Source organism: Bidens hawaiensis, unplaced genomic scaffold, assembly GCF_021521415.1.
Source record: "Bidens hawaiensis isolate Kalapana, Puna unplaced genomic scaffold, B.hawaiensis_p1.1 tig00006907_1, whole genome shotgun sequence".
Taxonomy (NCBI): Eukaryota; Viridiplantae; Streptophyta; class Magnoliopsida; order Asterales; family Asteraceae; genus Bidens; species Bidens hawaiensis.
In genome coordinates, this window is record NW_027491473.1 from 653,429 (window position 1) to 725,517 (window position 72,089).

Below are 72,089 nucleotides of genomic sequence, written 5' to 3' on the forward strand. Positions count from 1 at the left end.
TATTGGTCACACGATACTTAATCTTAGCTTCATGTTTAACATGAGCTCTATGATTGACAAGCTAGTGAGTAGTGAGCTACCCTCATAATCATAATTGGACTGACGCCCAACATGGCAACCGAACCTAAGTGGTCACAATATTGGTGACCCAAGTTAAGGCCAGCCCGTTAAATTTAAGTCCCAAAGAACCGCTTATAGAGGATCACTACAACTACGAACTAAAGGTGTATAAAACCGTTTTTTTTAATCGAACCAGTTTGGGTTTGCATGTTCAAAACCGGTTCGGTTTATAAACCGGTTAAAACATAGAATTATTCAAAAGGGGGTGGCGGCGCAGCTTGTTACCCGCGTACCTGCCTCTTTATTGTGATTGAATCCTTTTATTTGAAATGGGATTATATTAAGGGAGTTAAAACATAGAATTATTCAAACTGATCCAAACCGACATGATAACAACACAAACACAAGTTTGAATCGGAATTATCTTCTCCTCTCACTTTTAACCGAGAGAGAGACCGACTAGTTAAACAACCAACATAACCTCATTCTGATCCGGCCCAACATATATAGTGGGTCAACCAATGCTTCTGGATGTACTAGTAGCAATCCCGCGCGATGCTGCGGCGACGACATATTGCAACGCCGTACTCGTTTTTGTTAGTTTATCAATCATCTCGTGATATATTGCGGGGGCCAGTCTGAAGGCAAGGCTTGTCCACCGTTAGGGCCCGTTTAATAAAATGAAGCCTTTTGATGTTTCTGGCATGACTCATTTAACTTATGAGTAAAAGTGACCTACTTCATTAAAGAAAACAAAACAATGAAAAACAATTATTAAAGAACTACTGAAACGCAAGAGCAAGTCAATTGCTAGCTTAACAGGAAAATATGAATTAACACTCATTTTGAAGTATCTCTACATATATTAATATTAATTATAGAATATACAAAGTACGTTGAAAGAGATCTAAACTCAACCACAATAAATTATATGTGCATGATAATAATTAAAAACTATTAAGTGTACTGCCAACACCTCGCTTATTATTATATCCTTCTCGTTGGATCATCAAATGTTTACACCATACATGAATCAGGCTGATATTCATGCCAAGATACAAAGAAAGACATCGAATCCAATAACTTTTTTATTTCTTATTGTTTAAATCTTATCAGAGCGTGCCACAAATTCACCTTTACTATTACCGAACAATTTGAAGTTGAGATTGTACACAAATTTCTTCTAGATGCAAATGCAACCTCTCTTTTTTTTCCTTGTGCAGCATACCAAATCACTATGCCTCTTTCTTCCACTTTCTCTGCATTCTTTTTATAAAATAACATCTATTGAAATGGCTAAACATTACCTCGGTGGAGACTTTTCATTAAGATTAGTAAACGAGCTGACTTTGATCTTAACCTTTTAGCTCCTTAGGATTTGTAAACGACCTAAGCCCAAGCTCAATATTTTAGCTCGTTAAGATTTATAAACAAGTCGACGGTTCATTTATAGCTCTACCGTCAGTACATTTTATTTTTTTAATATTTTTAGTAACAAAGAATCTCAAAGACAACAATTAGAATTAGGATTTCATCGCTGACATCATGATGTAATGGTATCGTTAATTAGAAAATATACCAATGTAGATGACATCTTCCTTCCTTATAGGGACGTTTGAATATGCATTCCATTTGGTGACAAATGTGAATATGTGATAAAGATAAGCCATTTCACCATACTATGCATTAACATGAGTAGTCTGCAATATATTCAAAATAGTTATAGATGTATTTGTTCCCCAGTTTAAAGTTACAAATGCTATTTCTTTCTGAAATTCAGTAACGTATTCAAATAGGTTCCTAGATATAGGTATTTCACATAGACCAAAATACCCTTTATGATACAGACTTTCCTTTGACTATCCTAGTTCCACCAGAAGTAAAATTTGACCCAGAACTTGTCAAATATTACCGACTTGCTGCTACTTTTTACCAAGTATCTTATTTTATTCAATGTTTTCATACTAATCATAATACACTTTTTGTCAAAACATCTTCTAAACCTTCTTAGGCTGCTTGGATTCACTTCCTTAAATTTGACCCGTTCACTAAAATTATAATTTTAGCCCGTTCGGTATTTTTGACTTATTAACCATTATTAGCTGATATTTTTTTGGGGGGAAACCCGGTAAACTTAATTAATAAAAACAATAACGGTATGCAATACAAATAAGAGGATGCTAAAGACATACCCAAAGGCACCTCAAAGAAACAAAACCTAACTGCGAGCTAACTTAAACAAATAAACTAACCCGTAGTAGATGTGGAGCCCAAATGTGGCAATCACCAAAATAACCTACATAAAAACAAAGGACCAGTCTGTTGCTTACCACCAATATGTTAATGAGCATACTTACAGTTAGGGCCCAAATTTTATAGTCGGATCTGTGGTCAGCTCAGGATCCTAAATATGCTCGGGATCCCGAATATGTTCAGGATTCTCAGATAAGTTTAATATCCTGAGTATTAATGCTAATAAATAGATATTTCTCTCTTGGTGTTGATTTATAACTGCAGATATTAATTGTTGATTTAATCCATGCGAAATACACGGTTGGTGGTTACATAAAACGTGTGGAATGAGTTATAACCGCTGGGATTAAAGGCCAAGTAATGATTAATGGTCAAATATTGATTATTATGCTGAAATCTCGCACTTATAGTTAATATTAGCATGTGTGGGACCACATTTGATGAGTAACTCCCAAAAGAATCGGTCAAAGACGTGGGATGAACATTGAAGAACGTGGATAGACTCAAAAGAAGAGTTCCCCAACGGCTATATTGGAAGATTCTTTCAGTTCCGGGATACTCGGAGAGTTAGTTAGGGATTTCAATCTATCCTGCCGATGCAAGTATTCTGAGGATTATACTTCAGGATACCCAGCTGTCCTTTATTGTTCTATTTGTTTTGCAGATAAGACCACGTGTTTAATATGCTAATATGAACGTGGGTTTGCAACGGCTAGTGCTTAGACTTCGTCAAATTAAACGTGGGCAGCAAGGGATGAATGGAAGACTTAGTCTAGGGTTTCCGGTTATTTCGGGATAACAGTTATAATCTTTTATTATATATATGAGCTGATAATATCATTAGAACACACACATTCACTTACTTAGCTACTAGCATACTCTATAACACTTAGCATTCGATCACTTATCAGCTCCACCACTTGTAATCACCTATTTTCGTTATTAATAAAGTCGGCGGTGATAGTTTTCACCGTCCGGGGGTTTTTTGTGCCGGAGATTACCATAATCATATACGAATCCAACCAAAAATTACGTTCTTAATCTTTGACTGAAGTAATTTGACCAAAGATTACGTTGCTAATTCTTGACCGACGTAAGATTATTGTGATCAAGGGTTCTTTCCCTCGTAATCATAGCGTTGTGTTCGATCTTATTATCAACAAGCCCTTCACCTCACGCACTAATTTGATCAAAAGTTGCTTTGCCAATTTTTGACCGAAACACTTACAAACATTCTTGTTCCTAAGAGAGGGGGTCGGTGTTGCTATTATTTGGGCTGCCATCTTTAGAACCCGAGCTAGACAGAGATTAAAACTGTAGGTTCGTTAACAGCCACGTAAGCATTTTTAGGTTCATAAACAGTTGTTGAAAAACAATTTGATGTAGTGGACTTTGGGACCAGGCCTTGGGCGTCGATGGCTTCATGAACCGCTTTTCCCTTGGCTTTTTTAGTTTGTTCAAATACTTCATCCTGCACATAAGTCCCAAGTAAAAATGTAAACCATATACTTTTTGAGACTTGTATTAGGAGGTATAAACAGAAAAGGACTAAAATAGCCTCACAATATTATAGAACTATATGATTTCAGTATAATAGATTGTGGGTTTATTGACAACACCATACATAATATTGTTTAATTATAAATTTAGTTTTTGTTGCAGTTGACAACACCAAGGTTGTAAAACCGAATGCGATCTTCTTCATCGGCGAGAACTTTCACCTCTTAGGGTTTGAAAAGAAAAAGGTAACTATAGAGATAACTGGCGTGGTGTATAACCTTTGTGACGTTGTGGAGGGAACAGTTTCTTAATCAGAGCCACGATTATATCATCAAATGTTTACAATTTTTGGTATACTTTATTTATAATGTTAAGGTAGAAAATCAGTTGAGATTTATTCTAAATTTCAGCCCAACAAAATAATGCTTCATCTACATGTACATTGATGCATCAATAACTTGTACATTATAATCCGCATCTTAGTTTTAAAAAAAATTATATCAAAACGTAGATAAAAATAAGAGTGTTGAAATGATATGTTTGAATTTTTTTTAAAAATTAATATATTCAAAGATATAAGAGAATTAGTGAACAAAATAAATTTGAGGAATATATGGAGAAAGATAAAAGGGTGAAAAAGTAATTATGTGTTATTTTTACAAAAAAGAAGGAATGATGGAGGATAAAAAATGTAATTACATATTAACAAAGTAAATGTTACGTAAAATGGTAGTGACTAAAAGACTTTATTACCCTTTCAAATTTAAAAATCCATGCTATATGACTTGTACTTGTAGCAATAAGTTAGGTATCTTTTAAAAATTAAGAGGTCTCTAACTCCTATATTATATATAGTAGAGAAGTAGAGAGAGAGATATGTGGTGACATAAAAATACTAAAGAATAGTTTAATCACATAGTGTATTTATCCTTCTAGTTTACTATTATTATATATGTATTATGACGACTGTGTGGTTGTGTGACAAAATCTTTTGGAATTTTTCCACTTACGGGGCGGCAATTGTTGATATGATTTGGGCCCGATTCAAAAAAATAAGGTTTTTGATCAACCAACACGATTTATTTAAAAAACGGGTTGGGTCCGCTCGGGTCGGCTAACACAACTCATTTAAAAACGGGTCGGGTCGGTTGATCCACTAACCTGCTTAACTATTAAAAAATCTTTTGTAAATATATTTTTATTTTTGTTTTTCTGTTTTCCATTTTATAAGATACATTTCCAATTCATTTTCAAGATTTTTAATAATTTTTTTAAAAAATATTAATACCACTCATTTACTCTACCGACTCTAAGTTATATTAATTTTTTTTTTCGAAAAATGAGTTAAACAAGATATGTTTGGGGCGACCCGTATTTATGTGTGTGCAGGTAAGGGTCGAAGTTTTTGTCATGAATAATAATATGGGTCGGGTTCAAGTTACACATTTCAACCCACCAACCCGACATAATTGACACCCCTACCTATTTATTTGATTTATACTTGCCATTTAGGACAAAAATGCAATTGCTTGTACTTTATATGTTCTTTTTTCTTTTTCTTTTAACAAAAATTGATTATTGTTGATGGGTTCTAAAGAGGTAACACTAACACCCCAAACGGTGGATTTCAACCGTACCAGATATATGATGATCACATGGGCTTCATCAAGAACTAAATGCAACTAAAAAGATTGAGAACAGGAATTAGATGCAACTGAAAAGGACGACCCTAAAAAGTGACACAATTCTTACAACTAGCTGCGCTCCATCAAAACGGATTAGAAAACGGATGGTCCGGAGGGAAAAGGTAGAGACCCTACATATCAAATCTCATGAGTATAAATGAACAAATCAAGTACATAACTCAAGCATGACATAATCCAACCTAAGTACTTACTTTATATAGTAACCTTCTATTGTTAATTGTACTAATTCTTAGGACCGAGCACGGTTTGGTTTGGTTCGGTTACTAGACAAAACTCAAACTGAAATCGAAGTAATCGGTTATTTGAATATACAAATCGTTCGGTTTTCTGTTTTCCGGTTATTTTCGGTTTCGATTCGGTTATTCTCGATTTTTTTCAATTCTGTGTAGACATTGCAAAAAATAAAAATAAAAAATATAAATGCATATTTAAGCTTGTATAAGAACGTATTGGAGTACCACATATATATTAAATTCAAAAAACAAAGATAGGCACATGTTACGTGGAACCTTGGTTTAAAAAAGCGCGCCTGAGGCGGGCCGAGGCGAGAGGCGACCTAAGGCGAGAGCTTCATCGCTTTTGCCAACTCAAGGCGAGCAATGTTCAAAAGGCGAGAGTGAGGCGCTATTTTTAGGAAAAAAGCGGCCTGAGGCGAAGCCGAGGCGAACCCGAAGCGAGCGCCTTTCGTACAGATGTCGTTTTTATGCATCAAAATGTTGTAAAACATGTTTTTTAGGTTGTACATGTAGATAATTTATATATTGAATCATATATAACACTTATTTATTGCTACATTTAGAGTTGGGATGCTAAAAACATAAGATATATATTTAAAAATATATATATAAAAACCTTACGCCTCATATACGAAAAGCTTTCGCCTTTTGCACATTACGCTTCGCGCTTCGGTTTTAGACCTCATCGCTTTTGTTCGCCTCTCGCTTTTTAAAACCAAGCGTGGAACTATACAAATACAAAATTGCTAAATAGAGTTTAAAATTTAATAAAGTTCTTAAATAAATAGCAATATAAATTTAGCTCAGTCTTCATTCATTATCTTATTTATTATCTTCAAAGTTTAGTTCATTTCTTATTATCTTGATAATCTTTATCACCATTAATTGGTTCGGTTCGCTTTTCTAAAAATGGATAACCGAATCGAAACCGAAAATTCGGTTTTTCAAGAAAACAAAAAATTAACTGTCGGTTAATGCTTCGGTTTGGTTTTTTCGGTGCGGTTCATCATTTAATTCGGTTTTGGTTCGGTTAATTCGGTTTTCTGCTCACCTCTTCTAATTCTCACATCAAAGATTGACCATAGAGACACCACTCTCTTTGTGTGAGATTAACCAATGTTGGGTTTTCAGGTCTTTATTTATAATCGTTACAAGTCTCCATGTGTCATACGAGGAACCACGTAACTTCTTTAACATGATATTTTTTGTAGCTTCGATATATAAAAATATCCGAAACCAAGTTAAAATAATTTTTTTTTCAACTTTTTATTTATATTATTTTATAACTTTACCAATTATAATATTTTTAGTTTATCATTTTTGTATCCTAATAGAATTAAATTCCTTAACTTTTGAATTCTGTTTTACGTAGCAAAGTAAATGTTAAAATCAATACTCAAAGCATATTTCATGTCTCCTTACATTTATGTTCAGATCCAATTATCACCACGTGAAATAAACATAAAAGTAATGCAAATATGTAAAGTGATCCCCGTTTTTCAATCATCAAGAAGATTAAAAATATAAAAAATAGAAGGGTCGTGTATACACAAGGAATCTAAGGGATTTGAGTGAGCGTACATCACGGCCGCCAATGGCCTTTGTGGGTCCAAAACCAAACACACCAACACATTTATCGCCTGAGTTGGTGCTACTTTAACATGCTATGCTTTCCTAGATGTTTCCTATCATGTTGCATGAATACCCTTCATCATACCCTTGTACTTGTGTCTCCCATAGGACTTAAACCTACGAGTTCCTATATCTGAATTAACCTAGTCTCCATAGGCGATCGACGAAAAAGATGGCGCGACTCCTGTTGCTTTGTGTTCTCTTCTCTATGTTACTACATTCTCAAGCAGCCGCTCCTGCTAGACCTCGGTATCTTGATGGTAAAATGCTCTATTGTGTAGTTGAGTTCGTTTTAATGTAGGTACCAAATATGATCACAAGTTTAATGTGCTTACTTTGTTTTAACTTTGTTGTGTAATTAATAGGGTTTCTAGCGAATGGCAACTTCGAACAAGGGCCAAGACCTTCAAACCTCAAGAAAACCGTGATCATAGGGAAGTACTCCTTGCCCAAATGGGAAATCTCTGGTATGGTTGAGTACGTGTCTGGTGGGCCCCAGCCAGATGGGTTCTACTTTGCGATCCCACGTGGGGCTCACGCTGCTAGACTTGGCAACGAAGCCACCATTTCCCAAACTATTAACTTGAAGCCGGGTAGAGTGTACTCGCTCACGTTCGCTGCCACACGGACTTGTGCTCAAGATGAGGTCCTAAGGGTGTCGGCCTCTAACAAATCGAGTGACCTTCCGATTCAAACTTTGTATAGTAGTGATGGGGACACTTATGCTTTTGCTTTCGTGGCTACTTCGAGTAGGACCAAGGTTACTTTTCAAAACCCGGGGGTTCAAGAGGATCCCGCTTGTGGACCCCTCTTGGATGCCATTGCGATTAAGGAGATGCCACCTCTAAGATACACCAAAGGTAAAACACCATTACAACATATTACTAATACATGTATAATTATTGTCTAAGTTTCTTGAATCTTGATGAATTGGTGGATTCTAACATGCAGGAACTTGGTGAAAAATGGCGGTTTTGAGATTGGTCCTCACGTTTTCAAGAACTACTCAACCGGAGTCCTCCTTTTGCCCAAAATCCATGATATAATATCCCCACTCCCTGGATGGATCGTCGAATCACTCAAACCAGCAAAATACATAGACTCCAAACACTTCTCGGTACCAAAGGGGCTCGCAGCTATTGAGTTAGTAGGAGGGAGAGAAACCGCAATTGCACAAATCATTCGGACCTGAAAAGGTAGGTCCCAGCAGAGCCCAGTTGGACCCGCAAGACTCACCTTGAACAGGGACGTCTGCGCAATGACCAACTGCTCCAGCAGGACCCACCATGCTCAAAGAACCTTACGCGCAGTACGCCAGCTGTACCCGCAGGGAAAGCCTCCCAATGGTGAAGTACCCCGCCTGTTCCCGCAGCTGCGGATACAAGCCATCAGGGAAGGCTACCCGCACTAACAGCAAGGCTACACGCACAAGGCATTAGCTACTTCAGTAGTCACATGAAGGAATGAGCAAGGCGGGAATACTCCCGCCCAAATGAGCCAGTCCGTATGCTTCTGGAAGGTTTTTCGTACTATACCTACTAAGGTATGGGCGGAACAGACAAATTGACCAGAGCAGCCCATGAACCAATCACAGGGTGACAGCTCACTGACAACAATACGAGGAGGAGCACCCTCTAGTACTGTTTGCTACTATTAGCCGCTGCCTACTCACCAACCCTTACGAGGGGACGTGCGCAGCCTACAGTTGGTGGAACAGTGCGTAGCCGGCAGTAAAGGAACAGTATACAGCCGACCTTTACTGTTGGCCATAGCCTACCCACCAACCAGCATGGCCTGTGCGTAGTTCACTGTTGGTGGAACAGGAATACTATTCAGCCGGCAGTACCTTCTAGGAAACCTACCTTCGGCTATAAATACTCCAACACCTTGGAATGGTAAGGACATCATCTGATATCTCAATCTTATCTAGCAATCTCTTAATATACACTATATTCAGAGCAATCTAGTCTGATTCTCACGCCGGAGGGTGGTCACAAGGAGGAACCCCCCCCCCTTCTCAGTGACGAGCTTACAGTGTCTGTTTTGCATGTCTCCTGAAGAACAACTTTCTGCTAGACCTCATCCTCGTGGGAAACATTACTTAACCCCCAGATTATCTATAATCTGTCCAGGGTTCACTTAGTGTTTTTTCATTGGCGCCATCCGTGGGACAAAAGGTAGAACTAATTCTTAGTTTTTTCAAAGTTTCTGAAGAAATGGTTAACGTTACTCCGGTCCCAAGACCAGTAAGTGACCAAGAAACCCCGGTGACCACAACCCCAGTAACTGGGAACACCGGCGGTTATACAAATCTTACGAACACTACCCCGGCTACCCAAGCCGGGGCAAGTGCAGTAAATATTCCACTGGGGTTCACTGATGCCCAGTTGGAAAAACGAACGAGGGTCCCTCGCCAAACACTAGACCAAGTGAAGGCGTGGGCCGAAGCACGTCAAAGAGAGTTCCAAGCTGAATTGAATGAACGCTTGCGTTCAGTTCAACAGGCTGACGAATTCGACAGTACTCGCCAACACCTCAATATGAACAGTGAGTGCGAGTACTCAGACGACGAGAGGGAAGAATCCGATACCGACGCAAACCCTCGCCATAAGGCGAAAGGGAAGCGTAAGGAAACGGACTTCCAACCAAAAAGGAATTTTGGGGAAGCTTTTAAACCAACAAATGCGGAGAGAAACCCGCGGGACTTCTCCAAAACCTTTAGACCAACTGCTACAAATGCAGGAAAGTCAAAGTTCGCAAGGGACATTGCGGAAGCAATCGCCCCGAGAAGTGCCAAACAAATGTCCAACATTGGCACTTATGATGATCTATCCGACCCAGACGACCATTTGAACAGGTTCATTGCGGGGGCAACCGTCAGTAACTGGACGGAACCCACGTGGTGTTACATGTTCCAGATGACTCTGGTCGGAGCGGCCAGGGCATGGTTCGATCGCTTGCCGGTCCACCACATATATGATTGGGCGGACTTCCAGAATAAGTTCAGCCAACACTTCATCCAACAGAGGAAATATACTGAAGAACAGTGGACGATCCTCAATTGCGTTAGAGAGGAGGATGAATCTTTACTAGACTTCATCACCCGTTTCAATTCCAAAAAGCTAAGTCTCGGCAGCATAAGTGAAGATCTTGTTCGCGCCGCTTTCATCCAAGGCGCAGAATACCCAGAGCTTATCCGCACACTGACGGGTAAGGATGGCATGCCATCAACATGGGATGCCATCATGACGGCAGCAAAGCGCTTTGCCGAGACGGAAAAGCAACTGGGAAGAGATCTTCCCCAGAGTACACACCTCTACACGCAGAGGACAAGAGAGAACAATTTCCGGATCGCCCGGCAGAACAAAAAGAGGAAGCTAGGTATCTGGCAGTCAAGGGTAAACTTTGACACCTCATCCAGCTCTCACCCTCTTGTTGGCGGAAGAAATCACACACACCCTTCAAGCCAAAAGCACAGATGGACGCCACTCACCAAAAGCGTCACAGAGATATTCGCCACTGAAAAGCTACCGTGGCCAAAAGCTCCAATGATCCGGCAGCGACCTAATGCGGATCAGAGTAAATCCTGTGACTTCCACGGGACAAAAGGTCATGGTACGGAAGAGTGTACATCCTTGAAGGATATTATTGAAGCATTCGTCAAGGATGGAAGGCTGGCACACCTGGTGGCATCAATCAAGAAGGGAGGAAGAAATGACAACCGGTACCGAAGCAACGGACGAAAGCCCGTTGACATCAGCATCAACATGGTTCATGGTAAGATCAGAGGAAGAAAAAGGCGAACGACAGAACCATGTGCGTGGAAGGAAGCTGAGGTGCGCTTCCCGCGAGTGCCAGGAGGACCCAGCAAAGAAGGCCCTATCGTCATCAAAAGCCAGCTGGGGCACAACATCACTTCTCGCACTCTTGCTGACAACGGCGCCTCATCAACGGTGATGTACAGGCAGTTCTTTGACAAGCTAGATGACGAAGACAAGGAACGCCTGGAAACGATCTGCGCCTCCATGGAAGGGTTTGATGGCAGCACAAACACCCCCTGGGTATCCTATCTTTCCCCGTCACTCTTACGGACGGGAAACACTCCCGCACAGAAGATGTGGACTTTGTCGTGATGAGAAAACCACACCACACATACGACATTCTCTTCGGGAGAGACGGGATGGCAAGATTCAACGCCGTGGTATCCTCAGTCCACGGCATGATGGGATGGCCAACAGCTGAGGGTGTAGCGATGATCACCGGCATTCCCCAGGTATGCATCGCATCTGTCTCATCTAAACCCAAACCAAAGATGGCTAAACCAACCATCACCGAACCAGAAAAATGGGCCTTCAATGGCAAGTACCCTGACCAGACCGTCACCATTGGCCCGACAATTGTTGATCCCACACGCACCCAACTCAAGCGCTTATTACAAAAAAACGCTGACATCTTCGCGTGGACACCAGCTGACATGACTGGTGTACCCCGAAGTAAGGCAGAGCATAAGCTCAAATGCGATCCGGCTGTTACGCCGATCGTACAAAAGCGCAGAGTAATGGGGCCAGAACAAACTAACGCGTGTAGAACCCAAGTCAAGGAACTCCTTGACGCAGGTATCGTACGCGTTAGTAGATATCAAACTTGGGTTGCAAATCCCGTTATGGTACCGAAGAATAACAAACAATGGCGCATGTGCATAGATTTCAAGGACTTGAACAAAGCATGCCCCAAAGATTGTTATCCGTTACCCGAAATTGATCTTAAGGTGGACTCGTTGGCACCGTTCCGCCTTAAATGCTTCCTGGACGCGTATAAGGGGTACCATCAAATCCACATGGCCGTTGATGATCAGGACAAAACCGCATTTCGGACGCCCGATGGCACATTTTGTTACCAAATGATGCCATTCGGACTTAAGAATGCCGGGTCCACATACTAACGCCTGATGGACAACCAGTTTCATGCCCAAATTGGGAGGAACTTGGAAGTCTACATGGATGACTTGGTCATCAAAAGCCCTGACCCAGAAGCGATGTTGAAAGACATCGAAGAAACTTTCAACACGCTCAGGAAGATAAACATGAAGCTCAACCCGAGCAAGTGTGCCTTTGAAATGGAAGAAGGGAAGTTCTTGGGGGTCATCGTCACTAAAGATGGCTTTAGAGCGAACCCTGAAAAGGTCGAAGCCATTATCAAAATGGAATCACCTACTACCATCAAACAGGCTCAGACACTGAATGGACGACTAGTGGCACTTAATCGCTTTTTGGCAAACCACGCAGAAAAGTCGTTTCCTTTCGTGTCAACGTTGAGAAACTGCTTAAAGAAAACACACTTCCGCTGGACACCAGAAGCGGAAGCAGCTTTTCAGGAGATTCGGTCACGCTTGATCGAACTCCCAAAGCTCACAGCGCCTAAAGCGGGAGAGGAGTTAATCCTATACCTTTCCGCAACAGATAGAGCAACCGGGGCAGTACTGCTAGTAGAGCGAAAAGGCATCCAGATGCCAATCTATTATGTCAGCCGTATCCTAACAGACGTAGAAACCCGGTACTCTACCCTCGAAAAATTAGTCTTAGCACTTATACATGCTTCACGCAGGTTAAGACGATATTTCCAGGGTCACCCAATCACCATTCTCTCCAACTTAAAACTTGCAAACGTCCTACGCAAACCCGAGTTATCGGGACGCCTAGCCAAGTGGGCAATCGAGTTGGGGGAATACGCGATAAAGTATAAGCCAAGACCAGCTATAAAAGGCCAGGTTCTGGCCGACTTTATTGCAGAAGTGCCTGCATCGCGGGAAAAAGAGTGCCAGGAAGAGGCTCAACCCTCTCCAGCACAAGACATCAATGACGTCTGGCGACTCTACACTAATGGAGCAGCCAGTAACGAGGGTTCAGGCGCAGGGCTGAAACTAACCAACCCAGCAGGCCAAGAGTACACTTACGCTATTCGACTGGATTTTCCAAGTACGAATAACGAAGCCGTATATGAGGCATTCTTGGCTGGGCTGAGAATTGCGCGTAAGATGGGGGTGAAAAACTTGGAAGCCCACGTGGATTCCATGTTGGTAGCCAATCAAATCAACGGAACGTACACGGCCGTGAACGACACAATGGCCCTATACCTCGCACAAGCAATATCCCTTATGCGCGATTTCAATGACTGCAAAGTCATACACGTCAAGCGAAGTGAAAACAAATCTGCGGATGCGTTAAGCAAGCTTGCATCATTAGCCTTCACTCACTTAGGAAAGGATATCCGCATTGAACTTCTCGAGGCACCTTCGGTCCCGCACAAGGAAATTTGTGTCATCCAAACCAGCTCGGAAACGTGGATGACACCGATAATAAAATACCTTGCGGCAGGTACACTACCAGAATCCAAAACACAAGCAAGAAAACTACGCTGTAAAGCACTGAACTATCAACTCATCGATGACATCCTTTACAGACGTAACTTTCTTGGCCCACTCTTAAGATGCGTGGACAACCAAGATGCTGACTACCTCCTAAGGGAAGTACACGAAGGCATCTGTGGAATACACGCAGACCCCCGCGCTGTTGTAGCTAAGCTAAACAACGCGGGATACTTTTGGCCGGGGATGCATATGGATGCACTGGCATACATCAGAAAATGCAGGTCTTGCCAGCTTTACGCACCCAACACGCACCGCCTGAAGAATGAACTTGTTCCAGTCACTTCTTCATGGCCATTTCAGAAGTGGGCCATCGATGTGACAGGCCCATTTCCTACAGCAGCAGGAAATGTTCAGTTCCTAGTGGTAGCCATCGACTACTTCACCAAGTGGATAGAAGCAAAACCTTTAGCCCAAACAACCGCGAAACATATCAAAAAATTTATTTGGGAATTTATTATTTGTCGTTTTGGACTTCCACAAAATTTGGTGAGCGATAACGGCACCAACTTTGCTGACAAGAAGCTACAGCAGTGGCTAAAAGAACTTCAAATCACCCACACCTTTACCTCAGTGGCACACCCGCAAGGTAATGGTGAGGTGGAAAGAGCAAATAAGAGCATCGTCGAAGGCATAAAGAAAAGACTCTTGGAACACAGATCCGGCTGGGTGGACGAGCTTCCGCACGTCCTTTGGGCAAACAGAACGCTGAAGAAGGCCAGTACGGGAGAAACCCCGTTCAGTCTTACTTATGGCACTGAAGCCATGGTCCCGGTCGAAATTGGTTTACCCTCACCAAGGGTCTTGATTCAGCCAGAAGACAATGATGCGGAAAGACGGTTAGATCTTATGCTAACCGAGGAACGCAGAGACTTAGCCGCAGTGCGTGAAGAGAATTACAAGCGACAAATGCAAAAGTACTACAACACGCGGGTAAAACTCTGCAACTTCAATGTAGGAGACTACATATTGCGTAACAACGAGGCTTCGAACCAAGAACGCCCAGGAAAGTTGGCCCCGGTCTGGGAAGGGCCATACATCATCAAAGAAGTCCTGGGAAAGGGTGCATACCGGCTCGAAAGGCTCGATGGCACTCTCATCCCAAGAACATGGAATGGAGCTCAAATACGCAAATGTTATATGTAGATCAATTCCAAACTTGTAAAGAAAAGGCCTAGAGCCACTTCTAATGGAAATGATTCTCCTTTCACAATGTGTTGATAGCCTTACCTTTATACTTATGAACTTCCCACACTATTATGCCGGTATTCACCGCATAAATAGGGGAAGAAGTAAGTCGTTACGTGTGGAAGGCGGCAAAACCCGCATAAACACAACGCTAAAAATGTTAAAAGTTTTAAGGAAAACCTACACGCATGTCAGATGTAAGTAAAGTTTAGCCATCCTTGTAAGTGCAAGTGCCGGTCTTACCCGCACAATCACGAACAAGGAAGCAAAACTTCAACCTATCATCTACCACGTTCAAAGGTTAACTTATTCTGAACACTTAGAAAATTTCAAAGGAAAAGATGAGGAAAACTTCCACGCAGGTCAGATATAAGTAAAGTTAAGCCATCCTACTAAGTGTAAGTGACGGTCATACCCGCACAATCATGAAAGAGGAAGCGAAACAAACTTATAATTTGCCACGTTAAAAAGTTAACTTATCTAAGTACTAAAGAAATTGCTAAGTTAGATCAAAACATGCGTAAAATAAACAAGGCAAAGAACAAACACAATCTTTATTTCATCAAAGTTCAAATATTACAAAGAGCTATACAAAAGCAAAAATCTACGCTAGTGGTGGAAAGGGATCTTCAGAATCAAGCTTCAGGACCACTTCCACTTGGACCCGCTCCATCAGTAGAGCGTGGTGGTTCAAGGAAAGCTCTAAGGATAGCAAGCCCATCATCAGCAGCAGCGACTTCGTTCACCTTCTCCACCACCGGATGTGGGAAGGCGGCATACTGGTTCACTGCTTGGTCATAAGCAGCTTCAGTATCCACATTATACAAAGGGAAGTTGGAAGGCGGGACGCCTTTCTCAACGAACCCTAGACCAAGCAGGAAGCCGGCCCGTTCCCCATCCTCGTGAGAAGCGTTGAGGGCTGCGCTCATAGCATCGTCGTAAGATGTCTCTGAGAAGACCCGATGCACAACCTACAAGAAAATATACAAGTATCAGAACCCTTTCTATTTACAAAGAAAAGCGTAAAGACAAGAAAAGCTTACCTGAGACAACGCTTCTCGAAGAAGCCATTCCTTGGCAACCAGAGCTTCCTGGAGGGCAGCTTGAGCTTCGTTACGGGCGCGTTCGGCTTCACTCTTGTTGAGGTTGGCAAGCAACACTTCTTTAGCCGCAGCCTCTTCGACGCCCTTTAGCTTCCGCTCAGTATGGTCAAGCACCCCCCTCTGGTCCAAGATCTCCTGGAGCTTTTTGGCGTCTTCCATCGCCAAGGCATCATGAGCCTGCTGGAGAGCCTCTAATTTGGCTTTAAGTTCTTCATTCTCCACGCGTAGAGGCTCAGCAACAGCTTCAGCCTTGGTGGCCCTCTCGGTTGCGTTCCTCGCAGTTTCCTTAGCCAGCCGAAGCTGTTCATTAACAGCTTGGGCAGCCTTGGAACGGGTCTCGAGTCGAGCCTGAACTTCAACCTCGAGGGCCTTGAAGGCCTTCTCCTTCTCTACAGCCACTGCGGCAAGTTTTTGGTTCTCCTCCCGGACAGCCCGCGCCTGAGCTACTTCCTTAAGGCGAGCTGCTTTTAACTTGTCGTTTTCACGACAAAGCAGCTCGACGCGCGGCTGCATCCGGGCCAGGAGAACCCGAAGCTCATTGGTTAGCCTACCCTCCTGGTAGCTAGCCATGGCTTCCCCCAACGCACCACTGGGAGCAGCGTGACGAGCCCATTCCACGCACTCCACAGGGGTGCGAAGGGTTGTTCCTCGGCGAATGTTCCATCGTGGAACATACACTTCATTGGAATCCGACACTGCAAAAAATACAAAGCAGTTAGGAAAAGATGATAAAATATATATATATAAAATGGGCCAGAAGAACCCTACGCACCTGTAGGGTCAATAACAGGCCGATAGCCGCCGAACCCATCACCTGAACCCAAAGGAAATCCATCCAAGAGGTCAGGCAGATGGGAAGGTGGCAAAGACTGGCGAGAAGCCCCATGCGTACCTGATGGACCGGCCGTCGTTGCCGATGGCGGAGGCACGGTAGCAGCCGCCGCGGTCGCCGCCGCGGGGTCCGCAGCAGTAGTAACCGCCGGCTCGGTGAAAGATGCTGTAAAAATAGCACTCACAGCCGGCGGTGACGTCATCTCAGCTGGAACAGTCGGCTCAAAGGAGTGAGCAACTGGACCAGCGGAAGCAGGCGCAGGCGCCTGGGTCGTCGCCTCAGGTAGGCTGACCAAGCCTACCTTCATTGGCGGGGAGGTACTACTCGGCGCTCCACCCTGGAATGCGTCAACATCCACGCCTGCGTAAAGAAGAAAAGTGTTAAAAGATAAAGCTATGAAGATAAAAGCTAAAGGAAAGTTGTACTTACGGGTTTTCTTGAGCCTAAAGGTACGGAGAGGCGGGGACGGACCCGATGGAGCCGGCCTCTTTGCGCCGGTCACCGTCGTCTTCTTTGGCTCTCCGGAGGTGACAGTCGCAACCTCCGGAGCTGTGGTCTTATCACCACCGGGATTCCCCGCCACCTCTTCGCTCTCGGTCTCCGAATCAGACCGAGGCGCTGGATCGGCAGTGGAGGCCTTCTCCTTCCCCTTCCCGCCGGCAGCCTTCTTCTTCCGCACCAACGGAGGACCATCTGCGGATTCCTCATCAGAACATACGATTAAAGGAATTCCAGCAGAGGTTTCAACATTGAGGGGTCGAGGGTCGAATAGCGCTTTACCTGGCCGACGGGCGCTAAGGATCTCATGGCCTAGCGGATAGACCTCCACGAACCGATCCGCCGTTTGTTCTAGGATGGGCAACTCGTTCTCGTCTAGAGCGCGAGTACCCATCCGGGCGGGACCGTCAGCCTCCCGCGGATTAAGGAGCGACTGCAGGTCGTTCCCCTCTGAAATAAACAGGAAAAAAGTTAGAAGCAATTCAGAATCAACAATAAGAGACAAAGCATACCGTAAGGAACAGAGTTCGAACCGTATTCGAGGACGATTGGGATCTTTTGCGCATCGGCAGCCTTCCACACCCAGCTCATCCCCAGCATCACCATCCCGGACTCCGCAAACCGGTAAACCGGAGATTGGACCCGAGATATCTTCGCAAACCATTCCGCCTCCTGGTAGTTGGAGGCGTGAAGGCTGGGAAGTGCTTGCCCGTTCTTGAATTTCATGGCAATGGGGATGGCGCGAGCGGATATGAAGAAAAACTCCCTCTTCCACGCGCGAAGACTGCGCTCGGTCGTGCAGATCTTTAAACCCTTAATCCGGGTTGTCAACGTATACCACCCCTGGATGCACCTCCACGTATAGAAGGTCATCAGGCAGTCAACGTAGGGCTCAATGCCCAAAATCCGGCACACCCACTCGAAGTGGCGAATCTTGGCGATCGCCATGGGGTGCAACTCGGTCAAATGAACGTCGTGCCTCTCAAGGACACGGTAAACAAACTTTGTCAATGGGAACCTAAGATTCCCATAGAGAAAGAATGCAGCATAAACCCCGATCTTGCCTCTGGGGGCATCGTACATCGTCTGGTGGGGTTCAGGAAACTCAGGCTCGAGAGACTCGAGCATGAACTTCCTGACGACGTACCGATACAGATCGCCAGGTAGAGCACACTGGCACTCGCCAGCAGTACTCTTGTCGTCAGCCGTAGATTCGAGATCACGAGACATCTTGTAAAAGAAAGAAGAAAACGATTTCGGGAGAATGCTTGCCTGAAAAGGATGAGTATTCGCCGGAAATCGCTTAAAAGATGAAGAGAAAAGTGAAAGTGTGGATTACAAAGAACCCTCTCCCCCTTTATATACTAATCGCAATTAATGCGATGAAATTAATGCGGAAGAGAGAGAAAACGAAGGTGCAATGAAACTATGACACGTGGCGAAAAGCAAGCTGGCAACAGCTGTTGACAGGACGCATACCATTAATTTCGCGGCCACGCGCCCGAAAAATCGCGCCCACGCGCCTGAAAAAGCGTCTGGAATGACCATGTACTGTCACGTCACCATAACTTCCTGCACGTCCTGACACAGTCAGAAGAAACCGTCGCACGACGTTTCAGATGTTTGGACTGTTCTTATCCTTTCACCAACTCTTCGAATTTCAAAATTCAAAATTCAAAAAAGATTCAAAAGTAAGCGGGAAAATACCCCTTACCTTGGCAACCAAGTAACCATAAGACGGGTGCGGGTACAGTGTCAAGGCAAAACCCTTCACATACTTAGCACCCGCAGGGAATTGATGCCAGGAATACCTTGGAAATAAAGTAACCGTAAGACAAGTGCGGGTACAGTGTCAAGGCAAAACCCTTCACATACTTAGCACTCTGCAGGGAATTCAAACCAAGAAGGATCTTCTGGGCCATGCTTGCGGAAACGAGAATAACATCCCCGCATGACGGGAACGTCGAGAACTATATTGTTTGAAACTCCAAGATGGAATTGGTGGTTTTAGCATAATTGATCACTATGTTGAAAACTACCAAGACCCCATGGAGAATCCACACAAGTGGGACTCAACGCTCCTGACGTGCGAGGAGGTTACAAACCTACCCGCTTCATACCCAAAGATCAAGCAGAAAAGTCGGGAATTTCTGCGTGACATCAGGAAAACCGCCGGAAGAATCACCACGGAAAACCTAAAAACTAAACCCTTTTCAAAACCCCTAGCTAAGTCCAAAAGTTCACCTCACTTATTAATAATTCATGAGAAGAACATTGGACTGGGGGGACTTGAAGAGGTAGGTCCCAGCAGAGCCCAGTTGGACCCGCAAGACTCACCTTGAACAGGGACGTCTGCGCAATGACCAACTGCTCCAGGAGGACCCACCATGCTCAAAGAACCTTACGCGCAGTACGCCAGCTGTACCCGCAGGGAAAGCCTCCCAATGGTGAAGTACCCCGCCTGTTCCCGCAGCTGCGGATACAAGCCATCAGGGAAGGCTACCCGCACTAACAGCAAGGCTACACGCACAAGGCATTAGCTACTTCAGTAGTCACATGAAGGAATGAGCAAGGCGGGAATACTCCCGCCCAAATGAGCCAGTCTGTATGCTTCTGGAAGGTCTTTCTTACTATACCTACTAAGGTATGGGCGGAACAGACAAATTGACCAGAGCAGCCCATGAACCAATCACAGGGTGACAGCTCACCGACAACAATACGAGGAGGAGCACCCTCTAGTACTGTTTGTTACTATTAGCCGCTGCCTACTCACCAACCCTTACGAGGGGACGTGCGCAGCCTACAGTTGGTGGAACAGTGCGTAGCCGGCAGTAAAGGAACAGTATACAGCCGACCTTTACTGTTGGCCGTAGCCTACCCACCAACCAGCATGGCCTGTGCGTAGTCCACTGTTGGTGGAACAGGAATACTATTCAGCCGGCAGTTGCTTCTAGGAAACCTACCTTCGGCTATAAATACTCCAACACCTTGGAATGGTAAGGACATCATCTGATATCTCAATCTTATCTAGCAATCTCTTAATATACACTATATTCAGAGCAATCTAGTCTGATTCTCACGCCGGAGGGTGGTCACAAGGAGGAACCCCCCCTTCTCAGTGACGAGCTTACGGTGTCTGTTTTGCAGGTCTCCTGAATAACAACTTTCTGCTAGACCTCATCCTCGTGGGAAACATTACTTAACCCCCAGATTATCTATAATCTGTCCAGGGTTCACTTAGTGTTTCTTCAGGACCGTGCCTAACAAAGTCTACAGCTTATCTTTCACCGTTGGAGATGGGAAGAACGATTGCCATGGGTCGATGATGGTGGAGGCTTTTGCAGGCAAAGAAACAGTAAAAGTGAAGTATGAGTCTACAGGAAAAGGTGGGTTTAAGCCAGCAAGCCTCAAGTTTACGGCTACTTCCAGCAGGACAAGACTCACTTTTTACAGTGCGTTTTACCATACAAAGTTGAATGACTATGGTCATTTTTGTGGCCCGGTTTTGGACGATGTCAAGGTTTGGTATATCTAGAAGCAAGTGATGAACTCGATTAATAGGTGAAGACGATACCGGATACTGATAGCTCTGGTGTACGATTCTTATACGATCTCTTTTATTGTATTGTGTAACAATTGGATTTAATGATAAGATACTTTTACTTATGAGTGCTATAAAGGGGTGTTAACTAAGAAGTTTTTGTATATCATAAAGAGGAAATAAAACGTTCGTTATCAACTATTTTATTGTAACCGGTTTTACAGAATGAGAAAAACATGATTCTATAAAGTTACAACACAATTTATGTTAAATGATTTTTGAATCATCAAACTATTTTGAATAATCATGACTTAGTTACTTGTAGATCAAATGAGTAATCGAATGAACAGTAATGAGGTCTGAATATCTGGCTAACCAGCTTTGGCATCTTATGCTATGTAAGATTTTACATTTGATCAACAAAAAACGGTATACGGTATACGCTGACAGATGGTGTCAATTAGGGGTGTAAATGAGCCAAAAAGCTCGAAAATTACTCGAGGTCGGCTCACTAAGAGCTTATATTTAGCCGCGAATAAACGAGCTCGAGCCAGAGCTTCACTTATCAAGCTTAAGCTAGTTTGCAATTGGAAACATGTGGGGCTAATAGGGGCTAGCCCACTTGATTGAGGCATAAGCTTCTTAGAGGTGTAAAGTACACTTAACTGTAACATTATCCATTCATCAAAAAAAAAAGTTTGAAAACCTGGTTTAAGCAACTTACCCAATGTCAAGACTTGAAAACCTGGTTTGAAAACCTGATTGGATTGAACATGTGGGAGGATCCGAACGAATTCTGCTTTCATTTCCCACGTATGGAGCACTGAGTTACTTACGTTACGGTCTGAAGAAGGTAGGCTTGCACGCGGCTAGGGAGGCATAAGCTTCTTAGAGGTGTAAAGTACACTTAATTGAGCATAGTAAACGATGTTTGTGTCAATTAGGGGTTAAGTGAGCCCAAGCCCAAGCCCGAACTTCATTTATCAAACTTAAGTTGGTTCACGAGCCTAAGCGAGTCTATTTTCTATGTAATTTTCATTCAACATATTAAAAATGTATTTACAAATGATATGATAAAACTAACTAAATAGCACTATGCTATATACAAAAAATATAACTGAAACATATGTAAAAAACAATAATATATATATAAATTAATTAATAAATAAATAATAAACAAGCGAGCCCGGGTCAAGCTCGAGCAACGGTCAAACTTGAAACGCCACTCATGAGTCGAGCTCTTGCAAGTAAAACGAGCCGAGCACGAGCCTAGTCAAGCCCGGGCTCGGCACAATTCGTTTAATAGAAGATCAGAGCATCAAATGCATTTTAAATAGTAACTCTAAAGAAACACAGCATCAGCACCGCGTCACATCATTAGTTTATTGTCACCGCAGGTTAAACATACTAAAAAAGCACATATCATGGATGATAGACCAACAATCATTATGTTGGATGGTGCAGAACTAAACCAACACTTTCCAAGATAAACATGCAACAGAAGATGAAATGTTTGATAAAAACAAGAGTAAAATAACAAACCAGCACCATAAGCTCGAGTCTACAAAACAGTCATCCATGAAAGTCATGAAAACATAAACAAAAGCACAGGGCTCACCTTAGGCTTAAAGTTCAATTATTAAGAAAGCGATTGCAGACCTTTAGGGTCTAGGATTCAGCTTGGGACTTGACGATGAAATTCTGGCGACTGATGGGGTTCATGACAACCGGAGGACCCGCGGTGCGAGGCCATGCCTGAAACTTCTTGTCAGTCTCTTCCCACCATTCCTTGTTTGAAATTGTTGACGGGGTGGTGCCTCCAAATATCTTCTTGTCTGCAATAACATAGTCACAGCGAATGCTAGTGCAAATGATCCAGCGAGAGCACCAATGATCTTGGCTCCTGTCATTTCTTCAAACTGATCTGCAACAAAAAACAGCTGCTGTCAGTGGTAAGTTTGACAGGAAATTTTGTTGTATGAATGCACATGTAATCACATACAATTATGTTTTACTATAATATTTAAGCACGTATGGGGTTTACTGATCAAACTGCAATTATATAAAGCAAAACGGAGACTGATCTTCAATCTCATTATGCGGCTTCAACCTTGACGGTCAGATTGATATACAATTATGCATTCACCCTACACTCAACGTTATAGAAGTGGATCCAAATAGCAACTCTATGTAACTATCGTAATCAACGTCAATAACAATCACCAATCCATCTCAGATATATGCATCACATAATTACCAGAGGACATAACATGCAGTTTCTTGTGTGTGTGTGAAGAAACACGGATCCACTCCCCGAGTATGGGTCGAGTATGGGTCCTGGATCCAATGAGTCCACAGGGTCATCATCATCATCATCATCGTACTCAGTATATCCCACCAATAGCAATGCTATGGTAGGGTCTGAACAGGGTAAGATGTAGACAGCCTTACCTCTATCCCATAGGGATATAGAGACTGCTTCCGGTGAGACCCCCGGCTCGATAGTAGTTTTGCATCAAGCCTTGGACATAAGGCACATAACACTCAATCATCGGGACACCGGCTGATTGGTGCACGTGCCCTTGTCTTTCGGCTATCAACGCCACCACATGATGCCTGATTAACCTTCCGCCACTTTTAACGTTATTTTCATGAGATTAGTAAAATAATGTCAAAATTAGTGCAATTTTACTTTTGCCCACCTGAGGGTTCACGCATATATACATTATATGCGGGCACCGCAAGCAGGGCGTAAATGAGTCCACAGGGTACAATACGATAATTACTACACGGTATGAGTACAACTTCCCAAAGTCCAATGACGAAAACCTGCAAAACAGACACCGTGAGTCTCGTTACAGGAAGGACAAGAGGGGGGGGTCTTCCTATAACCACCCTCCAGCGTGAGAATCAGTAACGTTCGTAGTGAAAAAAGTACTAAAGTACAAAGACTAAGTGTAGTCCGAATATAGGTGAGTGAATGAATACCTCATACCATTTGACAAGGTATTTATAGCCGAAGGATGAAGGAAGATGATTGGGGCAGCTGTCCTCTTCTAGAAGATCTTTGCTAACCGCCTGGACACGTGTCCTCTTGTGATAGGTCGAGCTATACGTTCCATGTGCATGGCATAACAACCTGGACACGTGTCTCTTAATGATAGGACGAATCATACCCTGTCCCTGTCCATGTGCACGGTTATAACAACCTGGCCAGGTGTCCTTTGTTCATTGGTTAATATGTCACGTATTCCCCAAGTAAGGGTCATGAACCTTCCTTTATATAATACTTGAGTGGTGACAGCTGTTCCGCTGGCATTGTCCTCCAATTGTTCAAGCGGAAAAATGTCTTGCCTTGTGAACGACTTTTGAGGATGCCAGGATGCTTCCGCGTGTATTATGAGGACGTTCTTCCTCACTCGTGACATGCGGGTGACCCAAGTGTTCCGCGGGTGGTTTACAAGAGGACTCTCTATGACCCGAGGGTGGTACTTAAGGGTATTTGGGTCTTTTTGGTACCCTACCTCTACAAGTCCCCCCAGTCCAGTGTTTCTTCCGTGTGACGTTTTTTGTGCGGGTGAAATTTCTGGACTTAATGTATGTTGGGGATTTTCGTTACTCAGAGGTTAGGTAAAAAATATCTTCTATTGTATGGATAATCATGAAAAAAGGACAAGTTGACCACTCGCAGGCGCGTGAGCAGATGATGGAACATTTTTGACGGCTGTCACTGTACCCGACTGTGCAACTTTTCTCTTTTTCGAATTTCCCGCGTGATGTGGCAGTCGCTGGTTGGGTGATAAATTTCTCTCTCTACTGTTTATATCTCATCGCATTAATTGCGATGAGTATAAATAGGGGGAAGCTTCATCTTTTTAAAGTTTTATCACCTTTTTCATCTGATAATCCTCTTGATTCCTTCTTATAAAGTATCGAATCTTTCTTGTATGTCTTCATTAAATCTTCCCAAGATGTCGAATGTTCAGACTGAAGTTGATGAGATAGAAATCGCATGGGACTACTCAGAATATGAGAAGTTATTGGAAACGTATGGTATTCCACCCGAGTGGGAACCGGAGTTTCCCTCTATCGGTTCAATAGCCAGTTTTCCACCGCCTGGGAAAATGGCTTTGTATGCCGATTATTTTATTCGTTGAAACTTTCGACTGCCCATAACGAGATTCCTTCAAAAGGTGTTAACCGCCTATGGAATTCATTTATCTCAATTGCATCCTCATACTATGATGCGAATTCGCCATTGTGAATTCATATGCATAGCGCATGACATGGTGCCACATATTGACCGATTTCCAGTGTTTTACCGTCTTACCATGCGAAATGGCTGGTATACATGTCAGGGTTTTTCTGACCGAAGCATCGGATATGAAGTTGAAAAAGTATCTAAAGATTGGCGGAATAAGTTCTTTTGGATTTCTGAAGACGTGGTGCCATTAAACATGGTTCGCCGTCCGGTGAATTCCGCTCTTCCTGACATTGTTACCGCTAATCATGATGGTCAAGAATGGTATCGTGTACTCACGATGGAACCAACACCCATGCGGGCTTTGCCGGAGGAAGCTTTAGTGTGGGCAGGCATGAGCCGTTTGTGGCCAACAGAATACATGGAACCTATCTTTGTAGATTTAAATGAACGTAAGTTACCTTTCTGTTGTCGCTTTGCTTTTTGTGAGTGTTTTCCTGATTAAGTTCCTATCCTTTTTCAGGTCGGAGTTCTATGATTAATGCTCTTTTCGAGGACAGAGGGTGTGTCCGGAAAAGTATCCGCGTGGCGGGGGATCAGCCTATTCTTGAGAAAACCAAAACTCAATTTCTTTTTCCCAAAAAAGTTAGAGCTGACCCCATCACCTCTGACGCCACCTTTGAAACAGGTGCGTATGTTCTGAACCCTCCCCCTCTTATTGCCGTTACTCCCGACGGGATGATTGCCATTATATCATCAGATGATGATGATGGTGATTCTTCTGATTTTTCTGCTTCCGAGGAGGAGGAAGATGTGCCTGAATTTTCTTCTGTCTCATCTTTATTAACAGAGTTGGAGAAAAAGAGATCACTCTTTGTTTCTCAGGCGAGTTCTGTGAGCGGGAGGATTGCGGATACTGAGGCAGGACCGTCAAAGAAAAAACAAAGAGTCCACCGTCCTAAGAAGCCACAGTATAGTCTTGCCGATCGTTTGGATATTGTTGAAGGTATGTGCCCATCTTTAAACGTTGCATCTTTCATAAGTGTTTGACTAAGTATGACTTTGTTATGTAGATCCGTCGATCTTCAGTGAAGATATATCGGAAAAGTTATCCACACCAACCCCTCATCCTGAGAAGCCGTTATCTCCTCCGAGGGAAAATATTGAAATTGAACGGGCTATTCCGCCGAGTAATCTTAACGCGGAAGGTCAATCAACCCTTCCTCAAGCTGAGACTCTTGGGGAAGATAGGGTGTTGACTCCGCCAACTGATACTGCGATGAGGGAGACCAATACCCAGTCTGGGACTGATACTCGCTTTGATTATCTTTTTCAGGCTGGGGGTGGTACTGGTGTCAGCAGGACAATCCTGTTGTGGATGAAGAAAATGTGAGGAACATGGAGTTTCCTCCTCCACAACAACCTTTTTCTACCCCTGCTCGCCTTAAACCTTCAAGCTCTCGTTACTATGGAGATACGGGCCTAGGTGACAATCATGAACTGTTTGTTCCTCCTTGGAATATTACCAACGGGTCCCGATTTTCTCAAGCTAGGACTTGTATGGATTTCATTGAGAATTGTACACCACCCGCCGAGATGACATATCAACGTGACCTTTCCTGTCATGACCTTCATACCAATGTTGCTTATCATCTGGCAAATGCCTTGGCCGGTAGCCAGGAGATCTTAAGTGAATGGCGTACCTTAGGTGGGAAGGTAGGGGAAGCTCGTCGGGCAGCCGAGGTTGCCCAGAGATAGGCAGAAGAGCACCGTCTTGCTGCTCAAACTGCCAAATGGAGGCAGTCTGACGCGGAAATTGCTCTAAAGGGTGAGCAAGATCGCAATGCTGAGGCTGCTCGCCGATGGAAGGAAGATTGTGAAAAACAAAATTCCCTTCTTGAGGTCGCTCGGACAAAAGCTTAAAAGGAAAAAGATAACTTGGTCCGGGCCCAAGAAACAAACTCAGCTCTGGAAAATCAAGTGGCCCTTCAAGGGGCACGAATTCATGACCTTGAGGCGGAACTACAACTGCAGAAGGAGCGAGTCGAACTTAAAGACAAAAGTGTTGCTGAAATTCAGACTGCCTATGACTCTCTCCTTCAAGCCCATGAGGAAGCTATTGCGGAATCAAAAGAATTCCGAGCGCGGACGGAACGTTTGGAACAAGATCGCCAATGGTTCCTTACTCGGGGAATTGATGTTGTAAGTTATTCTTACCCACTAATTGTTTTTCTTTCAATATTTGATATTGGGAACTCACGTTTTCGTCTCAACAGGTTGTCCGCCATATCAATGTAAAGAGCTGACTGACAGTTTCGCCAATGTAATGGTTGCTTCCTCCTCGCTTGGGCGTGTTACTGGTTTTCATGAGGGATGTTACAAGTCTTCCCTCCTTAAAGAGGTTTCGTCCCCGAAACCTAGCTTATTTCTTTAAAAGGAATACCTTTGTAAAAGGAATACCTTTTTCTTTATAATCGCACACTTTATTGAATCACCTTTGCTTTCTGAGTTATCCTTCTTACTCCTGACTTGTAGTCATCGAGCGGTGATCATGTGTTTTAGCTATTAAGGTAGCTTGTCCATGAGGCCCTCAATGTGCCAAGTCTCATCTCACCTTCCCGAGGAACCTTGTTTTATATAATAACGCTAACTCCTAAGGCGACGCTTTACCCTCACACAACTATTTATCATAACCAACACGCATTCAAGATAAATTCATAGGTCGTTCATACAAAATCACAAGAAATCACAAGTACTTCATAACATAAAAGGAAATCATTCAAGCTTGCTAAACAAACATAGGTTCAACTGTAACATAAAACACTCTTTAACTACTAAACATAAAACAACTGTGACATGCCACTTATTCTCCTGCAACCTCCTCAGCAGCTAATAGACCATCCTTTCACGCGTCTCCTCTTCCTTCCCCCACTGCCACGGCTTCTCCACACTCCCTAGCAATGTGACCTGACTTACCACACTTGTAACACTTCTGGTCCTCGGTGCATTCACGGGAGATGTGCCCCTTCCTCCCACATCGGTAGCACTGATTTGGACCAGCCTTGCATTCCCCCAAGTGCATCTTCCCGCACACCTTACATGCTTCCTTTCCTGCCATCTTCTGTGTCTTTCTCCCTGCACGCTCCACGGCATCCCTAGCTCTTTTAGTTCCTTTCCCTTCTTCCTCATCTTCCACTTCCACATCATCCGCCGCCAGATCAACATAGACCATCTCCGCCAACTCGACCGCAGACTCAAAGGTAACAGGTTTGTTGGCCCTGACTAACATGCGGACCTTCTGGGGAAGTCCTCTAACGTAGCACTTGATCCGTTTCGCCTCGGTGTTCACCATGTCAGGAACCAGCCTAGACATGCGGTTGAATTCAGTGGTGTACTCACGATGTGTCATCATACCGGCCTTTAAATTTAGGAACTTCATCTCCGTCCTTTCAACCTCGGCATCTGCACACAACTTCTTCATCACCAACTCTTTCAGATCGTCCCATCTCAACGCCTTGATCTCATCCCTAGTCTTTCTCTGCTCCACACTTTCCCACCAATACATAGCTTCTTCCTCAAATGACTGAGTAACATAACCCACAGCTTGGTCGGGACGGCATTCGCTAATGCGGATAATCTTGTCCATAGTGGTTATCCATTGGAGAGTAGCGATTGCGTCTCCCAAACCAGTCAGCTTTGGCGGGTCGCATCCTTTGAAGGACTTATAGTTGCACCCATCTTGGCCTCTTTTCCTGTCATCGACCTTCACAGACTTATCCTCACTCGTGTAAGGCCCCGTTACCGGTAGCCCTACTTTCGTGTTGGATTTACTCATAAACGCAGTTCTAAATATCAGAGTTAATTAAATCATTTACGCGGAATATAAAACTTTCATAAAACATTACATAATTCATAACTTGTCTCAAAACATCCTTTGTCTTTCCACATTAAAGCATTAAAATTAAAACATCATAAGTCTTCAGATGCCAGACTCTTGTTCAGTGCCACGTGTCTCCTCAAGCGAGCTGCCTCATCCTACTCACCTGCGTGCATACTAAAAGTCAGCTACGCTGAGTGAGTTCTAGATAATCACATAATCATACCATTCACATAACATTATATTCTTTCATTCATACTTTCATACTTTCATACTTCCTTACTTTCTTACTTTCATACTTTCTTACTTTCTTACTTTCTTACTTTCTTTTGTATTAACTTACTTTCATATCTTACGTTATAAAGAGCATTACGCCCTACATTCCTCGAGTATTATTAGGGCTCGGTACCCTCCTTCCTCGAGTATTATTAGGGCTCGGTACCCTCATTCCTCGAGTATTATTAGGGCTCGGTACCCTCTTTCCACGAGTATTATTAGGGATCGGTTTCCCTCTTTCCACGAGTATTATTAGGGCTCGGTTTCCCTCTTTCCTCGAATATTAGTAGGGTTCGGTTCCCTAGTTCTCGAATATTAGTAGGGTTCGATTCCCTCTTCGTTACCATACAACCATACATCATACCTCGAGTATTATTAGGGCTCGGTACCCTTTTCGTAACCATACAACCATCCTTTCCTTCTTTTATTAACTTTATCACATTCATACACATAAGCATACATATCATACTTACCTTAACTTAGCATTACAACCTGACAGTACGTGCAATATCCGAAGATCGTTCACGTACCGTCAAGCCATCATTCATACATTTCACATTATTCACATAAGGCATACACTTATCTCTTAGGATAAGCGTATTAACAAACATATTGAGTATGCACACAGCCCCGAAAACATAACACATAAATGGGGCTAGAAACTCACCTGAACACGGTTACGTTCACCGTTAATCGTAATCCCTTTCTTCAGTTGTGCACGGCTGACTGTATAACAAGTATACGTATCAATTAACTATCACTTCTCATAATGTTTTTCTATCTTTATATGACCCACAACGAACGGGGGTCCGGGGGCAGCGCCCCTGGCAGCGGGGTCTAGGGGCGGCAGCCCCTAGCAGGGTCCAAGGGGCAGAGCCCCTGGCTGGGGTCGAGCTGCCCCCGGACTTGGCTTTAGGCGAAGTTAAACCTCAGGCGAACTTAGCTTTAGGCGAAGTTAAACCTCAGGCGAACTTAGCTTTAGGCGAAGTTAAACCTCAGGCGAACTTGGCTTTAGGCGAAGTTAAACCTCAAGCGAACTTAGCTTTAGGCGAAGTTAAACCTCAGGCGAACTTGGCTTTAGGCGAAGTTAAACCTCAGGCGAACTTATCATCAGGCGAACTTAGCTTGCAGGCGAAGTTCATCAGGCGAACTTAGCTTGCAGGCGAAGTTCATCGCTTGAAGGCGAAGTTGCCCAGATGAAGGCGAAGTTGCCCAGATGTCCGCTGTTTCGGTTTCTGATCAACATTTCGGGCGATTTTAACACCCTTGTTAAGGTTCAATACCACCCACTATACTTCCCGACCATTTTCGGTCGTTTATACACTAAAAGCTCGGATCTTTAAACTTCCAAGATCAAGAATCATACCTTTTGAGCTTGTTTGGATCTCGTTTATCTTGGTATCACCACTAATCTTTCTCTCTTACCCGGACCTCGCTCGATCCTTCCTTCTTTCTCGGCCCGGCCGGCGGCGGTTTTGGGTGTGCTTGGTGTGTGTGTATGTGTGTGTTTAGGAGGGTGGGGGAAAATGAAGATATTTTGGGATTTTGGGGGTATTTATATCCCTGAAATCTCATTCTCATTTAACCCATCTCAATTAATCCAAGTCCAAGACCCGCTCCTTCCCCGACATTAATCAATTACGCGAAATCACTAAACATAACTTCCTTTATTCATCATTAAAATTTTAGGATGTTACAACTCGAGGCCTCTCTTTCTCCTTCCCCATCCTTCCTACCATCACCACCCGCCCCTTCAGCAGTTCGATCACGGCTTCCAGCAGATCTTTCGGGATTCAGGTTCTTCACAGCAACAACTACAGCTTGAACAATGGCTGCTTGAACTGCAGGGCTAAGTTGAACCTCTTTGTTGTTGTTCTGGTCTCCTCCAGCTGCGCTTCCTTCATCTTCGGTGTTAGAAGCTGTCTCAACCGAAAGTTGCTGGACACGACAAGGCCTGCCGCGTCGTCCTGTGCGACCTCCAGCTCCAGCAATGTCTCCAGCTCCAGCCATCGTATTCTAAAAGGGAAAACACAAACATCATCACTCAAGGAACTATTTAGTACAAGGATAGCAAGGCTAACAGGTAATAACAGTGGCCAGCTGTGACTAGCCGATCACGTTGCTTTCCGTATCCTATACACTTCCCTTTATGAGTCTATTTGTGCTGGTTCTACTTAAGCAGTTAGTCAAATTAAACAATCAATTATCCCTATCCCTATCGTTCACATATCTTTTCTTTCTCATTAACATATATCATTTAATCATACTCTTTACCTTTACTGATCTTGCTTGAGCGACACATGTCATTCTTAAACTGGCATCTTCTTTCCTTTCTAACTTAAATCCCATTCTCTGTTCGAGTCTAAGCATGTAGGATGCTTAAATCTCTCGAACTTTGCTCTGATACCAACTTGTAAGGCCCCGTTACCGGTAGCCCTACTTTCGTGTTGGATTTACTCATAAACGCAGTTCTAAATATCAGAGTTAATTAAAACATTTCATAACAAACACGTCTTGTCTTAAAACATCATTTTGTCTTTCAAAATAAACGAAACATTAAACTTAAACGTCTTGAGTCTTCCGATGCCAGCCTCTTATTGGTGCCACGTGTCTTCTCAAGCGAGCTGCCTCATCCTACTCACCTGCGTGCATAATAAAAGTCAGCTACGCTGAGTGAGTTCTAGTTAATCATACACTATACAATACTCATAAACTTATATTCTTTCATTCATACTTTCATACTTTCTTTACATACATAATCATACGTTTTAAAGAGCCTTTCGCCCTATAACCTCACAGATATTATAAGGGTCTGGTCCCTAACATCACAGATATTATAAGGGTCTGGTCCCTAACATCACAGATATTATAAGGGTCTGGTCCCTCTTTCCTCGAATATTAGTAGGGTTCGGTTCCCTAGTTCTCGAATATTAGTAGGGTTCGATTCCCTCTTCGTTACCATACAACCATACATCATACCTCAAGTATTATTAGGGCTCGGTACCCTCTTTCCTCGAATATTAGTAGGGTTCGGTTCCCTAGTTCTCGAATATTAGTAGGGTTCGATTCCCTCTTCGTTACCATACAACCATACATCATACCTCGAGTATTATTAGGGCCCGGTACCCTCTTCGTAACCATACAACCATCCTTTCATTCTTTTATTAACTTTATCACATTCATACACATAAGCATACATATCATACTTACCTTATACTTAGCGTTACAACCTGACAGTACGTGCAATATCCGAAGATCGTTCACGTACCGTCAAGCCATCATTCATACATATCACATTATTCACATAAGGCATACACTTATCTCTTAGGATAAGCGTATTAACAAACATATCGAGTATGCACACAGCCCCGAAAACATAACACATAAATGGGGCTAGAAACTCACCTGAACACGGTTACGTTCACCGTTAATCGTAATCCTTTTCTTCAGTTGTGCACGGCTGACTGTATAACAAGTATACGTATCAATTAACTATCACTACTCATATCATCTTTCTAGTCTTAACTACTACCCACAACGAACGGGGGTCCGGGGGCAGTCATCAGGCGAACTTAGCTTTAGGCGAAGTTAAACCTTAGGCGAACTTAGCTTTGCAGGCGAAGTTGTCATCAGGCGAACTTAGCTTTAGGCGAAGTTAAACCTTAGGCGAACTTAGCTTTGCAGGCGAAGTTGTCATCAGGCGAACTTAGTTTTAGGCGAAGTTAAACCTTAGGCGAACTTAGCTTTAGGCGAAGTTAAACCTTAGGCGAACTTAGCTTTAGGCGAAGTTGTCATCAGGTGAACTTAGCTTTGCAGGCGAAGTTCATCAGGCGAACTTAGCTTGCAGGCGAAGTTGTCATCAGGCGAACTTAGCTTTGCAGGCGAAGTTCATCAGGCGAACTTAGCTTGCAGGCGAAGTTGTCGGCTGCAGCTACTGTTCGTCCTTAATCATCTTCGTTTCTTAACCAAATAACTCGATTTAGGTATCCACGGAATCGTCTGACCAGCGCCTACAAACCCCAACCATCAAATCGACCTAACATCGATGTTTAAAGGGTGCGATTTAGGCATATAGGTTACGGGTTCTTTTATCAATCGATTAACCCATCAAATCATATCCATTTTCAGTAAGTTTAGCTTTGTTGGATTCGTTTTTACCATACAAACACAGATCTATCATTTCTATACTAATCCAAACCTAAACGAACAAGTTCTCGATATAAACGTACCGTAAATGAGTCGAACTACGAACACGAGCTGGTTTTGTTGCTTTGGTTCGTCACGACGATCTAGCACCAACGAGCTCGGGTCCTCGCCTTTGGATCTTGGTTCGGGTTGCGTGTTTTGGGGTGAGTAGAGATTAGGATGGATAAATGGATGGAATGGAAATGATTGGGGTTTAAGGGGGTATTTATACTCCCTTAAGCTCATGGACCGAAGGCCCATATTTCCTTTTGGTCCATACTAATCCCATCTAATTATCCTACTAAGTCTTCATATTTTGCTATTATTATTATCGTTCCACTAACTCGTTTATTTCACCCGACAAAATAATATATTAAATATTACTTTAGAAATTTCGGGATGTTACATTGATGAGGATGAGGAAGAAGAAGAAAACGCGGGCGGGCACAATGTGGAACATAAAGATGCCGCGCCATAGATTGAATTTTCTTTTTTCTTGTAACTTGATCTTTTGTTGTAACCCCATTTGTGTATATAAAGAAGTTTTGATTTTTCTATCCGTTACACTTTGTTTATCTTGTCATAATATAAGTGTTTTGTAGGATCTTCTTTGTGTGCCAATAAAGGGTTACATATCAATACAAGTCTCAAATGACTGAAATGAAAATTTTCATAACTAAGACATAAGCCAAATTACAAGGAAAGAAATTACAAAAGTTCTTAACATCTAGTTAGACACGCAGGCCAAAAGACGAACCTACTAAATGTAACATTTCCTTAGTTGGACCTCATTCCAAGTCCTATGGACCTCTGTCCTGTCCAACCTTTCGAGTTTATAGGCACCTTTAGATAAAACTTTCTGAATTCTATAAGGTCCTTCCCATATAGGAGCCAACTTGCCCGGAGGCTCTTGCCCTGAGACTTCATTACTGCGGAAGACATAGTCTCCCGCGTCAAATTCACATCGTTGGACCTCCGAGTCATAATACTTTTGTAACTGTCGTTTGTAATTATGCTCGCGGATCGATGCCATTTCCCTCCTTTCCTCGAGGAGGTCAAGGTTCATCCGGAGTTCATGATCATTATCTTCAATCATAAGGACTCTGGCTGATGGGATACCAATCTCGGCGGGAATCATGGCTTCTGTGCCATATGTGAGACTGAAGGGGGTTTCGGAATTACTGGAACTCCTTTGAGTGCGGAAGGCCCATAGTACATGGGGCAACTCATCCACCCACCCTGTTCGTTTCGTCCCCAATCTCATTTTGATTCCCTCTTTGATCGTCCGATTGGTTCTCTCAACTTGACCATTCGCTTGCGGGTGGGCCACAGAGGTGAAGATTTGAGAAATGTGTAGCTCTTTCAGCTAGTCTTGCAACCCACTGTCCGCAAATTGTGTTCCGTTGTCACTAACGAGCTCTAGAGGGAGACCAAAACAGCATATAATAAATTCCCACAAGAATTTTTTAACACTTGCTGCTGTTATAGAAGCAACTGGTTTGGCCTCCACCCATTTTGTAAAGTAATCGATGGCTACTATCAGGAATTTGACACGTCCGGGGGCTTCAGGGAAAGGTCCCATTATATCGACTGCCCATTTCTGGAACGGCCAAGCGGAGGTGACTGGAACTAACTCGTTCTTTGGTCGAAGTGTGTTGGGAGCATGGTGTTGACATGAATCACACTTTCTGATTTCATTCACAGCATCCATATGATTCCCCGGCCAGTAATATCCAGCGTTCATAACCTTTGCTACGACCATCTGCAGACCTGCGTGAAGACCACAAATGCCTTCATGAACTTCTCTAATTAAGTAATTCGCGTCCTCGGCATCTACACATCGGAGTAGTGGGCCGAGGAAGGAACGTCGGTACAAAACTCCATCAAGTATCTGGTAGTTCAAGGCCTTGTGTTTTATCTTCCGGGCTACTGTTTTTCCTTCCGGAAGTGCTCCGGATGACAAGTATGTGATGATGAGTGTCATCCAGGATTCTACTCCCGTTTGGATCACTAAAACTTGACGTTGCGGAACAGACGGGCGATCTAATACCTCGATGCGGATGTCTTTGGCGAAATGTTCAAAGTTTGTTGAAGCCAATTTACTGAGAGCGTCCGCTAATCTGTTCTCACTTCTTTTTATATGAATGATTTTACAAGAAGAGAACTGGAGCATCAAATCCTTTGCCTGTGACACATATGAAGCCATGATATCATTTTTTGCTTCGTATGTGCCGTTGATCTGTCCCGCAATCAACATGGAATCCACTCGGGCTTCCAAATGCTTAACTCCAAGCTTTCTGGCTATCCGCAAGTCTGCCAAAGAAAGCTTCATATTCTACCTCGTTATTGGTACTTTTGAAGTCCAACTTTATGGCATATGTAAACTCATGGCCTTCGGGGTTGACTAGCCTGAGGCCTGCGCCACACCCCTCACTGCTTGAAGCTCCATCTGTGAATAAGGACCAAGTTTGTCATAATTCTAGAGGTACTTGGGGTTGTTGCTCAATTAAACATTCCTTTTCTTTGTGATGCGGCTTCTGTCACGAAGTCCGCCAACACCTGCCCTTTGATTGCTGGCCTGGGTTTGTATTCTATTGCATGTTCGCCCAGCTCGATGGCCCATTTTGCCAGTCGGCCGGATAATTCAGGCTTACTGAGAACATTCTTGAGCTTGTACCCGGTTAAAACATTGATGGGGTGCCCCTGAAAATACCTGCGGAGGCGTCGGGCAGCATAGACCAATGCCAAAACAAGTTTGCCAGAAATGGATGAGATTTGGCTGCATGATTTGCCAGAAAACGATTTAGAGCCACCAGTCGGCCGTTGAGCGTCTGGACTTCTTTGAGTGAAGATGGGGAAGGCATGCGGGCTATAGCTTGAACTTTGTCAGGATTAGCTTTGAAGCCCGCATCCGTAACGATTACTCCCAGAAACTTTCCCTCTTCCATTCCAAACGAACACTTGGCTGGATTCAACTTCATGTTGATGCTCTTCAAAGTTTCGAAGGTCTCTTCAATATCTCTTAACATCTGATCTTCCTCAACACTTTTGATTACGAGATCATCCATATACACCTCTACTTTTTAAATGTCATGTCCATCAATCGTTGATATGTGGCTCCCGCATTTTTCAGTCTGAAATGCATCATTTTGTAACAAAAGTTGCCTTGATCGGTGCGGAATGTTGTTTTGTCTTCATCACCCGCTGCCATGCGGATCTGATGGTAGCCTTTGTAAGCATACAGGAAGCATTTGAATTTGAATGGTGCCACAGCATCAACTTTGAGGTCAATTTCTGGCAGAGGATAACAATCCTTAGGACATGCTTTATTGAGGTCTTTAATATCAATGCACATCCGCCACGCTCTGGTACTCTTTGGAACAATGACTGGGTTGGCGACCCAAGTTTGGTAACGGATTGGACGGATGATCCCTGCCTGCAAGAGGTCCTGGACTTGTTCATTCATTGCTTTTGTTTGTACCGGACCCATCTTACGTTGTTTCTAAACAATTGGCGTAAACAGTGGGTTTACCCTTAATTTGTGTTTCGCGATGCTCCGCGGAACACCAGTCATGTTCGCGGGTTGCCAAGCGAACACATCGATGTTTTTTGATAATAATCGTTTCAAGAAAACCCTCGCTACTTCTGAGATAGCAGGTCCAATTATCACGGTTTGATCCGGGAAATCTGTATTCAAGACCCATTTTTCTGGCTCGGTTCGCAAAGTTTGTTTTGGAATCTTGCTAGGTTTTGAACTTTCGGCTGCAAAGCAGTGTCTGTTAACATGAATTATTGCGATTCCAGTACAAGTTGGGACTCCTACTGCACCGTGTGCCGTGGACGGATGAGTATTGAAATCACCAATTGCTTCTCGTCCAAGGATAATGTCATGTTTTGATGTTGCTGGTAAGACCAGAAATTCGACTTCCTCGGTTCTTGAGTGAATTCCATCACTTAGGGTGACTGGGAATGAAATTACACCTCGCGGGTGCATTATTTCTCCTCCGAATCCCGATACTAGAGCATAGATAGGTTTCAATCTTTCTTTGTCTTCTTCGTCAAGCTGATCAAAGCATTGCTCATACATAATGTTCGACGTGCTGCCAGTGTCGAAGAAGACGTAATGAGAACGATAATGCCCGAAGAGAGCAGTGATGATCAAAGGATTCTTATTATTCGGGCCTCCTTTGATTCGCGGGAAGATTACTGGTTCATTCTTCCATTCTTCATCATCGGACTCTTTCCTCTTTTTCTCCGTGTGGTACCCGCCTTGTATCATATGGACATTTAAATCTTTGATTTGTTTCTTATTTGGACCTTGGATGTCCCGAATAGGTGCTTTTTCATTGTCTGGTTTTCCAATTTTTACCAAATGTTTGAGCTTTCCAGATTTCACAGCCGTCTCAATTTCGTTCTTCAATATTCTACACTCATTCGTATTGTGACCAATGTCGTCATGATACGAACAGTGTTTGGTCGCGTCTAAGAATGATCTTCTTGTTAGCGGCTGTGGTTTTCTAAACTTTATATTCTCTGTAGTGAGAATTTCAGCGGGAGTCTTTGAAAGATGGGTCCAATTGTTGGGGCCTCGGTTTGCGGGTCCTGCTTGTTCTTGTTGCCTATAAGGGATCTTGCATCAAATGGTTTTGATGCTTCCACACTTGGCTGAAGCCTTGACCATATAGGGCCTTTCGCCTGTCTATTAGGTCTCGGGTTCTGAAATTCAACTTTAAATTTTTGCTTCGGGTTACCATTCCTCAATGTTTTCTCAGTACTGGCATACACCTTTGCCACAGTCATAAGGTCGTCTCACTCTTTTGGCATTTCATCTCTGCCAGTAAGTGTGCGGACTAAATCATCACATATAACGTTTTTGCGGAAGGCACCGCGGAGCATATCCTTACTTATCCCACCAATGTTCAGACTTTCATCGTTGAACCTGGTGATGAAATCTTCTATGGATTCATTGTCGCGGCGGACAACGTCCAAAATTTCTGATTGATCTCGAGTATGTTTCTTCTGTTGACTGAAGTGTTTGGGAAAATTTTTCACCAAATCGTCCCAACTAGAAACTTCTCCATCAGGTAATTTTTCAAACCATTCCCTCGCTGCCCCTGTTAGTGTCAACTCGAACATGTGACACCAATAAGGTAGCGTCCAACCACTAACACCGCCTACCCCAATAAAGTTTTGGAGATGATCACATGGATCAGTCATACCATTATACTTACCCACCGATGTAGGTATCTTAGCATTAACGGGAAAAGGTGTTGTGGCAGTACTTGCTATGAACTTTGATTTTTCAGCAAAGGCCGCGGGCCGATATGGTTTGGTGAAGTCTCGTTCCGCATTACTATGGTATTCAGTATGGCGGACCGTATCATGCGGACGGCTGCTTTTCGCCTGGGAACTCATCCTACTGTCACCCGTATACATACTGTAATCTCCCGGGTGGTAGGATGAATCATAATCATCAAACTCGTCTAAGTAAGATGGTATCCGCATATTTATGCGAGGACTAGGACGCAACCTCGGAAGTTCGCCAAACTCCGGTTCCGTTTGTTGACTGTAACGAGTTTGACTTCCGCGCACTGTTGGTGGAGGATAAGGAGATCCTCTTGGGGATTCCTCATAATCCAAAGTACGAGCATGAAATCGTTCGTTACGTTTTCTGCGCCCATATTCGACCGCCAAACTCTGTTGTTGTGCGTGGAGACACTCTTCCGGAGTTAACGTTCCTCTAGCTCTAGAGTTACGTTGTTGAGATCTCGCCCCGCCAGAATCGCCCGAATCATTTTCCAGATCGAATATCGATCGTTTTCGGTGAGTCTCTTCCGTAATTCGCCTGAGGTTACCCAAATTAGAACCTTCCGGTGCCAAGGCCCGTCCCATATCTGGGGGGTGGTACCGGTTGGTGCTATGACGTTCTCTAGGGTAAAACATCCAGGTGTTACGTCAATGTTTCGCGACCCTGGAGCTGTGACTCACTCAAGAGTACGGCCACTTGGGGTCGTGATGCGTGCAAAAACACTAAGACCTGGAGGTACTTCTGTGTTAGTTACACGTGATTCAGTTGCAAAGGTTCCCGTCGGCCCTTCAGGAAGTTTACTCATATCAAACGAACTAAAAAAACCAACGAAAACTATTGCTGTCCTAACACAAACACGGATGGCGCCAATGAAGAAATACGGATCCACTCCCCGAGTATGGGTCCTGAATCCAATGAGTCCACAGGGTACAATACGATAATTACTACACAGTATGAGTACAACTTCCCAAAGTCCAATGACGAAAACCTGCAAAACAGACACCGTGAGTCTCGTTACGGAAGGACAAGAGGGGGGGTCTTCCTATAACCACCCTCCGGCGTGAGAATCAGTAACGTTCGTAGTGAAGAAAGTACTAAAGTACAAAGACTAAGTGTAGTCCGAATATAGGTGAGTGAATGAATACCTCATACCATTTGACAAGGTATTTATAGCCGAAGGATGAAGGAAGATGATTGGGGCAGCTGTCCTTTTCTAGAAGATCTTTGCTAACCGCCTGGACACGTGTCCTCTTGTGATAGGTCGAGCTATACGTTCCATGTGCATGGGCATAACAACCTGGACACGTGTCTCTTAATAATAGGACGAATCATACCCTGTCCATGTGCACGGTTATAACAACCTGGCCAGGTGTCCTTTGTTCATTGGTTAATATGTCACGTATTCCCAAAGTAAGGGTCATGAACCTTCCTTTATATAATACTTGAGTGGTGACAGCTGTTCCGCTGGCATTGTCCTCCAATTGTTCAAGCAAACAAATGTCCTACCTTGCAAGCGACTTTTGAGGATGTCAGGATGCTTCCACGTGTATTATGAGGACGTTCTTCCTCACTCGTGACATGCGGGTGACCCAAGTATTCCGCGGGTGGTTTACAAGAGGACTCTCTATGACCCGCAGGTGGTACTTAAGGGTATTTGGGTCTTTTTGGTACCCTACCTCTACAGTGTGTGTGTGTGTATGCATGCATAATTTATATGTCTCTGTGTGGGTGCACATAATCACGTTTACTCCAACAATATCTTCATTTACATTTCAAAATCCGTGATACTAAATCTATCCAAATTTAACATAGAGTGCTTGGTACTTTCTAGCTCTTAAATCAGATATGAACTTGAAGCTTCTTTTTTCTTTTTGCGAAAATATTATAAAGGTATCAAACTTATAGCATGTTCTACAAATAGAAATGAAGTTGGCACTTGGCAATGAAATATATACGAATTTACATCAATTTTCCATTCAAATAAAGTAACAAGTTTAGCTTAAATAGTGCAGCCCTAATTTCAATCAGGAGCAGTTGTAAAATGATTCGAATAAACTTCTGGTATAAATACGTAAGTTCTAAATGAATATGTTCATTTAATTAGCAAACAAGCTAAAGCTTCTACAGTGAGGTTTTATTTATCGGACTTTGAATTTGAGCCCTAATTTGATGAAAATAATTGTAAAGAAGAATAAATGAAAAATCGATTGGGAGTTTGTTGGATGAACATACCAAGGAACCGATTTGAAGTGCAGATTTACTGAAATTATTAAGATGAGATAGATTCAAGTTTACCTTGCTACAACAACTGAAAGGGTAACGGGAGGATGAATGAAGACTGATACAAGTTTATGGTTCAAAATAGTGTGGGGGACTATGGATACAAAACACAAAATGTAAAACTAGTACTTTTATAGATTATTATACCAAAAATATTTCAAAAAACAAGTGAGAAAGTTTGGTATCCTATAAATGAAAAGTAGAACATAAATGCGGAATGTTCGTGTTAGTTTGTTTAACTTTATAGAAAACGAGCCGTTTTTTTAGGTAAACGAACACAACAACCGTAAACAAACCTAAACTGTTAAAAGAACATAATTAGAGTTGTAAACGAACCAAACGTACAACGAACGGTTCATGAATCGTTCGGCGAGAAATTCTTTTATGTTCGTTTGTTTAAGAAATTAACGAACATCTTAAACAAACGAACATGAACCAGAAAGTTCATTCAATTAGCTAAACAAACAAACATGAACAAAGCCCCTATTCGAATGTTTGGTAATATGTTCACGAACGTTCATTCATGTTCATTTGTATATGTTGTTTATGAAAGTTTTTTGTATGTATATCATATGTATTTTATATAAACATTTTATATTCTTTAATTTATTACATCTGACATAAAAAAAAGAAATCATATTCTTACATCGTTTTTGCATTGTACGCATTTCCTTTCTCATCATTCACATTATTGAATACATCGATCTCAATCTCTAAGCTCCGCCGATTTTATTTGTATTCATTTGTGTTCATGAACCGTTTAGAACACATTCACTTCCTTAATGAACGAACACGAAAATAAAATCATGTTCGGTAAGCGTTCATAAACCGTTCATGAACACTTTATTTCCTTAACAAACCAACATGAACATGGCCTTGTTCTTGTACGTTCGATTCATTTTCATAATTGAACAAACATAAGTGAAAAACTGAATTAGAATTTGAAGTTAAAAATTTTCATTTAATGTCATGGTCCATGTTTCTTCACGAACACCATATGTGCTAGTAATCAAAAAAAAAACTTAAGAAATGTAGATAAATGAGTTGAACATAAAAGGATGTTCACGGACATAAAAACATTTATTCATGTCCATTCGATTACTAAATGAATTAACATAAAGGGAACTTTTTGTTGAATAGTTCACGAAGAATTAATGAAAATTCAGTTCACTTACAGCTCAAGTTACATCGTTAAATGTTTTGACGAGTGTGTTGAAGAAAACTTAAATACAAATATACATTATTTCAATAAATAAAACCCAAGAAGAACATAATGTGTAAATTTTTATTTCTTTACAATGATATTATGTATATTAAAAGGTAGGGCCGGCTCTTGAGGTGTGCGAGCCACACCCTCGTCCAAGACACGATTTCGGTAGAGGGTACAAAAATTTAAACATACATTAGTAATTTTAAACATTAACAAGTGAAATTGGGCAAATGACTTGTGAAATAATGAGAAAAAGAGAAGGATAAAGCACATAACAAAGAAAAAGAAGCGTTACCAAAAAATTTCCGATTGATTTTGAAGTTGCAGCAAGAATGAGATTGGAGGAGACAAGATGAGCAATAATATTATTTTATTATTACTTTTGTACTCCACATTTTAATATCTTTTTTCAAAATTGATTTTTCCCTCTTTTTTTAGTTTTTCTTTTCTGTTTAAATAATACAAAGTTGAAGTAAATTGTCAATTTTACTTGGGTTAGTGTGTGATTATAGTTCATAATCCATCTTAAAATTATTGGATTTTAATAAATTTAAATTTATTGGCCAATTATATTTTTTTTATTCATACTCCATTCGATAAAGTTTAGGTTATTGGGCACAAACCAAAATCTACTTAAATGTTAGGAGATCATTACGAATATCCATTTGGCGTTGCTATTAATGTATTTGATTTAATTACTATGTTTTTCTATATTTATTAATGTATTAGGGCTTACAGGCCTTTTTATTTCAGCTTGGCTGAGGTACATAAATTCTCGGAGACAGCCCTGTCAAAAGGGCGTACCGTTGTATCCGTTTTCTAATAGAAGTGTTCTTTCGTTATTTCTTTCTTTGGTTAGTGTTTTGGATGTGAGTGTCTTATGTCGCCTATGGAGAAAAGTAATATGTTCATATACAAGTTTTATAAAAATTATATATTCACAAGTTATAGGACAATAACTCGCCTGTTGTCTCACCTGATGTTGATATATAAGCTTCTTCAAGAGTTTCATTTGGGGTATAGCTATTGTCGACCTAGTTTGGGTGGCATTCTCCCTCGTATAGTTTTCGACTTTTCGTGATATTGTCTTCATGCAGATGCTCACTCCTTTGGGTTGTGAACTTGTGATCCGGCACTAGGTAGAAGCATTTTTTCATGTAATTTAATTGAACTAAAATTGGGTCGAAGACTCAAAATAGCAATAATAACACACCAAAGGAAAACTTGGTTGCAAGACTTTCTAATTAGGGAATTGATGAGTAGCTAGTTACCAATCTTCCATTCACACACATTAGCTAACCAAAAGACTTTTTAGGGTTGTTTGGTTGAGGTTTGAATGGGCCTGTTAAGAGGATACATCTGATTCGCTCAGATGTCATGGTGTTTGTTTGTGAAAATCACATTTTTAAATGATTTCATTTGCCTCGTAATCAGTCAGATTGAAATTGAATCTGAATCATTCAGGGGACAATTTTACCCACGCACCCAACCCCGTCTTTGGCTCCTTTTTTCTTCTTCTATTCTGGAGCCCCAAGCACAACACCATCACACTCACTCAATTTCAGCCTATTCCAAGCACAAAATGTATGATATTTGTTTCCCTACTTGATTTCTGCTTATACGTTTCTCCCACCTTCGTCGATTTCTGTTTCATGATCTTCAGGATTCGAATAACTATGCCTAGAAGCTAGGGTTTATAGTTCGAATGACTAATTAATGCTCAATTAAAACTAATTGATGTTAAATTTTGGTTGAATCTTGCTTTTATTTTGACAATTTGGTTCGACCGCTAATTTGTAGTTAAAGTTAAAAAATTAAGGTACATGTTATTGAAACCTTTTATTGAATTAAAGGTGTAACCTAGAATACTTAATTGAATGCCATAGATTACGATTATTTGCTTATGTGACTGGAAATAAATGTGTGATTATATTATATAGTTATGATTTGTTTAAACAACCTAAAATGGTTTGTATCTAGCTACTTGGAAGTTGGAATGCATTATACGAAAGTGTTATAATCTATTATTATAGTAAATACATTTGGATAATTTAAAGGGTCGTTTGCTTGGAATCATGATTTATTTCCAAAGAGGTTATAAATGAGTAGTAATGGTTGCTACTCGCTTAGACGAGTTTATAAGTGAGATGAATGCAAAACTGTTAATTGACATGATCCATCGTTCTTGAGTTGGGTCACCATTTACGTGTATTTTGAATTTCACTTAGTTGGTCTAAAGTAATGAAAAGAACGGAAACTAGCCTTGAGTCATCATGAAAAACTTAGTTTCGGTTTAAACTAGTTTTCTTAAAGAAATAGTACTAAGGGGGTGTTTGGGATTGCTTATTTTCATCAACATATAACTTATAAACTTATTTAAAATTAATAAGGTGTTTGAGATTGCTTATAGTGTGAGATGAAAAGTTCAATAAGTTACACTTGATGAAAAGTTATAAGGAAACAAAATAAGGAATCCCAAACACCCCCTAAATCAACTAAATGTTCGTTGAGATTGTATTATACATATGAAGGTGATTTTAACATAAAGCAACATTAACTAATATCAAGTATGCTAACAAATTCATATTTTAGTAAACTTTTGAGTGAACGTAAGAAAATAATTAAAGATTTAAAGACATTATCAAAACACTAGCAAGATATTGAAATGTAAGCACAAACAATTTTAACGTAACATGCAGTCTAGAAAACCATAACATTTAAAGATGAATGTTTCACCAAGTCATTAAACAAAAAGTACCACTCAAAAACAAATAGTTCAAAACAACTGGTAACCTATATCAAAACGACTGAAAGACATAGCGAGCTCTCTTTCAGAATGCAGATGACACTCAAGCAGGAATATCAGCAACGTCTTCAACATAGGTGATGGCCTTTGTGGTGGGCTTAGCAAGCAAATCTGTGTACTCTTGGAATGGAGACCTGCTGAATCTTGTCTCTCTCCAGAAGTCTGGAGTGAGGAATCCATAAGTCTTCAACAGACAGTCAAAGGTAGCCTGCCAAATGATAATTCAAATTAGATGAGAAAATCCGAATATGTAAAAATGTCTCATCACATATGTTGAAATTCCCAGTACTTGCAAAAAACATAAAACAAGATTACAAGCCCAATTAACAGAAAATTTAAAAAAGCAAAAAAGCTATCTGTTTAAATATATCTGCATTAAAAAATCATCTTTTGACAGCTTCAGCAAGAAAAAAAATTGATGTGTTCAGGAAAATACAACTTTAAATACAGAATTGCTGCAAAAGATTAATTCCAATCAGACAACATGGCAGCATAAAAATACTCATTTTTAATAATCATGTTTGTGAAACCGAATATACTCAAAAAAACGTGGCAGCAACTAATAAAACACAAAGATAAATAATTGCATGCAAATCAACAAAATTTCAGCTAAAATTGCAATGCAAAAAGATGTAAAAACAATGAATAATGAAAGAGTCCTAAACACAAAAAGTACTATTAAACTTTCTCAGCACTAAATTTCAATCATTTAACTCTCAGCTTTACAAAAATGACAATATATAAAAAGATCTCAAACTAAAACAAAAAACACAAACTTAATATCATCAGTCACATTAATCAACACAATCAAAACCATTAAGTGTTGATTAAAAAAATATAAAACCTGTAACCATCAAATATTTAAAATTGCATTTTCATAATTACAAAGATTAACAACGCCCAATATCACAATCTGGTCATAAAATAAATTGAGCTAAATTAACAAAACAACAATAAAAAACCAACATCTAACTAAAGAACAAGTTAACGATTAATAATCCCCATTTTCACAATCTACATCTACATTAAATTCAGCTAAAATTATCAAATTACCACTAGCAAGCAAAACTAAACGATAAACACAACCCATATAAACAACATAATCAACATATAAAAATAAACAAACAAAACAATTAACGATTAACAAACCTTGACAAAGTTTCCAAGAGTCTTAGTAGACCCTCTAGACGACGTAAACACATCATCAATCCCAGCAAACTGCAACACCTTCTTAGGCACCCTAGCCGCCACAATCCCAGCACCTCTAGGAGCCGGCACCAACCTAACCGTAACCGACCCACACTTCCCAGTCACCTTAGTCGGCACCGTATGCACCTTCCCAATCTTATTCCCCCAGTACCCTCTCCTCACCGGAATCACCGACAACTTAGCCAAAATAATCGCACCCCTTATCGCAGTCGCCACCTCCTTCGCACACTTCACCCCCAACCCCACATGCCCATTTCCATCACCCACCACCACAAACGCCTTGAACCGGGTTCGTTGACCAGCCCGTGTCTGTTTCTGGACCGGCATGATCTTCATCACCTCGTCTTTGAGACCTGGTAATATTTGGTCGATGATCTGGTGCTCTTTGACTGGGAGTGAGTGGAGGTAGATCTCTTCGAGCTTGCTGATCTTGCCGTCTTTGACTAACCGGCCGAGTTTGGTCACTGGGACCCATTTCTCTTCTTCGGCCTCACGGCGACCGCCGCGACGGCGGCCTCTGCCACGGTCGCCTCCACGGCCTCCTCTGCCTCCGAAGCCTCGACCAAATCCGCCGCGTTCTCCGCCTCTCTCTGCCATGGTTTTGGTTGTTGTAGAAGATTTGATAGCGAGGTGAGTTAATACGGCGTGTGAAAACCCTAGGGTTGGTGTTATGTTTATATGTTGATAAGGGATGTTAGGGTTTCGCTTTGGGCTATACTTGGGCTTTTGAGAAGCCCAGATAATGTTACGTAAGAAAATTACGATTCCAGGCAAACACTTTGTTTTTATTTAGACAGAATTACAAATTTTGTCCTTTAAAATAAGACGAATTTCGGTTCGTGTCCTTTTCTAAGTTTCCTTGCAGGCGGTGTATTTTAAATATTTTTTTCCTGCACGTTATGTCCTTTACGCTAACTGGGTTAGAAAAACTCAGTTAAATACCCTCATGTGAGGGTATTTTTGTCTTTTCGTCTTAAAAAAGCTTTTATTTTTTGAAGTAAATTACCAATATACCCTTGCCATTATAAAATCCCATTTCAGTCCTCACCCATCAACACATTAAAACACCTCTCTCTCTCTCTATTTACTAACCACCATCTGTAACAGTTTCAACTCATCAAGCAAGTGTCTCTCTAATCTAAACCACCGGAAAGCTGCTCTGCTTTCTCCGGTGATAACTAACTCCGGTAATCCTTTCCAGATATTAATTCGTGACGTCAGCAATCATTATTCTTCATACTCACGGACTGGATCCTCGATACGGTGTTATCACCTGCCCCCATCCAACCTCCGGCAACCACTGCCTTTTTTGCAACCAGCCACCACCACCGTTCACCGCCATATCCACCTCCCCTTTAACCCAGATCCAGTTTACCCATCCAATAACAATAAATTCTTTCTTTTTCAACTTTTACCCTTAAAAATCTCAAACCCAGATCCAGTTAACCCCGCTGCCGCCACCCGAGAAGGTGACCGGAGATGGTTTCGTCTTCCTCGCCGGAGAAGGTGACCCAGATCCAGTTAACCCCGATCCAGTTAACCCCAGTTAACCCAGATCCAGTCCGTGAGAAGGTTTCGTCTTCCTCGCCGGAGAAGGTGACCGGAGATGGTGCCGGATTTAAGAAGAAAGGGAGTTGATAATGAATTACAAATCCGGTCAAAATCCAAACTTCCGGTACTGTCTTCGGTCATCAAAACAGCTCTCAAGAAATCGATGAAGTTGGGAGGTACAAATAAGATGAACAGGGGCAACAGTTAAGTGTTTGATGGTGCTGGTGGCGAAGCTATGGTGGCGGTGGTGATGGTGTTTGAGGAGTGGTTGTGATATGGTGATGGTGTGGTAGAACACAGAGAGAGAAGGATGAGAGAAGGAAGTGGTTGTGGTATGTGGTATGATGATGGTGTGGTGATGGTGGTGGCTTAGAGAGAGAAAGAACAGAGAAAGGAGGAGAAGGTGTTATCAATTTGCAGGTACAGCCGAAAAAACAAAAATACCCTCACATGCGCCTCACGTGAGAGTATTTAACTGAGTTTTTCTAACCCAGTTAGCGTAAAGGACATAACGTGCAGGAAAAAAATGTTTAAAGTACACCGCCTGCAAGGAAACTTAGAAAAGGACACGAACCGTAATTCATCTTATTTTAAAGGACAAAATTTGTAATTCTGTCTTTTATTTATTTAGTATTAGGAAAAAAAGTGTGACTTTTCTAACAAATTTTTTTTGATGATTTATAAGTAACAGCTTTGGAAACAAATATGTTAAAAGATAGGACTGTCAGCAGTCAATTCGTTAGTTGGAACCGATATCGACCAAACGATGATAGTTGAGATTAATAAAAACTAATATATTTATTATGTTATATATAATTTAAATTACTTTCAATAGGATAATAAGAAACATGAATTTATTGTCAGGGGTGGAAGCAGAGGGGGTTAAGAGGGTTCACCGACCCTCCGGCCACGGGAATTTGTTGGTTTTTTAATACATAAAGTTGAGGTTTTTCTATACAAAAACATAATTTGGATCTTCTAGTTGTAACCATTAGAGAAGACGATCTTATAATGACCCCTCGATAAAAAGTCATGGTTCCGCTGGACCGCTGGTTATCGTAGAATATATATTTGTATATTTGTCACGTGGAAAGAAAATAGAATGATACACGTCGGCATCAATGATCTTTAGAGTTATAGGAATCATGAAACAATGTATTGAGTTATTACGCATGCACTATTTATGTGCACATTTGTTGAATCTAGTTGCTTGTTCTAGGTCACAATTAATAATTTGCAGTGGTGAAATGTAAGTTAAATCATTCATTGCAAACAATTCATAAAGTTTCTGAAGGATCTTTTGGAAGTACACAGATATTATTCGGGGTCGAAAAAAAGGTTAAAGGAAATTATCACGCACTTGATGCAAAATGGAGCATGATTACGTGAAACGGTTTTTTATTTTTTGTATCATACGTTTATCTAATTTTATGTCATATTAATTTAAGCGTGCTTTTATTTGTGAGAGACATGTAGCTTTTACTTGAATCATGAAAGCTTTAAAAGATATGTTCTTTGTATTACTTTTATGCCCATTATAAATGAGATGCTTCTTTATTATTTTTTATTTTATTTATGTATTTATTTTTTCATATATAGCTATGAAATAGCTTAAATAAATTCTATAAATAAAGTCCAACCCAAAATAACGGTCACGATAACTGATTTAATATAACACCACTTAAGTAGTCAAGCTAAAAGCTACAAGTTCACATAAACACATTTATTTATAGAGGTGTTTCAACTAATCACATGACTAAAAAACTAACAGAAATAACATCTGTAACTAACACAACCTTGGTGCATAATGCATATACACATTACTGATCATTTGTAACCATCACAACCTTTTTTACATATATGATATATTGATATACACATTAGCATTATCAGTAACTATCACAACCTTGTTGCATATACACATAACTTATAATCAGTAACTATAAGCCCTAGGCATGAGCTGATATTGAGCAATATTTACCGCATCGAGGGACAACGGTTCCAACATAACTCAACTCAACATTGTTGCAAATAGCCATAGCATCACCGTCGCCATCTCGAGTAAGATTTATTCCTTTCAACACAACACCTTCACACGGATGGTTTTTGCTACACTTAAATATTATAGCATCTTTATCTTCACTAGTTCCGGTAATATTTTTGTACGTTACATCTTTTATTTCAATAGCTGACTCCTGTGAATCTTTTCATTATTAAATCGAAACATATAAAAGAAATAACAAGTTGTAGAACAACAAACAATAGCATTAGTTACCCATATTGGTAAAAATTTTGGCAGTTAGGATGGTCAAGATACCCTAACCCGGTCTATCAGTTGCGTTTTGACATGTTAGGAAAACTAGTTTTTTTTCTTAATTCTTGTTAAATATCATTTCATCATGTTATGTTACTTTATGGTAAGTTTGATGATAAACATAGGACTGCTATGTATTTGTAAAATTGATTGCTCTATAGAATAATAACCTGCTCTTTACACGGCTTAGCTTGATCTCAGTAATATTGATTTATAATGATTGGGTTTGCGACATTCTTCATGTCAATATTTTGAAATGTAATATTGCTTGCGTTTCCTGAACCTCCCTACAATCAACGTAGCGAAAACATGTAAACTGCCTTATCGGATGTGTTTTTTGGGTGTTTCATGAAAACAAATAGATGTGTTATAACCTACCAAGTCTTGATTCTAACACCATTTGTGGTTTCGATAAGTTTAGCCCCATCAATCATGACATCCGAAACATGAGCTTCTGAGTTTTTGGAACCAAGGCTTCCAATACTGAATCAACCATCAACCAATATATCATTATTACGGGCCATACGAGTAAAATTAAATAAATTAATATGAAATATGTTTTCATAATTAAGTGTTTGGAACCTTGATCCTAAATTGAGTTCACAAAAATAAAAGAATGAATATTAACTTAATTTCTATCATTATCATTGTTTTTCATGATCATTGAGAAACGATCATGTTAACATTTACTTAACCTAGAAAAAATTGTATGAAAAAAGATTGACACGTCAACTCAAACCAGGATAATGTGTTGTAAAAAAAAGGAGGTGTTTAGAGTATTTGAAGGAAAAAAAACATGCAACGTACCTAATCCCATGACCCGGTCCGCATGTTATACTAGTGGCTAGGACATTTTTGGACCCACTCACAATCGAAATGCAATCGTCCCCTTCATAGGTTAAAAGAAGGTCAAATAACGCTTGAACTCATAGATCATTTTTTGCTAACTTAAATGAAGATTAAAAAAAAACAATTAAAATGTACAAGAACCTGATTTTATAACAGAGTTGGATATTTTGATATTCTGAGTGTGCGTTACATGAATCCCATCCGTGTTGGGGCTATCTCCCGGCGAGTTCACTTGAATCTTTGAAACTTGTACGTTTTCACAACGGTCAAAAGAAACATGGATCTTTTGTGCATTTTGAACCGTGAGGTTAGTAAGCAACAAAGATTTGCAATTGTAGAACGTTAAAGCCTACCATTTGGATGGAAACACATTAATGCTTTACATAAATAAATGTCTTCTGATACAAGAGACCATGTTTTTTAGTTTTTATAATTTGTAATTATAAATGCAAAACAATGATATATGGTTTTACTATAACAATAAGATATAATTATTGAAGAAAAGTTAAAAAGAAGATGAACTATAAATGATGAAATGGATATAAAACATACCGTAGGGGCATTCGAACATCGCTGTATGGATTTGTTTATCACCACAAATTCAAAATATCGTTAGTTAGAAAAGGGTTAAAATAAAAAGTATGTTAAATGCAAGAGAAGACGTGAGATATGTAAAAGTTTTAGGGTATGTACATTTAGTTGCGCATGTTTGTGGCATCAATATACATGAGTTAAGACAAACAATTATAACAAGTTGATACAAACGTACACTTGTTATAATGTGAAAATTGTAGTTGTAAATGTAATCGAAACTAATTATTTTAGAATCACAATATTAGCTGTCAAATTAACCGACTACCTTACATAAAATTTATAATACTTAATTAAATTTAAAACTTTAATGTATACTTATCTAAACAGGAAATTATAAATATGTAAAACTATTAATTCATAAAGATTGATTAAATGTTTTGTTGTTTTGTATTTTAATTATTATATTTTCACTTTAAGTGATTGTTATTTTGGATGATTATTTATAATACTTACCTTCGTCTTATTGACTTTGCACGAATTACTCCACCAAATGTCCCCATTGCCGTCAATGACTCCACCTCCTTCCATCAATAGGTTATTAACTCCATCCACTATAAGCCAATGCTTCGCATCTTTCCTATACTTGGATACTTGTTTAGATGCCAGTATTGTTCCTGAAATCTGCAAATATATATATACACTAATTCATCATATCATGTAACTCTTATAACATATACCACATACACCAAAGCAACTATATGCACGGTAGACTCAGGGGTGTTTGGCCTAGCTTTTATTTTTTGGCTTATGTTTATATCCTTACACAAATAAGCTTTATTCAAATAAGCTATAAAACCATCTTCAAACAAGCTTCTTCAAATTAGCCTATATAAACTAATAAGCTTAAGCTTAAAAAGTTAAACCAAACACCAAATTAAACGTATTTTGTAAAAAAAAAATGTTAAAAAAGCTAGGCCAAACACCCCCTCAGTTCATGCATACTATTAGCTAGTATCGCGACTTAATGCTATAATAACTAAAAAAATGAAGCCTGACCTGCATGGTTAGCGAAGCTTTGCAAGGACCATCAAAACTAATCGGGGTTACAAGGTACTTCTTGTTCTTAGGCACGCTAAAAACTGATGATGTTGTAGACGAACATGCTTCCGTCCAAGCCTTCTTGAATGCCTAAAACAACCCATGTACATACAATTATATATTTATATACAATGATGCATACATATATGCATATCAAATCTGATGTAACATGCAACAAGAGCTAGTGTGTACGTTTGTATCGTCTGTTTTGCCATCGCCTTTAGCGCCGAAAGAATCAACGTCAAATGTTTTATAAGTTGAAAGAACTGGTTCTTGAAATATATAGTAATCTATTGCGGTTTTAATATATGTTTTTGAATTAATACAAGACATAACATCTTCATGGTAACTAAAATGGTAATACGAGATACAGAAGGCAAGGATGATGATAAAAGTGAGACGTGATAATGTATTTTTGTGAAGCCATTGTAAGTGAAATACAAACAAAGGGTGTGGTTTTGAATTTATAGAATAAAGGGTGTTTGAGAGGGTTAATTTTATAGGAAATATAAATCAAAAATGACTATAATAAAAATATATAAGATATTTATCAACATTGACTTTTAACTTTTAACTCTCAATCAAATGAAAATGTACTCATCGCGTGTAATATTGTCCACGTGGCAACGACTTTTATTTACATTCGCATGTAATGGTGACTCTTGAATGAAAATATAGAAGGACTGGATTTAATACGTATAAAAGTTTTCATAAATAAGGAGGGGGTTCTACAGGATTGAACCTTTAACCTTGGTTCTCAAAAATTAGTAGCAAAACAAAATTCCTTTTAATTTGAAATACAATATATGTATTCATAATTAAATATGACTTTTATACGACAAAAGGGCTTATACGACTAAAGTCCATTTGCGTATAAATGATATGTGTTATTATTATCTTAATTATTACAGTTGAATTACAAAAGAAGCATTTAAAATATTAATAGTTGCTTGAACAACCATAATATGAAGAACGTACGGTTTTGGACTTTTCAACGAGTGTACGTCATAATTTCACGTACGTAGAAATTCATGGTATATGTTGATGAATATCTTGCTGATGAGAAAATATTCGTATATGTCATGGGTGGGTTAGACAGTAGTGGACCCATGAAAAAATTTCACATGGGTCGAAACAAAGTGTGTCAAAGTTTTATATGATATACCTTTATAAAAATTTCACATGGGTAGGTTGACACTTACACCTTTTGTGTAGGTCCGCCAATGGGGTTAAGTTGCCTCTTTCATTATATATATCCATATAAACGTATATTGTCCGATACAACAAGCTTTTATTAGTTTTAAACTAAACAAGAATGCTAGATCACTACGACATCCAAACCGATAAAAACAGTTTGATTTTGGGGTGGTTATTTGGAATATTTATGCTACATGGCATGCCAATAGGGGTGTTCATCGGATCGGATAACGGGTTATTCGGGTTATTCGGTTCGGGTTATTCGGATTTGAAAATTTTTGGATCCTATCCGAAATCCGATCCGATCCGAATTAGGAATATTCCTATCCGATCCGAATCTATCCGAATTCAATTCGGATCGGATTCGGATATATCCGAATAATCCAAAATTATCTAAATAATCCGAAATAAACCTAAAAAATTTTCCTATTTTTTTTGTTCCTTACATTTAATAGTTTAGAATCACAATAAACATATAAACCGGAAAATACGAAGTACTCTTAACACAAATTTTAAGTTTAAACTTCAAATAATAATCTAATAAATATACCAAACCGGAAAATAACACTAAAAACATGTTTTTTATTCGGATTAAACGGATATCCGAACAATCCGAACAATCCGAATTTTTTAAATTTCCATATCCGAATCCGAATTAGTTATTTGGATATTCGGATTGATCCGATTCGAATATCCGAATAAGAATTCGGATCGGTTTATTTGGGTTTCGATTTCGGTTTTTTTCGGATTTCGAGTTTCTTGAACACCCCCTACATGCCAGACAATTTCAGATGGGTAAACAGTCCATGGTAATTATTATAGAGTTACTGTTCGAGTTTATCTTCATGGATCATTTGGGCCGCACCACATAATGAGGTTTACAAGGTTTCGAATGTACAACGTATAACACTTGGCAACAATTTGCTCGGAACACTAAATACCCAGTTGTTGGACAAAACTATGAAAGAGTATGTAATTCTTGTATAGTAAGATTGGGTTGGAGGTCATTCTTCAGGTATCTATGTTTCATCTTTTGAGAATGTCAAGGATATGTGGTTAACGTGTTACATCTTTAATTTCAATGCAACTTCAACTCATTGATTATGTAACCATTGAAAAAAAAAATCCAATTACTTGTTTCATATTAATTACTTTATATAGATTTTTTTTATAACTTTGCATGAGATTTGTTAAATGCATCATGCCATGTATTTTTCACATTGCTTTGGATTGAAGCCACAATAAACATGTCCATCATGTAAACTAATGAAACACGAAAGTGCCTTTCGTGACCACTTTATTTATTCCTGTGTTAAAATTGAAGATATTTTTAGATAACTTTTTCTACCTATTAAACCTTTCGACTTCAAAGTCGTGAAAACCTTATATTATTATGAAAGTAGCAGCACTTGTTAATATCATCATACAATTATTCATGTAAGAAAACGATCTACCACCTTCGATGACAACGACATGACATAGAGCAACTATTGTGGGATGTTTAAAGAAGATAAGTCTCAAAATATTGATGACTACAACGTTAAAGTGTTGTTATAGGAATCTTTTAAGATTAGATCATTGATGGTCTTAGATAAACTTAATTCTACCCTTGATAACTTAGCTATTAGTGCAAGTGTCATAAGCTATTAAATTTCCTATAACAAAAAAAATTGTATAAATTTCTTCCAAAGTTTATGTACATTTAGAGTTCAACTTGTCAATACAAATGTCTCCTTTAATTGTGAAGCATATTGCATATACACATTTCTGGATACTTTGAAATGGTGTAGAAACAGTTAATGGTAATAAATTTACTATTTATGATGATGAGTGTTCTACTGTTCTATTCTATCACGTTTTTTCTCCTTAGTAGTTAGTATTAACCGATATATTTATTTATAGATTACGTTAAAGATGACATTTTTTTTGCTTAAATAATTGTCTCTTGATTACAATAACGTTTACGCTCATATATGTTTAGTAAATCATTAAGGAAAATTATACTTTCACGCACAATCAATGATATTATCTTTACGGCAAGCGTTACTAATTACGTTACTAATTATTATTAAGAATAAAGATGTGTTTCTTTAACGACAAATAGTATTATCCTTTTTTCCTTTATGTTTTAGAATATGTTAGATAATTGTATTAAGTTATTAACAAATAATTGCATTTTGACGAAGTTGTTTATTTTTCTTTTTATTGGGACTCGAATAGGAAAAAAAGTGTAAGTTATCTTGAACAAAGTGGTTGAAAAATCCTCTTTAGTCATGTAATTTTTTTTTTCTGTTTTATCACGTCTAGTTTCTTGCTAATTGGTGTTTTCTAATATATTACCGCCGTTCAAATAATAATAATAATAATAATAATAATAAAGGTTATGTTAAACGTACCCTCATCTCTTGCTTGTCATACTCCCTCCCTTGAACTTTCAACTTCTTTAACAATTTTATTTTACATATTACTACATTATAACATTTATTTTTGTCATTTTAGAGTCTTCCTCTAACATGTTTATTGTTTATTGTTATAATAACGTCTTCAAAAAAAAGTTTTGCACATTTTTATCTTGTCGCATGGCTCCCACGTGACAAAAAAAAATTCATTTTAATATTTTTTTTATCATTTTAAAAAATCATTTAATATCACAAGAGTAAATAATTACTTGTATTTTATTTATTAATAAAGAATATGATTCTTTATTAAAATAAGTAAGTTGTATCTAAAAAATTGTTTTTAAAAAAACACTAAGAAAATAAAAAACTTGTAGAATTTTGTTTTCCTTTTTAAATAAGAATACAAAAACAATTATTTTTACATATCTTTTTGTTTATTTTTAAAAACTATGAAAAAGTGTTTTAGAATATATAAAAAAATTATTGAAAAAATAGAAATTTATTAATAATGATAATAAAATGTAACAAAATGACAAAAAAACAAAATGTTTAAATTGTATTAACATAGAACTCAAGAGAGAATATTTTTAGTAAAAATTAAGGAAAGAGAATACGATTAACAACACCAGTTAATCACATATTAACAGTCATATTCTCAAACTTTCACAGGATAACCACATATTTAGAACTTTTTCTTGTTATTGATTTGAAGTTCATTGATAAATCACCAGCCCAACAAAGCCCACAAAAGCCTCTCTCGGCCTATGATCAACATGATTAACTGAACAGTGAACAAAAACATACATATACTTTATGCTTCAAACAATCAATAGTCACATCAACATTTTTTTTATTATCTGATATCACCCTTCTTTATAGCCTGCCCATGCAAGGCTTTTATTATCTGATATCACCCTTCTTTATAGCCTGCCCATGCAAGGCGCCAAGGTCGTCCCAGAAAACTCGAGGGCCTGCTATTCAGGTATGTCTTAGTTAGCGAATTTTTATTAGTGATGTTTTATGACAGATATTTGGCTTATTGTAGCAAATCATTTTTTGTTACTTAATGGTGCGTGTTGTCAGCACACAAGCTTTAAAATAAAAGGCCAAGCAGGCAAGCAGTGTAACTACAGATAACAATATCACACAATCGTAACAATCACAACAGTTGTGGCCTAATATGTGTTAAACTTTTAGCGGGTGAATCAAAAACACGAACACGAGATTTGATCAACACACGATCGACTCTTTTATTAAGAAAACGACTAACGAGAAAAACTTAATAATTAACTAACACGTTGAACCTAGGGTATATATAAGCCCACACTTCTAATCCTATACTAACTCAAATACACAATTTGAATCCAAAACAAATAGGATTAAATAAAATAAAACCAACTTATCTTATAATAATAAACTAATTATTATATTAAATATTCTCCGAGATATTAGGAGACTTCAATCTGATTTGGTGTTGGACACGTTTAACAATATGCACTTTCAAGTTACTAAATTGTAAGCAAAACTTTTGGCCTAATACGCACTTTAAACTTACTGGCTACTAAAATATACTAAATTTTAAGCAAACTTCAACTGCTACATTCTGCAGAATCATGAGCGCACCACCATACACATCTTCAAGAACCAACATCAACCATTGAAAAAAAAGTTGCCAAAATCATCCCTACAAACAAGGTACAACACAAAGTAGCTTTAGCAAAAATATGTCAAACATGCACTAACAAATTAAACATCCACAGCAAGAAGCAAATAGGTAGACAAGACAAAGCAGGCGTGACCACAACAGCAGTCACCACAAGACTCTTTCAGCATATGAAAAACTTGTATTTTGAATATAACCACAGCTAACCAATGGCAATGACAGCAGGTACCTTTTGTCGCAAAGCCACACAAGTAAACCATGGGTCCTCTTTAATGTATATGCCAAAAAGGCGTATTTTGTATATAGCATACCTAGAATATGTTATATTGCCTCTGTAATTAACATACACTTCCTTAAAAAACCACTATATAGCAAGAAAAGGCTTTAGTTATTGTTTGGCTTTCTCAGTGTAATTGAATGTCACGACACGTATATACATTCTCATAAACCAACACTAGGCCTGTGTGCGGGTAAAAACCTAGCTCAAAACTTAAATACGAGAGCAACCGAAATTACTAGAGAGCTTTCTTTTGTATTTTAGATATATTTACATTTTTTTAAAAATATTTAGTTCCATAATGAATCAACCTGCTAGGCTGATACAGAGATCTCGTTGTGTCCCCTGCGCAGGGTGCGGGTTGCATATTGACCGAGTTTCACACAAGTCTCCCGCCGCATCGCACGAGGGGACAAGCAACTAGTTATATAATACATCCAATTGAAAGCAAAAATAAACTCTACATGGATATTAAGTTGAATCATATGTAAGAACTCAAAAGTACCATTTGATCGTATATCATGTTTTCCAAAAACAGAAAGTAAATCCACACCTAAACTCTACCACAAATCCACCATAACAAGTTGAATAAACACTCACATTCATTATATACATAGCAGATTGCACAAAGGTTACAACAAAAGGAAGAAGAACTTACTGACCTTCATAATAACCATTTAAACCGTCTTAGAACTCTTGACTCTTTCATACTGTTCCTGATGTGTAAAAATAAATTCACTTAGTTTACAATAATACTGTAACCTCATATAATTGTCTATGTTATCATTTTTTATTAATTTTTTTCTGTATGTTTTCTTTAGTGTTGCTTTTTTTAGACTATTTTAAGTCAGAATTTACTGTATAAATAACTTAGATTATTCTCTGAAACTGTATAGTTCATTTGTGCCATATATTATTATACATAGAGATTGTCAATCTTCCAATTTTTCAAATTATTTTGATTTTGTTGCAACTATAGAGTATAGATCCTTTACTCAACTAACCGAGAATGTCGGTTATTTGTACAGACACGACTCACAAGAAAAAAAGGTGATTATTTGATTAGTTATACTTTGTCAAAACCTGCTAGAAACCCAACATGTTTTGAGACGGGTATTTTTAATAAACTAACAGGTATACCTGGCGGTTAATTACCCAACCCATTACCACCCCTTTCCTCAGTGTGGAGGTTATAATGGGTCGGTCCCGAGTTTTACATAGATGGGCCCAGGTGCTGTTTGCGAAAACATACTAAGACCGCTTAAAACGGTGGATTTGAATGGCAAAAAGAAAAGAATATATAATATGAATGTATATACCATTGACTGAAGCAAGGTGCCGTGCTGAAGCTTGTTTTTTGCTTCAAGACGCTGTTCAAGTGTAAAAATGATAAAAGTAAGAAAGGGATAATTGTTAAAAGTTAAAACTGATAAAATGAAATATGTTTCATCACCTTATCTCTTTTAGCCTTCCAATACGCTACCAGTTCTTTTAGTAGGGAAGCCAACGCTACCAAACCGCCAAGAAGGGCGAAAGCGTGGACGTACTTAAGCAGCAGTGTATGCGGAAGGAATAAACATGCGACAGACGTAAGCCACGCCACAATGGTGGCGTCCCAGCTACAAACAAACACAACTCGCAGATACAAGTACTGTCCAGATGGGTCCACCTGACTCTGTAAAAAGTTGCGCAGCAGATGCGAACAGCCTAACCAAGCAAAGCCTTGTACCAAGGGCGGGGCCCATACGATATCTTCGTGCACGTGTCCATCATTCCCAAACTCTTTTACAAGTTTAACAATCATACCCATAGTAGTCACCCAAAAGGACATATAGGAAAAATGACGCGTAAGCCTCCTAACGTGGATCCTGTTACCCGCAGAACACATAGTTCCTGCTTTTGTATTTATAGGCGCTATCGGATGTTCGCCTCATTCATCAATGTCAATAAGTAGCAATTAATTAAAAAAAAACCTTTAATGATAAAAAAAACTACAGGATATGAATAAACAAATCATTAAAAAAGATAGCAAGCTAACACACAATTAGTTGTTAGGACACGTAAAGTTTAAGACACGAAACATGTTAAGCTGTTAAAACCCATGAGTTTTTAGATGGTTCTGCGTTTTATGTTTCTAGGCGGCATATTTGTGTATTTAGGGGGTGTTTGGAATCCCTTACTTTACCTCCTTATAGCTTTTCTCATAAGTTGTAACTTATCAACTTATCCCCTTGCAATACCCCACATTCCCAAACACCTTTTAACTTTTTTAAAAGTTAACAAGTCATTTAAATTAAGCAATCCCAAACACCCCTTAACCAGTTGAAAACCAACCCCCTAAATTAAGAGAAAGACATTATACGAAACGAAACACAAAGCAAGAACAGGGATGGATCAATAATCATATTGATTGATGAACAATTAAAGTAAAGGGAGAAAATACCTTGGGACTGAAATCTCTCAAGAATGTGTTGCGTGTGAGCGATTCTGAAGAATGAAATGAGGCCAGGGCAAGAAATTAGTTTCAGTGGGATGAATAATATTTTCATAAGCCTTTAACCATTAGAAAGTTATAATCATTCTTTAATTCATTATAAAAATACTTATTGTATCTTGTGATTATTATAATACATAGCTTAGCAAATACATCCTTCAAATTCAGATATTCTTCAACTGGAAAGCACAGATTTAACAACTGTCAAAATTAACCCTCCAAGTAGCAACTTCTTATACACAACAAAAGTCGAGGCACCTCATTGATTCTTGTTATAATTATACCTTTGGGATATATATAATCGATTAATCGCGGTAATAATTGAAGTGTTCAAAGAAAGAGTTTGTTTAACAACCCTTGTCGAACCCAACCATTTCCACAACGCCCCAAACCACCCTATCACACAAATGTTAGACCAAGTAATTCCATCCAGGAGTTGATCGTGAAGTGGTATCCTAAGAGATCCTTGATAAGTTTCAGATCGGTTTTTAAGGAATGGAAGTCTCGCATCGACAACCATGAGTTTGTTACCCAATACACCGGCTTACACCAACATGTATTCCTCATATATGATCATCCAGCTGAATATCAAGCGAGATCTGTCACCATACTTGATGACGATCATACCTTCCCCTTAAACAGTGTTTACCTGTCTCCTCCCCCTCGCTTTTGGTTGATTCACATGAGTATTATCACATAATAGGCTGCTCTCACGGCATGTTATGTTTTAATGCTATTGCTGCACGTGACGGCAATGCAGCTATTTGGAATCCGGTGGCTCAAAGAGTGTTTAATGTTGACGTGCCTATGGTGGCAAAAACTGGGGTGACTACTCCACAACTTTAGGTTTCGGTAATGACCCCAAGATTGTCAAGATCAACTTTCTTGATTGGTTCGATCAACTACAAAGCCCAAACGTCATCATTTATCAAGTTCAGGTGTTAAAGAACTCTCCCTAAAGATGAGCGTTGGAGAACTCTCCCTACATATGACCTTTCCACATCGACTTCCTTTCGCAGGCCGGGCTATTGCGACTATTCGGTAGATATAGATGGGATTATCTATTTGCTTGCCACCGACCGGATGACTGTGGGCGGTGGAAGCTCTAATTTGATTATTTCATTTGACGTGACAACTGAAGAACTTGGGAAAGTAAACCTTCCAAATAGTTTAGCCCGGTCACAAAATGGTCTTTTCATGTTGAAAATTGGGGGGGGGGGATTCACATGTTCTTATTTTAGAAAATTTTAAAGAGCCCAATAATGAAGCGTAGGGTGTATAGACGATGGTGAATTTATACACCTGTACACATTTGATGTTACCACACTCGATAAAGTGTTTGTAACGGGGTTTAGACAAAGTGGTGAGGCGTTACTTGAAATGACGGACAACCACACGGGAAAACTTGTTTATATAACCGGGATTCAAGACGAATCGGAAACATTCCTATGTTTGAACTTGTTGGAGTGGGGCATTCATTTTCTATGCAGTCGTACAAGGAAACGCTCCTCCTTTATGATCTACCGAGTTTTACAGTTCAAGATAATTAATTAAGGATGATGTGATTTGTATCCTCTGGATACTTTTGGAGTTGTTTGGTGGCTAGTGCTAGAAGGTGGTTAGTTTATGGTTCGTCATGAATCCCGGTTATAAACATCATGTTTATGGTTCGTCATGAATCCCGGTTATAAACAACAAGAGTTCCCGTGCGGTTGTCCGTCATTTTAAGTAACGCCTCACCACCTTGTCTAAACCCCGTTACAAATACTTTATCGGGTGTGGCAACATCAAATGTGTACCGGTGTGTAAATTCACCACCCTCCATCATCCATACACCGCACGCTTCGTTATTGGGCTCTTCAAAATTTTCAAAATGAACAATCTGTGACTCCCCCCTCTTCGACATGAAAAGAACATTTTGTGACCGGGCTAAACTATCTGGAAGTTTTACTTTCCCAAGTTCTTCAGTTGTTATGTCAAATGAAATAATCAAATTAGAGCTTCCACCGCCCACAACCATCCGATCGGTGGCAAGCCAATAGATAATCCCATCTATTTCTACCGAATAGTCGCAATAGTCCAGACTGCGAAAGGAAATCAATGTGGGAAGGTTATCAGTATGGAGAGTTCTCCAACGCCCAGAGCTTAATGTAAACAACTGAACTTGATAAAGGATTACGCTTGGGCTTTGCAGTTGATCGAACCAATCAAGAAAGTTGATCTTGACAATCTTAGGGTCAGTACCCGAAACTTAAAGTTGTGGCGTAGTCGCCCCAGTTTGCCACCATAGGCACAGCAACATTAAACGCTCTTTGAGCCGCCGGATTCCAAATAATCGCACTGCCACCACGTCTAGCAAAAGCATAAAAACATAACAGCCCGTGAGAGCAACCTATTATGTGATAATACTCATGTGGATTAACCAGAAAGCAAGGGGAGGAGACAGGTAAACCCTGTTTAAGGGGAAGGTGTGATCATCATCAAGCATGGTGACAAATCTCGCTTGATAGTCAGCTGGATGATCATATGTGACGAATATATGCTGGTGCAAGCCGGTGTATTGAGCAACAAACTCAGCGTTGTCAATGTGAGACTTCCATTCCTTAGAAAACTATCTGAACCTCATCAAGGATCTCACCGGAAACCACTTCATGATCAACTTCCGGATTTTGTGTGGAATTACTCGGTCTGACATTTGTGTGATAGGGTGGTTTGGGGGCGTTTGCTTATTACGGAAATGGCTGGTTTCGACAAGGGTTGTTAAACAAACTCTTTCTTTTATCACTTTAATTATTACTGAGATTATATCTATCCCAAAGGTATAACAATAATCAATGAGGTGCCTCAACTTTTGTTGCGTTTAAGAAGTTGCTACTTGGAGGGTTAATTGTGACAGTTGTTGAATCTGTGCTTTCCACTTGAATAACATCTGCATTTGAAGGATGTATCTGCTAAGCTATGTATTATAATAATAACAAGATACAATAAGTGTTTTTATAATGAATTACAGAATGATTATAAATTTTTAATGGTTAAAGGCTTTATTATTGTACTCATCAGGCCATAGAGGATTTGTTGATGTGTTAAAAGCATGTCGGTATTATATTAATTAAAAAAGATTTTGACTTGATCATATGTTTGTTGTTTACTTGGTGAGTCCTCAAAATTTAATAGCTTATGATCTCAGCAGCTTGCTTTGTGTAGCAACCAAATCAGCAGTGAGATTAAAAATTGCTTGCAAAACCTTAGATATATTCTTTGACTTTAGAAAGTCATTTGACTCGAAATCTAGAGTTTAACCAACCAATTCTTTAACAGAAATACCTTGACTAATAATAATAATAAAAGCCCAACCCAAAACACAATCTGAATTCAACCAAAAACACCCACCCATATTATTATATACATAGATTTACAAAGAAGCATATATAATGTACGTACCTCAAGGATTCGACGGAGTAGTAGCTAGATCGAGTTGTGTTGATATGATCCACAAACCGACAGACAGAGAAAAGTTTGAAGATGTAATAATGAAAGGGACCTTGTTGTTTGTTTGTTTGATGAAGATGAAATTAAAAAAGTATATATAGAGAGAGAGGGTGAATATGGGTTGGAAAGCACAACACAAAACGACGACAAGTAAAATCACTTTAGACAAAGTGAAGTAAAATTATAAGAGTAAAGTGACATAATCGTCTTAAGATTTAGGGGATGTTTGTTTTTTCTTCAAACATCTTCAAGGGAGCTAATGTCTGCACGCGCGCAGACATTACCCTTGAAGACTGTTTGTTTTTTTTCTTAGAACAGATCTTAAGTTATCTTCTTTCATCTTAAAAGAAAAGCAAAGAAATCTTGCTTAAAACATCTTCGCAAAAAAATCATACTCTTATCCCTTTGAAGCCACCCTCTCATCCACTCCTCCCACCACCGTCCGCCACCACCACCCACCGTACGCCACCACCACCATCCCCCACTGCCACCGTCCACCACCATCCACCGCCACTACCCACCGTCCGCCGCCACTACCAGTATCCACCACCACTACCCATCGTCCGCCACCACCACCACCACCACCATCCATCACAGCCACCACCAATCACCACCGTCCACCACCCACCACAACCGTTCATCACCACCACCACCCACTGTCGGACGCCATCACCGTCAACTACCACCGTCCACCACCCACCAAAACCGTCCATTACCACCACCCACTGTCCACCACCACCATCCATCGCCACTACCCACCGTCCGCCGCCACAATTTTATTATTATATTTTCTATGTAACTTGAATAAATGACTTCTATCTTGTGAGATAAGTTTGACAGTTATGCAGACAGTATCAGCTTATAAAAACAAACAGTCTTATATTTTCAGCTTGCAGATCTTCAGACCACATCTTCAGTTGCAGACATGAAAACAGATGAAATCAGCTTGCAGACAGTTTATGTCTGCAAAAACAAACAGCACCTTAATTATTTATGTGATTTTCGTTTAAAAGGTTTCATTTTTACAACTGAACCATTGTGGTTTTCTAATTCGTGTCAATTACGTTCAAATCACTAACTTCGTTTATTTTCAATATTAACTAAGGGGCACTTTTGTTTTTTACATATTTATTTATTTTAGCTTTATTTTTAACTCAACAAACAAATTGACAAAAACAAGCAATTTCCAAAATTCAAAACTACATACCCCACATCTATTTGGATCTAGATTGTAGAGCGGAGTAAACGACGTCGTTCCGATATCAACACTGGAGGTGTAAGCCGGACATCATTTTAGGTAGGGGTGTAAGCCGGACGTCCGTTCGTTTATGTTCATCCGTTTAATAAACGAACCCGACATGAACAAAAAAAATTCGTTCGGTAAGCTTAACGGACGAACATGGACACGAGCCAAGTCCGTTCGATAGTGTTCGTGGACGTCTGGTAAAGTTCGTCCGATTACATCCGGTAACGTCCGACCGGTATTATAAGTGTTTAGTTCTATCCATTATTGTAATTTAATTGTGGAATTTCTAATGTCATTAATCACACTTTTGTATCACTACATATGTCTATAGTGATTCAGTTTTTCTTAATATATTAAGTATTAAATATATTTGAGTATTATATGGTATAATTACGCTTTTGTGCGCTTCGCGCTTTTTAAAACCAAGCTTGTTGGTTTGGGCTGGGGCCACTTGGGTTTGTATAACTTGCACAACTTATTTTAAATGCGTTAAAATTATCATTCATGGTTAGTATGAACTTGTTTTCTTTATGTGTATGCTAGTGGTGTGGTTGAAACGGGTGAGTTTTAAGTACACACTGTTTGGGTTTGTATGAGATGAACAACAGTAAATGGGTTGAAATTGTGGGTCTTTACGCTTGGAACAGTTGGCAGGCTATGACGTTATCGAATTTCAATATTTTGGATCGTCTTTTGTAAACTCGTATAATTGTCTCTGTCACCATTTTTTATTAAATTTATTCTATATGTTTTCTTTACTGTTGCTTTTTTTAGAATATTTTAAGTCAAAATATACTGCATAAAGTAACTTGGATTATTCTCTGAAAGTGTATAGTACATTTGTGCTTTATATTTTTTTTTATTATACATAGAGATTGTCAATCTTCCAATTTTTCAAATTATTTTGATTTTATTGCGACTATAGAGTATAGATCATTTACTCAACTAACTGATAATGCCGGTGATTAATACAGATATGCAGTGGCGAAGCTTGGGCTTAGTCACGGGGGTGACCGAAGTCACGGACTCAAAAATTTTCGGGTCGACGATTCGGTTCGTGTCGGTGATTCGGGTCGAGTCGGATCAAACATATATAACATCTATATATCTAATTTTTCTTCATTTATTCAAACAATTGTTTTTACAATAAAAAAACAAAATAATTTTTAACCAACAAATACTTAAAATATTCATGATAATGTGAGAGGAAGGGTGAGTATGGATAAGCAAATTCATTATTGGTACCGGTACCGAAGTCGGTACAAATTTGGTACCGTCTGTTTCGAATAGGTATAAAAGTTTTGAGTTTCGGCACCGGTATATCTCAAATTTTACCTTCAATACCAGTACCGAACCAAATATTTTGGTATTGGTATCGGTATGGTATGGTACCGATCTCATCCCTATGGGTGAATACCTAGAATAAGAATTGCAAAGACCTAAAATATTTATAAAAACAAATTTTTTACTATTCGACTACTATTTTGTAACTTTTGTTTATAAATAATGCAAGATTTTAGAAAAAATAACCAAACGATGGGGTATTATATTTATAAAAAAAATCAGTAGTGACCGGTATATATCGGGGGTGATCGCGCTTAATACCTATAAAAATTTTCAAGAAAAATCACGAAATTTACCCTACCAACGGAAAAAACGGCAGTGGTCGGGGCCACCTCCGGTCCCCATTGAGCTTCGCCCCTGCAGACATGAATCACAATAAAAAAAGGTGATTATTTGATTGGTTATACTTTGTCAAAACCAGGTATATACCTGACAGGTTTTGAGACATGTATTTTTTAAAACGGATATACCTGGCAGGTAATTACCTAACCCATTACCACACCTTTCCTCGATGTGGAGCTTATAATGGGTCTGTCCTGAGTTTTACACGGATGGGCCGGGTGGTGTTTGCGAAAGCATACTAAGACCACCTAAAACGGTGGATTTGAATGACAAAAAGAAAATAAAATATATATATATATATATATATATATGAATGTATATACCATTAACGAACCGGTGGTCTCACCGGAAGCAACCTCTCTATTCCTAAGGGGTAGAGGTAAGGCTGTCTACATCTTACCTTCCTCATACCTTACCATAGCTTTGTTATTGATAGGATTTACTGAGTACGATGATGATGATATATACCATTAACTAAAGCAAGGTGCCGTGCTGAAGCTTGTTTTTTGCTTCAAGACGTTGTTCAAGTGTGAAAAAGATAAAGTAAGAAACAGATGATTGCTATAAGTTATAACTGATAAAATGAAATATGTTTCATCACCTTATCTCTTTTAGCCTTCCAATACGCTACCAGCTATTTTAGTAGGGATGCCAAAGCAACCAAACCACCAAGAAGGGCGAAAGCGTGGATGTACTTAAGCCGCAGTGTGTGCAGAAGGAATAAACATGCGACAGACATAAGCCACACCACAATGGTGGCGTCCCAGCTACAAACAAACACAACTCGCAGATACAAGTACTGTCCAGATGGGTCCACATGACTCTGTGAAAAGTTGCACAGCAGATGTGAACAACCTAACCAAGCAAAGCCTTGTACCAAAGGCAGGGCCCATACGATATCTTCGTGCACGTGCCCATCATTCCCAAACTCTTTTACAAGGTTAACAATCATACCCATAGTAGTCACCCAAAAGAAGGACATATAGGAAAAATGACGCATAAGCCTCCTAACGTGGATCCTGTTACCCGCAGAACACATAGTTCTTGCTTTTGTATTTATAGGTGTCATTGGATGTTCACATCGTTCATGGATGTCAATAAGTAGCAATTAATTAAAAGAAACCTTTAATGATATGAATAGATAGATCATTAATAAAGATATGCAAGCTAACACACAATTAGTTGTTAGGACGCGTAAAGTTTAAGACACGAAACATGTTAAGCTTTTAAAACCCGTGAGTTTTTAGATGGTTCTGTGTTTTATGTTTCTAGGCGGCGTTTTATGTTTCTAAGTTGTTAAAACCCATGAGTTTTATGTTTCTAGGGGGTGTTTGGAATCCCTTATTTTGTCTCCTTATAGCTTTTCTCATAAGTTGTAACTTATCAACTTATCCCCTTGCAATACCCCACATTCCCAAACACCTTTTAACTTTTTTACACGTTAGTAAGTCATAAGTTACTTAACATAAGCAATCCCAAAAGACCCATTAACCGGTTGAAAACCAACCCCCTAAATTAACAGAAAGACATTAAACGAAACGAAAGGAAACACAAAGCAAGAACAGGGATGGATCAATAATCATATTGATTGATGAACAATTTGAAATCTCTCAAGATTCAAGAATGTGTTGCGTGTGAGCGATTGTGAGGAATGAAATGAGGCCAGGGCAAGGAATTAATTTCAGTAGGATAATATTTAAATCTTCTTTTTAAATATGTATATATAATATTAATTTTTTTTAACTTTTTCATAAACTCCTTTTCTACTAGATTCGGGGGAGCTATGGAAGTCATCAACACCTGTAAGACTATTTGCAGACTATTTGCAGTGGAGAGCTATCTACAACATCGATGATTAAAGGAGATTTTTGTCCCTTTTTGAGAAAATCCCCTAAATGTCCATTTTAACTTGCATAGTCAAAGTTTTGTCAAAACACTTTTCTTAAATGTCCATTGTGCATACGCTAGGTCCCTTACTTATTTGTTGCTAGACGAACTTTTTTCTTAACCATTTAAAAGATACCCTCCTCAGACCCTACTATAGCTTTGCTATTGGTGGGATATACTGAGTACGATGATGATGATATTGTAACTAAATTATACAACAGTAAATTACTGTGCTTGAATACACTCTTTCTTTCCCATATGATATCAACCTTTTTTGTTTTTGTTTCATTATTTTTTTCCGATAACAAATGAATTCAACTCAAACAACATACAACAAAACTACCTCAAGAAACAGAAGAACTAAAAAGTTTAAACACTCAAAAGTTTTAAGCTCAAACTTACACCAACTTTCTAGATCTAAGCTAGTAAGTTTGAGGGAGAGAGAGATCAGAGAGCAGAGAGAGAGAGAGAGATGAGAGATCTGACGGAAATATTGGGAGAGAGAGAGAGAGATAAGAAAAGGCCGACGGAAAATACAAGAGGTCGCCGGAATATACGAGAGGCCGACGGTGACATCGACTCAACGTTGCTGTTGCCTCCGCATATGTTGTTTACTTTTCCGGCGGCCGTACTTTATGTGGTAAACGTGGCAATCAACCGTTGGCTTAGAAAAACATCGTCCGGCAGTAAACAGTGGACATTTTGGGGGTTAATCTGATCTTGTGGACAAAACCTTGATCTTCAAGGTGAAAATGGACTCATTGGGGATTATCCCTTTGTTTTTTTGAGTGTTAATGGAAACCCCATCGGATCTTTGTCACCGCATATGTGATTTGACTCGGGTCTGTGGCTCGTCACTGGATCTATGTCCTTGTTCAACCGGAGGTTCACCGGATCTTTGTCCGGCTACCAAACTGAACTTCAATCTTTTCTCTGTCTTCGGTTTCTGGATCTTATCAACACAACTTGATCTAGCTACTACTCCGAAGAATCATTGAGGTTCGTACATTATATATGCTTCTTTGTAAATGTATGTATATAAATAACTAGAATTTTACCCGGCGCAATGCTCCTGATAGTTGGTTGGTATAACCCTAGCGTTATGATAGAAAGTCAACGTGAATTCGATCAGTATCGGTTACGGTCGTTATGGTATAAACAACGTTGAAAATCCAACCGTTAAAACCACAAAATATAAATTCGTCAAAATTAATATATAAAAAACAATATATTTAAAACGATGTTTATTCGGTCGGTAAAACACAAGCATTGCGGTCCCCGGTGTTGCGGGGGTAGGTCGGTAAAACCATGCGCTGGAAAACCAGAGCGTTACGACTGAAAGTCGATGTGAATTCGATCAGTTTCAGTTACGGTATAACCAGCGTTTGTAAAACCCAATCGTTAAAATCCAAAAAAATAAATTCGTCAAATTAACAAATAAGAAATCTATATATTTAAAACAATGTTTATTCGGTCAGTAAACCCAAGCGTTGCAGTCCCCAGTGTTGTGTCAGTGAGTCGGTAAAACCCAGACGTTGTTGGTGTTGCGCGTTGTAGCGGTAAGGAGACACGAATTCGGTGGTTTTGGATGTGTTTGATATGGTACCAGGACTAATAAAATAAATAAAACCCCCGGCGTTGGTAAAAACCGAGTGTTGTGAGTTCGAGCATTGCGATGGTAAATCGGTAAAACTTGGGCGTTGGTAATACCTAAGCATTGTCGGGCATGGATATTATGGCGCTAAGTCTACGCAAGTTCGGTCGATTTTTAATATGTTCGTTAAGATATCAGACTAAAACCAAAAAAAAGAAAAAAAAATTGGTCTGGTCAATGGTGCGGTGCCACTTGGACCAGTAAATGGCCAAGCGGCACCAAACTTCACAATTATATATAGTAATAATATGGGTGGGTCTTTTATTATTATTAGTCATGGTGTCATTTATGTTAAAGAATTGGTTGGTTAAACACTAGATTTCGAGTCAAATGACTTTCTAAAGTCAAAGAATATCTAAGGACGTTGAACTTAATTATTTATTTGCAAACAATTTTTAACCGTCACTGCTGATTTGGTTGCTACACAAAGCAAGATGCCAAGATCAGAAGCTATTAAATTTTGAGGACTCAACAGGTACACAACAACAAACATATGATCAAGTTATAATCTTTTTTAATTAATACAATACTGACAAGCATTACTACCTTTTAACACATCAACAAATCCTCTATGGTCTGATAAGTACAATAATAGAGCCCTTATCCATCAGAATCATTCCTTACATCATTATAAAAATACTTATTATTATAATACATAGTTTACAAGATCCATCCTTCAAATGCAGATATTCTTCAACTGGAAAGCACAGATTCAACAACTGTCACAATTAACTCTCCAAGTAGCAACTTCTTACTAGCAATAAAAGTCGAGGCACCTCATTGATTCGATCTTATTGTTATTATTATACCTTTGGGATATATATAATCGCAATAATAATTGAAGTGTTCTAAGAAAGAGTTTGTTTAACAACCCTTATCGAACCCAACCATTTCACAACGCCCCAAACCATCCTATCACACAAATTTCAGGCTGAGTAATTCCACAGAAAATCCAGGAGTTGATCATGAAGTGGTTTCCTATGAGATCCTTGATGAGGTTCAGATAGGAATGGAAGTCTCGCATCGACAACCCCGAGTTTGTTACCCAATACACCGGCTTGCACCAACATCTATTCCTCACATATGATAATCCAGCTGACTATCAAGCAAGATTTGTCACCATGCTTGATGATGATCATACATTCCTCTTAAACAATGTTTACCTGTCTCCCCCCCCCCCTCGCTTTTTGGTTGATCCACATGAGTATTATCACATAATAGGCTGCTCTCACGGCCTGTTATGTTTTTATGTTTTTTCTAGACGTGGTGGCAGTGCGGTTATTTGGAATCCGGCATGTCAAAGAGCGTTGAATGTAGACGTGCCTATGGTGGCAAACTGGGGCGCTTACTCCACAACTTTAGGTTTCGGGGTTTTGGGTACTGACCCTAAGATTGTCAAGATCAACTTTCTTAGATTGGTTCGATC

At 39.8% G+C, this 72,089-nt stretch overlaps 2 protein-coding genes, 1 long non-coding RNA gene and 1 pseudogene across 6 annotated transcripts; 1 reads left to right on the plus strand and 3 right to left on the minus strand.

Moving 5' to 3' along the window:
• Window positions 1-7,493: 7,493 nt before the first annotated feature.
• On the plus strand, window positions 7,494-8,297 carry LOC143633810 (protein TEEBE-like). Its single transcript, XM_077102046.1, has 2 exons — window positions 7,494-7,647; window positions 7,753-8,297. Exons 1-2 carry the CDS (start codon window positions 7,560-7,562, stop codon window positions 8,295-8,297), a joined length of 633 nt encoding a protein of 210 aa, XP_076958161.1. The 5' UTR covers window positions 7,494-7,559.
• Window positions 8,298-22,475: 14,178 nt separating this feature from the next.
• LOC143633811 (uncharacterized) lies at window positions 22,476-41,386 on the minus strand. Of its 3 annotated transcripts, none has more exons than XR_013153734.1 (2): window positions 41,130-41,386; window positions 22,476-22,913 (listed from the first exon to the last, which is right to left on the minus strand). It is a non-coding gene; the product is annotated as an uncharacterized LOC143633811 (long non-coding RNA). The 3 variants fall into 3 exon arrangements; XR_013153735.1 differs by having other exon boundaries at window positions 41,116-41,386; XR_013153736.1 differs by having other exon boundaries at window positions 41,053-41,386.
• Window positions 41,387-45,029: 3,643 nt separating this feature from the next.
• LOC143633824 (uncharacterized) lies at window positions 45,030-46,985 on the minus strand. Its single transcript, XM_077102059.1, has 2 exons — window positions 46,266-46,985; window positions 45,030-45,324 (listed from the first exon to the last, which is right to left on the minus strand). The coding sequence occupies exons 1-2, from the start codon at window positions 46,920-46,922 to the stop codon at window positions 45,160-45,162; spliced, it is 822 nt and encodes a 273-aa protein (XP_076958174.1). The 5' UTR covers window positions 46,923-46,985; the 3' UTR covers window positions 45,030-45,159.
• Window positions 46,986-49,562: 2,577 nt separating this feature from the next.
• LOC143633791 (polygalacturonase-like) lies at window positions 49,563-60,017 on the minus strand (annotated as a pseudogene). The gene is made up of 12 exons (XR_013153732.1): window positions 59,661-60,017; window positions 59,527-59,577; window positions 58,713-58,767; window positions 52,864-52,961; window positions 52,630-52,761; window positions 52,087-52,254; window positions 51,592-51,612; window positions 51,181-51,388; window positions 50,998-51,079; window positions 50,565-50,673; window positions 50,361-50,477; window positions 49,563-50,071 (listed from the first exon to the last, which is right to left on the minus strand). The product of XR_013153732.1 is annotated as a polygalacturonase-like (transcript).
• Window positions 60,018-72,089: the final 12,072 nt, after the last annotated feature.

Bases quoted from the DNA above. Each gene is read 5' to 3' on its own strand.
- LOC143633810 (XM_077102046.1), top strand. From the start codon at position 7,560: ATGGCGCGACTCCTGTTGCTTTGTGTTCTCTTCTCTATGTTACTACAT. The intron at 7,648-7,752 runs GTAAAATGCTCT...TGTAATTAATAG, and splicing joins TAGACCTCGGTATCTTGATG to GGTTTCTAGCGAATGGCAAC.
- LOC143633824 (XM_077102059.1), bottom strand. From the start codon at position 46,922: ATGGCAGAGAGAGGCGGAGAACGCGGCGGATTTGGTCGAGGCTTCGGA. The intron at 45,325-46,265 runs GTTTGTTAATCG...ATCATTTGGCAG, and splicing joins CTCTTGGAAACTTTGTCAAG to GCTACCTTTGACTGTCTGTT.